Below are 53118 nucleotides of genomic sequence, written 5' to 3' on the forward strand. Positions count from 1 at the left end.
TTTGGATAGGGGACATGGTAATTTGATCTTTCTATAATCAGCAAAGCCTAATAAATAAAATCTCCTTTTGAGAGTGTCGTGGCAAAGATAGGCAAAGTAAGACAAATAACACACAGTTTGTGAGGATACCTTCATATCCTCTTTATTTTAGTTGCTAATATATTGCAAACCATTGCCTGTAATCAGAGGAATTTAAACATTAGTTTAGTAAATTGCACTAAATCTAATGCATTAAGCACATAAAAATAATAAATATGTTGCAAGCTGTCCCTAGCCTCATAACAGATGGAATGAATGTATTACATGATAAATGTGCTTAACATTAAATCTTTCAAAATAATGGTAATGGTGCGTAAAGCATTTGCAATACCACTAACAAGACACCGGACCTCTTATGCTGTAGTATTCATTTAATTGGGACAAACCTTGTAATTGTCCGTGTAGTATTTAGGCTATTGAATGACATGGAGCTTGTGAAAAAGTAAGGTTACCTGAGGCAGGATATCATGTCTCTCCAATCTCTAACAAACTTTCTCCTGCACTCTGTGTGGGCTACGCTACATTCACAGATCTGGGTCCTGTTTCACCACTTCTTGTTTTTATTCCAATTTCTACGAGCTGTGTGTGTGTGTGTGTGTGTGTGTGTGTGTGTGCCATTAACGGGGTCTCTTAGACAATTACTTTGGAATATTTTATTCTCACCGCTGTGTGATGGATGCCCTGTGTCACATTTCTCTCTTCGGGGGGTCTTTCTTTTGCTCACTTCATCTGGTTGTTGTTACTTTATATTGTTATTCTTGTTGTCATTTCCAGAAAGAGGAGCTCCTGCTGCTTTGAAACTACGCACTGTCAATGAGCAGAGCCAATATGGAGAACAGCAAGGTGACCAATCACCAGTGCAGGGACTGAAATGACAGTAGGAGACTTTAACCAGTCAAACACAGGTGTAACTAATAACAGGATCCATTATTAATATTATCAGCTACACCTGTGCTATGACAGGTCAAAAATATCGGCTGTGAAAAGAGGTATATGGCTAAAATCAGACGCATACCCTATGCAGGGCTCAAAGTTTTACAGCATCCAAAGGGACATGACAGAAAAAAAACGAGTGCTAAACACTGACATGGGAAATTCTCATAAAAAAGACTTCTAGTTGATTTATACAAAGATGGTATAGGATTCTCATTATAGTATAGCTTCCTATGCTTTAAACAAGAATGAACAATGCAAACAAACATGAATCACTGGATCTATCAAAAGAATAAAAAAGAAGAAATTTTCGTATTGTATTATTGAAAAAGCTTAAAACTATGTTATATTCCGATGACTTGTATTTTCAAAGGGTTGATCTTACACAAATCACAAAACATCAGCAAATAAATTAAACCACTTTGCACATACTATTCAGGGTCAGTGGGAAAATATGTTGAACTGTCCCTTTAAGCATGGCTCACACCTGCTGTGTGTGTGTGTGTGTGTGTGTGTGTGTGTGTGTGTGTGTGTGTGTGTCCAGCAGCCAGTGAAGGAGGTGCTTCCCCTGCCTCGCCACCCTTCCCCACTTCCTGTGACCTCTTCCTCTCTGACCCCTGCTGTCACTTTGAAAAAACACACCGCAGGCTCCATCCAGCACGTGCAGGTGGCCTCCTCAGGTGATTAACAGAAAGATCACATATTTGCATTTCATCATATACATTAATATATTATTTAGGAATGTGACTACAATCATTATACATTGTGGGTAAATATTGTTGTCATGTTACTTAGTTACGAATTCTAGGCTTGATTGTAACTGTAACTGTTGATTTATTTATTCATCATTCAAACGTGCTGGAAATACATTTTCGATGTTGTCTTCATTTTTCAGATTATTTAATGTAAAGAACACATTGATTATCTGAACCATTGTAACTGAAAGTGAACTAACACTAACCACAATATTTAAAACCTCATAAATATACTCTATTTTATACATAACTGGTTGACCTTTGGCCTTTCTTATGTTTGTTTACAGTGGTGACATCGTTCCATCTGAAGCCTCCAGAAAGGGATCTCACCCTGATGTCCCACATTAAGTCTATTAAGTCTCTGGCCGGCTTCACTGCGGTCCTTACTGGACAAACGGTGAGCCCACTGGCAATGATCTTAAATATAAACCCTGTATAAAGAGCAAACATTTACATACAATGTGGCTGAAATTGCATACAGGATAAATGGGGAATAATTAACAATTTTCTGTATAAAAACAAAGTGTACTGTTTATGGCTAAAATATTTAATATTACGGTTAAGTTTGTTCCACTTAAAAAAACAATGCACTTTATGCATTTTAAATGCCCTGAGCACCCATGCAGGTGTTTTCACTTACTCCTAATTTTTTAATATACAGTATATTGTGTTTAGTTAACTTAGCATGGCTTTAACGCCCTGTCTCAAATCTAGTTCCACATTCCAGAGTTTAGCAGTGACACTCTGTCTTACATTGTTGAATGCTGACAGAAACCTGACAGTGAGGAGTTGTCGGAGGAGGTACCAATCGTCGAGGTGATCCTGGCTGACATCGACTCCCTGGTGCCCACTCACGATGAAGCCGGCCGGCCCATAGCCGAATGGAAACGACAGGTGATGGTGCGGCAGCTGCAGGTCAGGCTGCAGGACGAGGAGGAACAGAGGAGACAGGTACTCATCTGTGCTGTACATGCTATGTGTGAGTTTGTAGTGCTGTGTGTAATTGTATTGTATGCATGAGCACAAATCTGTGTACATAATCAGATTTGGGTGGATTAGAAGAAGTAGAGACTGGCTAAGTTAGGGGTTCTCAAAGTAGGGGGTGGGCCCACCAGGGTGAGGAACGAAGCTTAAGCAGGACACATGACCAAAGGGGGAAAGTGCATTTAAAGTAGTAAACGTGATTGTTGAAGGAATAATATCCAAATAAAAATGCTCTGATGCTGGCAAGGCTTTCAAGTCTTGTGAAAGAATAATTTCTACATACAGCCTAATGAAATGTACAGTAAAATTGCACAGACTCACCACAAAGAAAAAAACAAACAGGTGTCTGTGCTAAGAAGCCACAAAAGAGACACCTTGTACAAACATAATGAGAAACATGCAGAAAAAGAAATGCGGTTCGTAAAGTCCCGTTTTCCATTTTCCTTAGTGTTGATTAAATTAAACTTGTTGAATTGTTTAATTTCTGACTGGTGATCAAATGCTTCCTTTTAAAAATATTTTTAATGTATATAGTTTGTTTCACTCTAAAGTCAAGAGTTAGATGAGAAGAATGATAGCACTCTCGTGTCCATCCGTTCAATATGAAGCTTCCGCTAGCGGCTGGTTAGCTTAGCTTAGCACAAAGGCTATACGTGTACAAAAAACAAGTGTAAAAATTGCGTGTTTAGTTTTTTAGGGAGTTATATTCTGGACTATTTCTTGGCTGGGAGCAATAATTTCCAACCTTGTGATAACGACACAACCTCAGGAAGCCCAGCATATAATACCCATAAGACTGCAACATGTCTTCTTATCAAACTCTTAATCACCAAAATGTGAAATTATTCCTTTAACAAAATCATCTCTCAGGATTGTTTGCAAAAATCTCTTTTCGTCCCTCTAACAGGACATGACTAATGGCTACAGACCAGTGGATGGCTGGAAGTACTCCAGCGCCCACAACGCAGTCTTGGGACCCTTTGGTGAGCTCCTAACAGAGGATGACCTGGTCTACCTGCAGCAGCAGATCGAGGCTGTTTCACTGCAGAAGCGCTGCCAGGCCTATGAGCTGGAGCTGACCAGGCTGACGGAGGAGCTGAGATCGATTTTACCTGATCCAATCGTGAACATCTCCCTTAACAAAGAGGTCCTACAACAGATGGATGCGGAGGGGAAAATGCAACTGACTTTGCCGGTGTGGTGCCATCGTGTCTCTGAGATTGTTAAGAGTATGTCTCTGCTGGTAGCGAATCTGACCCAAACCACAGAAGAAGGGGTGAGAAGAGGGTAATGGATGGCATGATGGAGGAGATGAAGAGTTTGCCGGGGTTAAGGAATAGTTTAGGGATTGATGTAGGTCAGGGATTGGTGCAAGAGGACCAAAAGACAGTGCCAGCACATGGTGAGACCTCTAGTGGATGTAAGATTCCACACGTAGGGATGGCATCAGCTTTTAGCCATCGTCTGGAGACTAACACCTACAGCAGAGCACAGAGGGAGAAGGTGGAGAGGGAGATCCAACAGTCTGGGGTGTCGGTCAAAAATCTCAGATCCAACTTTGAAGGTCAGATTGGTGGAATTTATCCCTTTGCTGGGGTTGTGAAAGGAGGCCATGTAGTGTTCAGAGGTTCAGGAGTAAACAACCAAAACACCAACACAGGCCTCAGCTGTGAGGTGAGCAACTGTGATCCTCCTAAAAAACTTACACCTGTGATGGAGACTACCAGCCTGAGGAAAGAGAGAATAGTGGTGCTGTTCCTGAGCCACTGGAAGAAATCTGCATATGCTATTTCAGTGAGGGCAGAGAGGCAGAGACGGGGACAGGAAGCAGTGTCAGGGAGAGTGACAGCTGCATCGCCCCCACAGAAAATCAACTCCATGTTTCAATTCTGCCAACAACGACAAGCTGTGGACAAGATGCTAAACTCCTGGAGGAATAAACTAGAACACAAAGATGTGCAAAAGTCCTGTTTGTCCTCTAACTTCTCACAAAATCCACCACCTCAAGCAACCCACTCGCCAGAGCAATTCCTGCCAGAAGTGGGTGGTGTTGCATTGAGCCACGATAGCTTGACCCTTGACCTCTTCATGCTGGGATACTTCCACATCTTAGAGCAAGATCTGTCACCCGAGGAGAGGAAGATGAGGCACCTCCTGTGCTTCGAGGTCTTTGATCACGTCGGCAGTTTCTCCTGGGAGTTGGTGAGGGACTTCCACAAGGCTGTTCTACAGGAAATCCAGGCTGGGAGGCGACAGTGGAGCGACGGCTTTGAGGACATCAAAGTTCGCTTCTTTGGGGACTCGAACCATGCCACTGTCCATCGCCATCATCATCGTCATTACTTTTGTCAGATTCTAGACTTGTACCCAAAGTTATAGTTCAAACTGCTACTCCAGATGAGTGTGGCAGCGACACAGACTTCTCCTGTTTCATGAACGAAGACATTTGTAAATATATTGACCGCAGCTTTGCTTTTTGGAAAGAGAAGGAAGCAGAGCTGTTTGATTTCGAACATTAGCATTAATGTTAAATATGACATTTTTGCACCAAACTATGACATTTTGTGTTTTTATTTTGGTTAACTGACCGTAGGTGAATAAAATTCTGTTGAGGCATTATTATACTGTTGCATTATTGATGCAATATTATTGCAAACGTAATTTGTAATTACAGTTAGTTTGTTTACATCCCAGTCACTGAAACACGAACGCCTCCACACCCATTTTTTGCACAAAATGATACGATTTCAATTTTAAAAGATTTCTGTAATCAGACAGCAGGACCACAGTAAACAGTTTATACACTTCGATGGCTGTATTAAGCTGGTAAAATCTCAGAGGATTCTTATAAATTGTCATTGCCACTTAAAGGGGCACTCCACTGATTTTACTTGTCAATTTGCTAATCATGTCAGGTCAAGTACTATGACAGCTGTATGATGTGCTAGCTGAAGTAATCATGGGTTGGACTGCATTACAAACCCAGGGTATGGAGACATAGTTTGGGGCAATCTTTTGTTACAATTGCTCACTTTGTACATCAAGGCATTAAGGAATCGAAATAATAACAGAAAATTGGTAGAAATATAAGAAATGTAAAAAGAGTGTATATATGTGCAGTATTTTACAGTATTAACAAGTGTAATGATGAATACTAGTAATGAATAAATAGTGTAATAATAATGAGTACTGGTAGTGGTGGACTGGATTAGAAATCCTTAAAAACTACAGTATTGTGACAGAGTAAACCAAAGTATTAAAACAGAATATTGCACATTAGGGATTAGAAGAGAGAATATTGCACAGATGTCAAGTGTTGCACTACAAAGTCCAGTTTAGTGACTTATCGATTAACTAATCATTTCATCTCTAATTTTACACACTTTATATAGCGGAGGGCATTTTCATTAATGATGCATCGTATTTTTATATTGTATCTTAAAAATGGGGTAGGGGTAGAAGTAGTACAAGTTTATTTGAGTAAATGTACTGTGTTAGTTTTACCTAAACATTTATTTACCTATTCATGGCATAGAAATAAAAAAGACTTACTTTTGTTTCAGTTCTAATAGAAAGGTGACGGATTCGAAATAGGTGAGGTCGCGCAGGCGCACAAGCTCCCTAAACTAACAGGAGGATGCTGAGCTGCATTCCCATCATTCTGTGAGGAGAGGAGGATCCCCCTGCGCACCCACAACGGAGGAGACACCGAGCGATAAGAACATATAAAATAATCCAAGTTGAGCTTTTATCTGCCACCATGTCAGCTGGAGGAGATTTGGGGAACCCCCTGAGGAAATTTAAACTCGTATTTTTGGGAGAGCAGAGCGGTGAGTCAATTTTTGGGGAGGTTTGGGTCGTCCTCCCCTAATGCCAAACATGCCTATATGTTGAAGGCCATGTATGTAATCCTTGTTGATTTTGAAAGTTGTGGCTGAATCTAGAGGATGTGTTGGCTGCCTTTGGTTCATTTGACGCCTCTCGGCACAATCTGTGACTGTAGACAATTTGATTAAGCCATGAAGAAAAAAAAGAGAAAGACGGAAAAAACAACGCCTGCTTATAAATTGCGGCCTTGGATTAAATATAACCATTATGATCACAAAAAAAAGCTGCTAATTGTAAGTTGAATATCCACGAGGAACGTTTTGTCGCAAATTGTCATACGCACCATAGCAGACGATGTGAATTCGGATGTTTTGATGTGCTGCAGTGACCGACAAATATGCTCAGCTTGTTTTCAGATAACGGGTTTATTTCACTCACATCGTTTATTTTTCCCAATAACAATCTTTTATTCTAGTACATGACAGTGTCTTAATAGGCCTATTTCTTTTCCCACCATTCCTGGGTTTTTTTTAAATAGAGAATATAATAAACAGTCCCCCATGTGTCAGTTCGGGACACACCCTAGGCTGGCGATGTCTATAGCATCTCTAAACCTCGCAGTCTCTAGTTCGGTTCCATAAATAATCAAATATAAACGGGGCTTGACAGCGCCACAACATTATACTATTTATTCAATAATCCGTCTATTCAGGGTGGGAATGGCTGTGTGTGTAATTTCATGTGATGGCACAAATTCGGGATGAGCTGATCGATAATGGTTTAGCGCTGTGAAGCTGCAGCTGTTCAGACATCAGACATCCAGAGTGGGTGCAGAGGAGCATATATCCCATAAAATACAGCAGCACGATACACATAATTAGGCCTAATTTGACAACAGCTTGACCCGTGTTTGTGTCTTGCACTGTGATGCGTATGTGTGTGTGTGTGTGTGTGTGTGTGTGTATTAGCGCGCTGCATTTCTATGAGAGGGTTGTATGTCGACTACAAGCCTCCCTGTGTGTTTGTGTGGCCTGTACTGCAATGTTGCTGTCCATGGTGCTGAATCGAGGCCTGCTGTGGCCACTGCCCATCATCGCTGGCTTCAGGACTTAATGCTGCCTGCATTAGAGGACTCTACATGAGAGCCCAGGACCAGTCCTGGCCTCCTCTGTAGATCTGATGTAAAATGGTGCTAAAGATTGGAGCTGGGTGGGATGTAAATAAAAATTGAGCTCACTAGGCTTGATCCTCTGAGAAGACACCATTCAGCTTATGAAGGCAGCTAAATATTGTTTTAAACCTGTCTATCGGACTTGTGCATTTATGGACACAACTTTTGTTTTCCTAATTGTTCAAAGTCCATTTCTATATATTTTGAATTCCTGATCTTTCTCTATAAAACATAAAATGTACAGTACTTGGTTACTTACTTTATAATGAAATGTATTTTTTTTTTGTCTCAGAAGGGGGAAAATTATGAATTTGGGGTTATCCCTTGATTAATTATCACTGATGTTTGCATTACAGATATTAACTTTAGAAAAGCCTAATTGTGGGTATATTTTTAAGATTCGTTGGACCATTTTTGTTCAAATATGGAAATGTTTTCTTGTGAGAACAGTTGTGGAGGGTATGCTTAATTATCAGGCACATTTTGTTCCAAGGTACATGAGCTGCCTTACTGGTTTTCATTTCATTTTGATATTTACTGTCATTTTGTCACATTGAGGAACCCAGTGGACCCCAATTTTCATGTAATTATGTTATGATTCTGTTGTGTATTCACTATTTCCATGTGTTTGGATGTTTTTTATGATCTGAACTACCACCAAACTTAAATGAACCTATCTGCTCTCTCTTCCAGTGGGGAAAACATCTCTCATCACTAGATTCATGTATGACAGTTTTGACAACACATATCAGGTGAGACTCGGACCAGATCCAGAACCAAAAAGATCAGAAAACATAGAAACTTATTTAGAAAAATTTATTGCATGATACGACGACTGGCTGTGGTCAATATGTGAGGAGCTCTCCTTGTATAAACTCTATTACCACTGGGTCGAAGACATATTTTATAAACAATGTCACTAATTGTCCTCCAGTGTTAGATCTGAGTATATGGAAATGGGACTAATCATACTGTAGGTCTACAGTACAATATATTATGCCTTCTCTGGTATAATAGTGACTGATTAAATAATGAATAATATTACAATGAAAGCTTTTTAGCCAAAAATGCCTGTTTGATATACAAATTACAATCAGGTTCCATGTAAAATAAGTTTGCATAAATATCCTAATTTGTTGTTTTCAATGCAGTTATCAGAAGGAAATGTTAGTACAGCTCTTAAAAAGAGAATAGAGATGATTTTTTCCATTGCCTCCCACAGAAGTTAGGTACACAACAAGTCTGAATGATTGAGCCCTGAGGGATATAAAAATGCAATTAGTTTTTTAGTCTAATTCAATTTCGGTGCCTTTTTATTATCTTAACAGTGTTTTGTATTTTCCTTAATTTAGGCAACAGTCAATCTGCTAGACTTTTAAAGTCTTATTCTGATTACCTTTCCCCTCTTTTGTTCTTTCTCCACCACAGGCGACCATTGGAATAGACTTCCTATCAAAGACAATGTACCTGGAAGACCGAACAGTAGGAAGCCTTGATTGTCATTTAAAATTCACATGTAGATACACATGTAAAGATGAATGAATGTGTTTGTACTCATTTTAGCCAGTCAACATCCTGTGTAAGAAATGCCCCGATTTCCACTCTGTTTTCACTAATCCTTGATTTGATTTGCTTAATTACTGCTCTCTTAACAGACTAACACGATTATCCTAAGGTTATTTCTGCTAGTAAAAGCTTTGGCAAGTTGGCTTCTCTAGCCTTAAGAAGTTTAAACCTTTCCAATGGATTAGCTAGTATTAATACTATTTCTTTTTCAGGATATTATGCTCTGTCAGCCTGCACACAAGCTGATACTGGCTTATCCCTTTGGATGTGTACTTACAAGGCCTTACATCTGTGTAGGCTGCATGTAGTATGATGGTTAATTTTGAAACATCATCCGTATGTATATGTGTGTGTGCGTGCGTGTGTGAAATGCAGGTAAGGCTGCAGCTGTGGGATACAGCTGGACAGGAGCGTTTCAGGAGCCTCATCCCCAGCTACATACGAGACTCTACAGTAGCTGTGGTCGTCTATGACATTACAAGTGAGCAGCAATCTGCTAATTGTACTGTTAGTTTTCCTGTACGTTTTGTTCTTCACCAGAAGCACTGGTGCACTGGTGTGGGATTTTAACACAAAAAAGGAGTATAAAACAGGAGTCTGGTCTCCACAGATGTGAATTCATTCCAGCAGACCTGCAAATGGATCGATGATGTCAGGACAGAGAGAGGAAGTGATGTCATCATCATGCTAGTTGGCAACAAAACAGATCTGGAAGAGAAGAGGTGAGTATGTTAGGGATAGTTCATAATCGACTGCAACTCTTAGCTTCAGTTAATGTAGTCTAAGTCATAAAGTCTGTTAACTGAGCAGAAAGCACGTTGCCAAAAGCAACTTGTCAGTGCTGAATAAATTAGCGTTCAACGTCATGAGTCTGGCCTGATTTTTCCTGCAGGCAAATCATGATCGAGGAAGGAGAGCAGAGAGCCAAAGAGCTGAACGTCATGTTCATCGAGACCAGTGCCAAGACCGGCTGCAATGTCAAACAGGTGATCCCTGCAGTTTCACCATATTTCACAGCATTTTGGGTGTCAGCTTCTCTGCCATTTCCTGCGTGCATCCCTCTATGGTGATCGTGTCACCAATGTGAAAAAATAAAATATCTTTGGGAAAATATGTGGAGGAGTGTGGTGGATAGTCTGCAGAAGGGGGATAGTGTGCATATCCAGCCATAATGGGTGCAGGATGAAAGGATAAACTGAACACTGCAAACCTGGAAAAAACATTGCTGGAATTTAAATAAGTGCATTTACTCAAGTACAAATTTGAGGTACTTGTAGTGTTTCCATTTAATGTCATTTTGTGCTTCTACTCAATCCAGAGGGTGATTTTGTACTTTTTTATTCCGCTACATTTATCAGACAGCAAATAGTTACTAGTGATTTTACAAATTTTACAAAGAAAACAGATGTTAGCCTACGTTACAAAATATGATGCGTTGTAATAGATAAAATGGTATATAAATTGTTTAAATAAGCTCAACCTAGACTAACTAAAACAGGAAATGCTTTTTACACTTTATATCAGTAATACTAATATATATACATATTATAGAATAGTAGGACAATTATGGGACAATTTTTCGGCATTGAATACTTTTACTTTTTATATTTTATATATTTCAAATCATTCTGCAGATAAAAAATTTACAAAAGTAACAAATTCACTGCAGGATGTTTTACTTGTAATGGAGTAGTTTTTACAGTGTGGTACTGCTATGTTTACTTACAGTTAATACTTCCCTCCATTGTTGCTCAAAATTGAATAACAAAACATGTCAAGGTTCAAAGTCAGGCAAAAAAAGGACAGCTCCACCTACAATTAGAAGATCTTTACTCTGTTTATAAAAGAAGGGCTGTAGTCTTTACAGGACAAATGTAATTCACATTTTTCAACATTTTCATTTTCAACCCGCCTGCTTTTTCTGTCCTCTCTCTCATGCTCTCGTCTTCCCTCCCCCTCTTTTTCTCCTCTCTGTACATCTTTTTTCACATTTCCTGATCCCTAACTCTCTCTCCTCTCCTCTCATCTCTATCCTCCTTCTTTTTCTCTCCCCCTAGCTGTTTCGTCGAGTTGCAGCAGCCCTACCTGGAATGGAAAGCTTGGACGATGCAAATCCTGAAGGCAGTATCCTTTACAGACACTGTGATTCACTGTGCCGAGATCCAAACAGCCAAGAAATAGGCATCTTATTTTTAATCTCTAAGTGGTAGTTGGCGCTAGTACAAACAGACCGCCCAGCCTACTGTCTATCGAGGCATCAGCCATTAAACCTTTTTTGCTTAATGGAGAGGAAATGCACAGAGCCAGGAAGGTAGTCGGGACGCACAGGTACTGCACCACATAGTGGCTGTCTGGGAAGTGACATCCACTGAGGATGTGTGATGGAGGATGGATGTTTGAAGAAGGTGAGGGAAAAGAGATGTACTCAATAAATGTGAATTAATTCATGAAAAACATTTACAATTTAAAACAGCTTTAGATTATACTAACTCTAACCATTTAGTATGTGAAGGATTTCTCCTTCTTTAAGGGTAATGTCACACAGGGTTTCCTCAGGTGACGTTAGGATCATTTCCTGAGCTAAAGTAAAGCAAAGGTGACAGCCTGTCACTCTCCAAAACAATAAGTCAAACTCCTCCGTCCACTCTCTCTCCTCTCTGTGTGTTTGGTTGATTGACTGACGCAGCTGCCTTGATAAGGCCGAACTCTGTGGTCCATCTGCTACGTATCCCATGGTCAAGATTACAGAGAGAGAGACAGCCTGGCTTGGTTAATTTAGGCAAGCATAGTGGCTTGTTTTGAACCAATATCCAAAAGAATCTTCACACATGTATAAGTGAGTGAACAATAACCTTAATGAAGGATAATTAGTCCCCACCAGGATTTATCCTTCAGATTTGGGTTGTTCTCACTCATGCCATTTTTCTCCCTGCCTGGGCTTTAGTAAATCTTGCTGCTACTAAAGACATATTAGTTTCCTGAAACCTTCTTCATCAATAGGAGTAGCTCACAAGAATGGGTAAGAGGGTAGGGGGTAACAACAGTGTGTTTGAGAGGGACTAGAAACCGTACTGAGTAGTTTTAAATTACCGTCTATTTAAGAGTTAATGGTTACAGTTTTGTAACTACAGGTAGCAATTCAAAAGAAATGTGACAGTATTAACATTGTAAAAAGTTTATTTAATGTGACTAAAAAAATTTTTCACCTTTATTACTATTATTGTGAGATTTATTGTTGCTTGGGAACAAAACAGTAGGATAAGCTGTAAGATGTAAGATCTAGCTGACGGTCAAAACTTCTGTTAAAGAATGAACCAGACTTTTTTGTCCTGTCATATCGTTTGATTATTAAAGGGGAACTCCACCGATTTTACACATCAACGTCTGTTTACAGGTCCTTATGAGACAGTTTCGTCTGAAGACTACAAGTTTGAAAATGAAAAAAGGATTGCTTATTAGGAGCATAAACATATCAGAAACAAATGCATCTGTATTTTATAGGACAACATACAGTGTAAAGAATTTTGTGTCGGCTGTTCTCTGTTTTATGTACAGTGACAGTCAGTATATTATAATTGTAGTAATAGTGAGTATTTCATTTGTACCCTGTATGTACAAAATATTTACACTGTAACATTACTCATTTGACTGTGACTGATATTTGATATACTTTTCCTTAACTGGACAATTCCCAGTGATCGACATCAAGCTGGACAAACCAGCAGAGCCTACTGTCCCCGAGGGCGGGTGCTCATGTTAATGCAGAGCTGAAATCTGACAGCTCCCTTCACACCATAGGCTTGTTGTGTTGCTTACTACTGGTTAGCTTCCAGTTGACTTTTCTAATTGGATATAGGAATGTGGGCCTTGTATCTGATTGGACAAATCAAATGTTATCTTTCAGTCTTGTTCAGTTGTAAAATATTGTATACTTTGTCAATATGTAAGTGACTGGAGGAGAAAAGGGAAAGAAACACAAACAAATGTTGAAATGAAAACGAACAAAAAACAGTTTTGGAAAAAGGACAAAAATGGAATTCTTTTCGCTGTTATGTTTTGTATTTTTTATATATAAAAAGGGAAAGCACCAAAAATGATGCCTACACATAGAAGGAGAAGTAATGGGGAAGTAGGCCATTTTTCTAGATGGCCGAACACGTCTGAATGTCTGCAGCACGCATGCACGCTGATCTGATCTTTGACCTTTGACCTTTGGCCTGCCCTCCAGGGTCTCCGCACTCTGGACGGAGGTTGACTATCTTAGAATGTTTTATAGCATCTCTCTAGCATCTCATGACAAAATGTATCTCATTTGATATTCCCACAAGAGTCAACTTCCAGTAGGTTCACCTAACAGTAGCTGTGAAAATGTGGCACTCTATCTCTCTATGGGTTTAACTTTTATAGAACAAACTGTACTGTGGTTTAAAAAAAAAAAAAGAAGAAATAAAAACACAACTTAATATCACAACTCCCCTTCCCTCTAACCACTACTCTCCTTTTCCTCCTTTCCTCTAACCCTCTCTCCTTCCAGTCTCCCCATCCCTCCATCCCGGTAATACACATGTAACGATCCACTGTAATGCACTGCACTGCACTGTATATAATAATGTAATATGTATGTTGTGAACGTCCTTCTGTAGAAGTGGTCCTTGTTCACCAGTATGAATAATGTAATAATGTTTAATGATTAATAAATTACAAATTAAAGGGCTTCACTCTCCTAACCATCAACATCTACCTGGTAGCAAAATGGTCTACTCTATTTAATCTTACTGACTGAATCTTTATATACAGTCTAAGAATGTTAATTCTTACACACAGTTTTACATCCCTTAGCATTTACAATCAAAAAAGAGGGCAGGTTTTGGTATAATGTTACATAAGGGTTTGGAGTGAAATGGTTACGCTTATCCATTTTAGTACAGTAATGTTGTGTACAGTAATTTAGTGTAATCCATGACATAGGCTATACTTTCATAAGGAGTATGTTTATAACTGTCTTCACACCTCATTTTTAAAACATATAAGTTAGCTAATGTTAGTAAAATGAGGCATAACCCACAGAGCATCCTGCTGCTTAGTATGGCTAATGTTAGCTTGTGCCACACATTAGCCGAGCTGCTTTCTTGAAATAAAAAGAGAAAGCATGCTGGTGGAGCTTTTTCTTTTTACATTACTTTTCTTTGTGCTGCTTGGTGACCCACATTTAAATTACGTTTACATCACAAAGAGCTTAACATTTTTAGTTGCTAGGCTAGCCTCAACTGAAATCTAATAAGTCAACTCAGAGTATAGTTTGACATTTGCATGTCTTTTGTTTAATGAAAGACAAATACTAAAAAGAATATTTAACATTTTGGGAAGTACATTGTCTTGCTTTTCTTGCAAAGAGTTAGATGAGGAGGTCCTTAACACTGTCTGTTTAATGAAGCTTTAGCCTCAGATGATAAGCTTCATTAAACAGAGGGAAACAGCAAGCCTGGCTCTCTTCAAAGGTAACCTCTCTCTAAACCTCTGCTGCCAAACAAAAATGTGCCACCAACCTGGGTTGGCCAAAACTGGGTAAGGCTACTGCAGACTGTCTACAGATAATAGCTTTTCTCTATAGTAGCAAGCAATTCATAAGAAATCCTTAAACATAAAAGGGTTGCATTATGTTGCAAGAGGTTCTTTGACTTGGGGGAGAGAACCCTGTGGTTCTTTGTTAAACCTTTTTATGCCATACTGGACTGACAAAGAGTAGCCCAATCATAGCCTAAAACATGCCCAATCATCATAAAAGTCCCTCCAGTCTTCTGTGTTATCAGGGCAAACTCAAAACTACAGTTACAATAATGAAGAAATGGTAATAAAAAAAACTTACAACAACATAAAAGTATTTCAAATAATGTTACATAAGATTTAATGTGTAACTCATATGACATATTTCATCTTTTACAGGTCTTTAATCACAAATCTATGACAAAATAATAATTGGAAAAGTTTCAACTTAAAATGATAATCAACCAAAATGACATTTGGTTGATGGTCACCAGTTTTTTGTCACTCCGTGTCGAGCTGAGCCTACTGAACTCAGTGTCCTGTCAACTCAATGATACTACTTGGATCTGTGGAGGTGAGGATTTATTGGAATATATAGTTTTCGTTGGTGGAAATGGCCCAAAGTGTACAAAAAGTAGCCCAAATGATGACACCTGTCCCAAACAGTTTCCAAATGGGCAGAAAAGGCTTTTAAAGAGATATTTTAAGAAAAGAGTGGATTCTAACAGCATCTGAGGAAAATGGGCTGAGAACTTAGAAATAAACAAACCTTTCAATCAATCTTTCAATCAGTGAATTGTTTACAGAGTTAATTTTCTCCTGCCTGTTGTCATTATTGTCGCACTAATCCTGAGCTCCCTGTGGTGTCTGAAAACCTGATAGTTAAGGGGAAGTTGAGGTGGAAAGAACCTTTTAAAAAGGAAACTGTCACTGTGACGAGTCAGGTCGCTTACTCTTAGCTCTCCTGATGTAAGAGGACAGGTATTCCCCTAGATGGACAGCATGTCATTCGATCCCCCTGAGGGTCAACAGGCAGACGGAGACAGTTAGTGCTGTTAGTGGACAGATGAACGAGGGTGGCCTCACTAGAAGGGTGAAAACCTTCAATGCTGAGTTTCTGAAGATCTCAGCCAATCAGAATTAATTTTATCAGTGTTGCTCATATGCATGATTGTAGATAATGACATATACTATATACGTACATAGATTCAAAGCCGACACATTGGGTTGTATTTTTTTAAAAAGACAAAAAAAGATTTCCCACATATCAGTCGGCATGAAACACAAGTACAATATTTCCTTCCCTAAGAAGGACACACCTCTTCCATCCAAAATACATTGTTATGTATGATCTCAAGTCCGAGTCACTTTAGATCTCATTTACACACAAAGCAGATCATGTCCAGAGTGACAGCTTTTAGGGACACAGACCTTCGCTCCCTGCTAAGGGAGTTGCGGACTGATATTGCTATGGCTGTAGACGACCCTTTCCCTCTCGTCTATGGTTTGGCAGACAAAAACATCATCACTGACCAATTACTAAAGGTAAGAAAGAAACTATTGTATCTATCTATCTATCTTGATTGGAAATGTCAGCAGTTTTCACTTGTTTTTCCATTTTAATTACAAGCGTCTTGCATTTTGTTCAGCCATCAAACACTGAAAACATACTGACACAAGGTCATAACAAATTGATAAATGTATTTAATTATTCCCTTGTTGTCCTCAACGTAATTCCAATTAATTTGACATAGATCTGTCCCATCTGGAGGCATTGTTGCTCATTTCCATTTAATCCTGAACTTTTTAGATTATAAAATGTATTTGCAGGAATATACCGTTCTATTGAGACTGCAGAGTTAATGTAACTCTTGCTGTTTTTATAGGACACTCTGGAGAAGGAAGGCCGAGAAGGGATCCACAAGGCCACATATTCGCTCCTGTCCTGGGTCCTGGAGCAGAGCAGATCCACCATCCAGGCTTTCTGGAGCAACTTGTCCAAAGACTACAACCTGGACAGCTACCCCAAGCTGCGGTCACTGCTCACTAACCTGCACTCGAGTATGTAACGCTCAAGGTTCACCAAAATATTTGTCCAATGTTTGTAGTAGGTTTGTCTGTTTATTCTGGGAAGGGTAGTGTCCATTGTATATATCCTTATATATAGGTAATCTCTTATTTAATTGACTTTTCAACAAAGTTGATTGTAAAAAAAATCTACTACTAAAGTCAGGTAAAGCACATATAATATCTGGAAACCAGCAGAAGAACCTACATGGTACAGAAATCTACAAATTGATAATCTTTAGCATGACACATTAGTGTGTTGTGAGATCAAGAGCAGACTGAGATTTAATTTCAAAATAGAACTGTTGTTATTTTAAATATGTTACAGAAGTAGTAGAAGTAGAAGCTAGTATTACCTGTCCCAGTCCTTGTCTATCAGTTCTTCATCTACAACTTCAACGATTTAGAGCTATTTGTTATTTGCTGACATTTTGTTGACAGAGCGGGATGCTGCAGGCTCTAGAAGTGAGAAGAGATCCTCTGGAGGCAACAAAACACCTCAAATCAAGAAGAGGAGCCACGAAGACAGAGGGACCAATTCACACAATAAGCATCCACAGTATCATGCCAAGACAAGCAATGGACCAGGTTATGTTTTCCATAATAAATCTCTTTGGACTCTGTCTTCTAACAATATTAAAGTGGCCACTGCGGCTCATTCAGAGATATTTTTGCACTGTCTAAATAAATAATAATAATATAATAATAAAAAAATAATAATAATAATAAAACAACTTATTTGAGGATTAGAATGTGTTGTTCTATGTTTTTTTCCAGGGGGTAAAGTGAGACTGTACAGAGTGAAGACTGAAGCTCCAGCCCCCCAGCTACCACCTGGAAATAGTAATCAATCATATGTTAAAATATATACAGACTACACTCTAATACTGCAGACACGTTTAACAATTGTTCTGTCACAGGTGTTCAGGTGCAGTCCTCCTCGGTCCAGAGACCAGTCGCCCTGTCTTCCTCCTCCTCTGCCGCCTCAACTGAGCCGCCAGTCAGCCATGAAGCCAGAGAGAAGATCCGTATCAAGCAGGTGGTTGGCTCAGATAGTAAGCCACTGGGTGGGTATCTGTGTAATATAGGAATTAGAGCTTGTCCTTTATGAAAAGTATTTTAAAAGTCTTTGTTATTCAACAGGAACTGCCAGAAAGTGTATAAAAGTTGTTGGGGACTTTCACTCTTGTGGTCAGTCAGAGATAAATGGAGAGTCCAAATCCAAAGCTGCTGAGAACACATTTCACCACAAGGTGGAGACAACCACAGGCATGGTAGAGGTTCCACTCATTCACAGTTACACCTCATTCCTTTTGAATTTGTGTAAATTTGTACATGTTCATATTTATATGTTCTGTATCTCTGAGTGTGCAGGTTCACTATAATGATGATGAGTGTGCAGTGTGTAGGGACGGAGGGGAGCTGATTTGTTGTGATGGCTGTCCTCGAGCTTTTCATCTGACCTGCCTCGACCCTCCACTCACATCTATACCAAGGTGAAAAATGAAAGCTTTAAATCCCTGTCTGTCTGTCTGTCTTTCTACCTATCTGTGTGTAATTTTTTCAATATGTTAGCATGCTTGTCTGTTATGGGGCACTTTATTATTTAAACTGTTGCTTGAAAAGAATTACATTTTTAAACTGTAGTGGACCTTGGCAGTGTGAGCGGTGCTCTGGCAACACAGTAAAAAGAGAGAAACCCCAACTACCTTTACAAGTAAGTGTCTGAAGATATATCATTACAAAAGGAAATGTACATATATTATACAAATTGTATGTTTTGTTTTGTTTTTTATGTGAAAATCTCTGCATGTCATGATCAAATCATTTCAGATTATAATAGCTACTTTGATGATTGATCTATGATTTACCGGAGTTACAATGGTGACTGGTTAATAATCTGCTTCCTGAAGAAAACCTCACCTTTCCAGTTATTTTCATGTCTATAACTGTAAATGCTGGCAGACGTCGCTCCCCTCCTCTTTAAATCCTCATGATCTGACAATTTGAACAGTCAAGTCTGAAAAGCTGAGTTCTTGTCATGATATAGTCCTAATCTTTTTATATCACACAGCCGCTCATTGCCCAGCCTCAGCAAACAAACACGAGCAGCAGTAATTCCATCTCCTCCGTCTCCTTCTTCTCCTCGCTGTCAGCCTCGTCCCTCACCAGTGCCACGGCTTCTATGAACGGGCCCAGTGGCAGACATCAGGTAGAGACTTGATGCTTGGTGCAGCCTTTATTTTATTCCATTTGCACCTGTTTTTTTATCTCCAATTTTGTGGCACTGGTTGAATGAAAGCTTCGCTTTTTTTGCTCATTTTTCATTTTGTGTCACTGCTTCTTGCTGCTAAAATATATAAAATGTGTTTCCAGTGCTCAGGTGGAGAGATGGTCAACTTGAGGGAGGTGTGTGGCGTTTGTCATTTAGCAGGAGCAGACCTGACTCACTGCCTCCAGTGTTTTAAGTATTTCCACGCACACTGCCACTTCTCCAAGTAAGACGTCCACTGCCCACTTCTCCTTCCACTGTATTATCTGGTGTTAGACTCATAATGAGACATCATCAGGAGATGACATGTATATACTTCCCATTTAACTTCACAAATCCTAACATCAGCTTCAGTGTGCACATATTTTGAAGAACTTCCTGTTGACATTAGTATTGATCACCAATGTGCATTAAGGGTATGTGCTTACGGTGGTCATATCTAGCTAATGGTGACTAATGGGTTGTAATTGGACAGCAGCAGCAGGGTATAATGTATACTGTGGAGATCAATGATTTTACAGAATGCTACCAGAGATTCAGATGACAAATGAAACCTTGGTAAATACATGTGATGATCTCTGTGTGTTCAATTTATGAGAAATCTCTGTGTGCTTTTTGCGTGTTGTCACATGATACAAAAAGAAAATCATTGGATAATATGTTTTACATAGATGTTCCATCTAAACAGTTTAGTTTACCATCTGAAGTGGTCTGAACCTCTTCCTCTGTAATCCTTTTGAGTGTTGGGAGGAACGTATCGATTGACAGTAACATTACACACCACAGAAAACTCACAGTATCCCTTGTGTTTGCTATAGAGGGAGATCCATATGCTTGTCCTGCTCCAGGCCCTGGGGCAGCTCTGCAGAGAAGGAGACTGATCCTTACAGGTGTGTCTGCACATCTGTGTACAAAAAGGACATGTTTAAATAGAGATACATCATATATACATCTTGATTTTCTGAATATGATGGAGTGTAATCCTTGTAATCTCTCCTGGGTGTGTGTGTGTGGGGTGTGTGTGTGTGTGTGTAACCAGATCGCCCCAGTGGTTCAAAATATACTCAGTCATGATCAGAGCTCCTCTGTCCCTGAGCCCATTCTCCATAAAGATGAACTGGACTCCATCCTGGGAGATGTGAGTGGGGCTCAGTTACATATGTCGATACCACACATGTAGACAAATATGAGTAAAAAAGACCATGTCAGACACAAATCGCAGCACTTCTTACGACACATACAAGGTATGAGTTGTCACCGTAAATGCAGCCTTGAGGTCCAAACAAGTGATGTGTCATGATGCTGTTTGTGTTGTAGTTCTAGTTTTTTACGAGATGTCCGGCTATGCTGAACAGTAGTAGTGTTTATGTTTCATTTTATTTGTTTGCACATTCATTTATTAATTGTTATATACATATTTGTACATATAATCAGGTAGAAATGTTTAAAGTAAACAAAAGCTTGTCCTGGAGAGGTAGGAAGCTAAATGCTCAGGGATAGAAATGCTACTACAAAAAAGAGAAAAAAGAAAAAGAAAAAGAAAGAAGAGAAAAAGTTAAATTAATTTCTTAGGTGTGAAAGTTTTCTAATAATACTAAGGGACCTTGGTATTATGTAATGACCTATAATGTCAATATGTGTTTCTTCACACCTGCTTTCTGGATGTGAAAAAGATTTCGCTCTCAAAGAACAATAAACTCTTAACGAGGTGGACATTTACAATTATGAGGAGTAGACTGATTAGGGTAACTCTACGGCCTCATATTCACCGCATCTGTTGAGTCCTAGAGGAAATGTGTTGAAAATGTTCCCCAAAACTAAAATCATAACCTGATGTAGTAAAACATGATAACTGCAGTAATAATCTGATTTTTGCTGTGAGAGATCATCGTTGTTACTGACATCATACGCATTTGCCAAATGATGTCACAAGGACTCAGCCTTTTGTGCAACAATTGATCCTTTTCCTCTGCTGTCTGTATCTGAGCAGGGCTCCATCGATGGCATCTTGCAGTGGGCTTTCCACAACATCTCTCGGCCTCTTCCAGACTCTCAAGGATGCTACCAGTAACAGACAGACGATCAGCCCTGCACTCATGCATGAGCGTTCAGTTATACATAACCATGATGAAATGACCATAGACAATTAACAGAGATTACTGAATTATTTTTTTGTTTCATGCTGCACCTGCACACATGCTGTAAATGTCTAGGAGTGGTTGATTTTAGATTGAACATGGGATTATTTGGTTTAATATTTCTATATAATAAAAGTAAAAACATTGCATCTTTTTAAACTACAGAATTTAAAAAATGTGTTCAAACATTAGAACTGAACTCATCACAGAGGCTTTTACTCTAAAACACACCATTTTGGTTCACGTTGCATTGGATTGGAATTAAAACTGTGAATTTGTTCAGTTTTTTATAACATTATGCAAAGATGAGTAATGCAAAATGTCTCTACTACTTAGCTTAGCCACATTTCACACCAGCACACAGCAAATTTAAATCAGACACTTAAATCAACTATGTTTTTGAAATGTTTGAGTGTCTATTGTAATGTGTAAATTAGCAGGTCCCTTCTGACTCTCTGTCCCCTGCCCTCTGTGCAATATATATGTACCCTGTTACCTCCATGTTCACATTAAGTCCAATGCATTTAGCAATCCTACGCTGGAATAATTCTTCATTTGTGTTAGTTTGCAGAACTTTTACTGAACACAATTTCATTTAGGAACATGCACCATGTGAGCACTGTATAAACAAAAATAATAAAACTCTTAAAACTAGATTTCGACATCTGTCCTTCTGCAAGACAACGCAGCAAAATTGCAGGATATGTTTTACTTGATACTGAACTTAAGTGGTATAAATTTGCCATTACCAAAACCTATTGATGGGGCCCGAAAGACCTTGGGTTGCCTGCTTTACCTGGTTGGCAATCCAATGTTGCTGTTATGCTTATACCTATTTTTTGTAAGAACAAAGGACATTGTGAAGGTGGAGCATTTTTTGTTTTTTTACAAGACTTCCAAACATCCTCCCGCTCTCACACCATGGCTGAATAGGACTCATTGTGTAGGACGTGTGATCAAAACTGATGAAACGCTGGCAGTGGGCCTTGGCCAAACTTTTCCTAACATTTTTTTAAGGTCATCATTATCCCACCACTGTCACCCTGGAAACCCAGTGATACATAAATGTATTGTCTTAGCAGTGTTTTCATGAGGAAAGTAATTAAAATTAAAATAAAAATAATAAAAATTAAATAAACTTTATGTATACAGCACAAGCAAAGTTTACATGGTTTACATGGTTGAATCTTTACATGGTTGAACCAGGATTAAAATATTTCAGGACTACAATGAGGTAAATACAATCATACTCATTAACAACAACAATAATAATAATAAAAAACAGATAAGACGTGTGGGAAATAAAACAGTGAGCTAGCATTAATACAAAGCTAAAAATATATGACTTGAGAAGTGATTTAAAAGATGTCACTGATTCTGCAGCCTCAGGTTTTCAGGCAGGACATTCAGAGCTGAGGGGTCCAGAGTGCAAAAACCTGATCACCTTTAGTCTTGAAGTATGACCAGCAGCACCCTGCATGAGGATCTGAGGCTGTGCTCCGGCTCATAGCTGGCAGCAATTCAACAAGTATTTGATACACTGCTGATTTTGCAGGTTTTCCTACTTACAAAGCATGTAGAGGTCTGTAATTATTATCATAGGTACACTTCAACTGTGAGAGACGGAATCTAAAACAAAAATCCAAAAAATAAAATTGTATGATTTTGAAATAATTAATTTGCATTTTAATGCATGACCTAAGTATTTGATATATCAGAACTTGACCAGGTTTGGACACACTGCAGCAGGGATTTTGGCCCACTCCTCCATACAGACCTTCTCCAGATCCTTCAGGTTTCGGGGCTGTTGCTGAGCAATACGGACTTTCAGCAAAGATTTTCTATTGGGTTCAGGTCTAGAAACTGGCTAGACCACTCCAGGACCTTGAGATGCTTCTTACGGAGCCACTCTTTAGTTGCCCTGGCTGTGTGTTTCGGGTCGTTGTCATGCTGGAAGACCCAGCCACGACCCATCTTCAATGCTCTGACTGAGGGAAGGGGGTTGTTGGCCAAGATCTCACTATACATGGTCCCATCCATCCTCCCTTCAATACAGTGCAGTCGTCCTGTCCCCTTTGCAGAAATGGTTTCTATTGTAGGTTTGAAAAGCCCAGTCACACCTCTCCCCTACTCCAATGCCATCTTCAAACAGTCACCTTCCCCCTCTGACCTCTCACCTGCACTCAAGATCTGTGAAGAGGACATGAGCCACCTCTTCCAAAAGCAGAAGATCAGGAAGGCTCCTGGACCTGACGGTGTCTCACCATCGTGCCTGAAAATCTGTGCGAACCAGCTGGCCCCCATCTTCACTCAGATCTTCAACAAATCACTGGAGCTGTGAGCTGGAGCTGCTTCAAACGCTCCACAATCATCCCGGTCCCAAAAAAATCCTCCATCTCTGGACTAAATGACTACAGACCTGTCGCCCTGACATCTGTAGTCATGGTCCAAAAAGGACAGGAGTAGACTACAACGGACAGTCAGGACTGCAGAAAAAATAATCGGTGCCAACCTGCCCTCCATTAAGGACTTATACATTTCCAGAGTCAGGAAACGGGCAGAAACATCACTGCAGATCCACCTCACCCCGGACACAACCTGTTCCAGCTCCTCCCCTCTGGTAGGCGCTACAGAGCACTGTACGCCAAAACCAACAGACACAGAAGCGGTTTCTTCCCACAAACCATCACTCTGATGAACAGCTGATTTCTGACTCACAGTGTCAGGAACAATTCCTGTGCAATAACCCAGTAACTCTGTCTCTAATCAGCACCTGTTTACTGGTTTCCACTTATTATTTATTTATTCACCATTCTCTATTTCAGTGCTGTTCATACTATGTCATATTGTATATACTGTATACCAATACACCTACCTCAGGTCATAAGGTCATAGGTCTTATTTATTTTTTGCTCCATCACACTGTGTACATGTGTACATGTATGCATGTATGTGTATGTGTACCTGTATATCATATCCACCTTCAACATGTACATAATGAGAATAGTATACTTTTGCATCCTTTGCACTCTGATCACTGCACTATTTGTCAATATGTCTATTTTGTTTTGTTCATAGTGTCTATATTAGTGTTGTGCATTCAGTAGTTTGTGTCTGATTTTATTTTATTATTATTTTAATATTGTGTTTTATATTATGTATTATTGTATAAGTAAGCACATCGTGAGCAATGTACAATCCTGAGTCAAGCAGGGGGACCTTGCGTGCGCTGCAGGATTTGAATCCATGATGGTGTAGTGTGTTACTAATTTTTTTGTTGAGACTGTGGTCCCAGCTCTCTTCAGGTCATTGACCAGGTCCTGCCGTGTAGTTCTGGGCTGATCCCTCACCTTCCTCATGATCATTGATGCCCCACGAGGTGAGATCTTGCATGGAGCCCCAGACAGAGGGAGATTGACTGTCATCTTGAACTTCTTCCATTTTCTAATAATTGCGCCAACAGTTGTTGCCTTCTCACCAAGCTGCTTGCCTTTTGTCCTGTAGCCCATGTCTACAATTTTATCCCTGATGTCCTTACACAGCTCTCTGGTCTTGGCCATTGTGGAGAGGTTGGAGTCTGTTTGATTGAGTGTGTGGACAGGTGTCTTTTATACAGGTAATGAGTGGAGAACAGGAGGGCTTCTTAAAGAAGAACTAACAGGTCTGTGAGAGCCGGAGTTCTTACTGGTTGGTAGATGATCAAATACTTATGTCATGAAATAAAATGCAAATTAATTATTTAAAAATCATACAATGTGATTTTCTGGATTTTTTTTTTAGATTCCGTCGCTTACAGTTGAAGTGTACCTGATAAAAATGATAAAAATTACAGACCTCTACATGTTTTGTAAGTAGGAAAATCAGCAAAATCAGCAGTGTATCAAATACTTGTTCTCCCCACTGTAACTGAGCTCTAAACCATGAAGCTGGGTTTTGTACCAGCTGAAGGAGTTTTGGCTTCACCCTGAATACAATCAATTACAATAATCTAACCGAGATGGTATAAAAGAATGAATGACCTTCTTGAAAATATATTGAGACGCTCCTCAGTTGATAAAAACATGATTGAACAACTTTTGAAACTTTCACTGTCAAAAATCACACCCAGGTTTCTGGCTGCAGATTTGACATTTGTAGACAGTGAGACAAGATTTTTCTTTATTTTTAAATAGGGATAAACTTTGGAGGAACATAAAAGAATGATTTCAGATTTGTTTTCAATTAGAGAGTTTTGGAACATCCAGCACTTCATTGTCTGACTGACAGGATAACTGATGAAAATTGTTGGAGGAGATAGTTTGAGATGAGGACACAGGCTGTTAAATCTCAGAGGAAATCAGTGTCTCATCATGGCAAATAAACACACACATACACAATTATCTACATTGGGGGGAAAAGAAAACAATGCATACTCCCACATGTGTGCAGAAAGACCTCCTCGCTGTGTGGACATGCAGAAGAATTCACATTCATACATTACACCAGATGGTTTCAGTACGATGAGGTATGCACGCTGAGAAATGCCTCTGTTGAACAGGAATTCATCGAAGACTATCACTTAGATGTGGAATGTTGTTTTTGTCATGGGATTCAAGAGTTTTTGCATGACTGCCAGAGGGATGGAGCCCGGCCAGGCAGCACACAGATTTTTCTCCCCTCGGTATTTGGTTGCCATGGGTCCCAGCGCCTACAGGCCCAAAACAGAGGATGAGAAACATGCGCGTTTCCAGCGTGCGTGTATCTGTGCATGTGTCTCTCTGTTTGTTTATGAATCCACTTTCTAAATGGCTCATGAAACACTCCGCATACTCGAGGACTCTGTGTCCTTGCAGGGGGAAAAAACATCACTGACAGAGAGAAAACTAGTTTTCTTTGCCACATGAGGGAAAAACTCAAAGAATATGTCATGCAATGAGAATAATAAATCTGACAAAAATTGGTGTCTTCAATTTGTGTCCAAATTACAGTCCTAATGATTTTTCTCATTCTCCAGTTCATTCTGGCTGAGGGGGGTATTTTGCATCAAAATAAATCTGATTACATAATTTCCTTTATTGTGCAGGTTTCAATCACGAATCCTGCTTTATTTTCACACAGCTTCCTCCTGGTTCTAGTTGCCACATGAGAGACCACATGGAAAAACTGATAAAACATCCCAACAGCTCTCTCTCTCTTTCTTTTCAAAAGGAAAAAAACACCGCTAGGTGGCATCCATCTGTGCCTGATGCATTAAAACAGTGTCAGTTAAACTTTACAGCATTTCACTGATTCTGAAGCAGCCATCACAGTGTGATAAGAGGAAAGTTTCTTTTTAAAGAAGCGGGAATTAGCTAGATTGCATCAGAACAATGCCACTATTTCCAACCCAAATAAATGATATGGCACAAAACCTATACGGAGCACGAGGAAAATGTACAGTACAGATGAACTTTTGATAATCTGTCTACTTTTGATGGCCTCCTCTGGGGACTTTTGACTACTTTTAAATGTACATTTACTCAAGTACTTCACTTAAGAACAATTCTGAGGTACTCATACCTTACTGTATTTGAGAATTTCCATTGTATGCTTCAGAGGAAAATACTGTACTTTTAACTCCACTACATTTATTTGACAGCTGCAGCTACTAGTTAATTCCACAGATTATCAACATTTTATCTACAAAACATATGATCACCTTTTAAAATATGATGCATTGTTATAGATTAAAATACAGATTTAAATGAACATCACTTCAACCAGATGCAACATTGAAATGCGGCCTGCATGAGTAATAACAATAACATAACACTCTGAAATGGGTCATTCTTGACAGAAGCACGTTTACTTTTGATACTTAGAGAACATATTGCTCCTGATACTTTTGTACTTCTAATAAATAAAATTTTCACTTTCACTTGCAATGGAGTATTTCTACATTCTGGTATTGCACATTTTACTGAAGCTAAAGATACTTTGATACTTCTTCCAACACTGACACAGACCATGCCTGGCACATGGCTCTTTTTCTGTGAACTGCTGCTTCTCACTGATGTCTAGAAATCTCTGATTTAAAAAAATGCAAAATTGTCACTATATCTATTTACATACAAAATCACGAGTTATCTAGTTATCTAGCATTTAGAGGAATCTTACATATAATCACACAGACATTTAGTATGTGCTTCAAAATATGTTATGTCCTAAATAGTACTTTGTTGTGGGCCTGATTTTGCTTATCACTTCTGGTGCTGCATATCTTTTGTCTAATCTTACATATCTTGTTTTCGGACGTTCTGCATTACTTTATGATGTCTAATGAGGCAGAAATGTCACAAAAGCAATCAAGAGTATGAGTGGTATGTCTGTAAGGCCTTGGTCATCATGTCTACACTTTAGACTAATGCTGTTATAAAGATAGTTGGACATTTTAGGAGATATGCCTCGCTTTCTTGCTAAAAGTTAGAAAAGAGGATTGATACCACACTCACATGTATGAAACATGTATGAAGCTACCCCCAGCAGCTGGTTAACTTAGCTTAACACAAAAACTGGAAACAGCTGGCCTGGCTCTGTGCAAAGGTAACACAACCTATCAGCCACTGGCCAAGAAGTAGTCTGGCACATAACCTTCCGAAAGTGTCAAACTATTCCTTTAAATACTTGAATACACCAAAGTTAAATTTGGTAATTGTGAGAGAAAACTGAAAAAACAAACACATTCAACAAGCTAAACATCTCAACATCATCTAAACATCTGAATGCGTACATTCCTCTCTGTTTCATCAAGATAATGAATAACTATTTTTGAATTTATTTTGGGAGTGTTTCTCAGATGACAATTCATGTGTGGGAAGTGAGTGGGCAAGACTTAAAATAATGATATCAGTAAGACTCATAAACACCCAGCTTTCTGTGTCATCACATGGTTAAATTCCTCACACACACACACACACACACACACATACACACACACAGACACTTCCTGACTCTGTTGATCACAGTCCTGGAATTCTTGGGGAAAATATGATAGGTGAAATTCCCACGCTTTGGGCATCCTCTCTCCACATTTTTTGGCACTTCATAAGTGTGGGCAGCTTTCCAGTTTGTGTTCCTGCTGGGCCACCAGTGGTCTGAGGGTTTCTAGAGAGGTGAAGCACGACTTCTATTGTTAAGGGCAGGAAACTGTGAGGAGTCCTCCACTGTCTTGGCACAAGGTTTCATAGCAGAAAGTGTTACTTCTCTGACCCACTAATAACGGCACATTTCACTGAAAGAGACTTTGAAAGTTGTTTTGAGTATAACTGCAGTTTTATTTGTGTTAGGGATTATACTCTTTTAGATATTTGAACATTACAATTCTTGCACACAAGAAAATCTTACTGCCTAACCTTTACTAATAAGTAACATTTATGAAACATGACCAAATATGCAAAATACGTTCATAAGTAAAAAACCCTATAGTAAACTAATTTTTTTTTTCAACACTGAAGAAATGACACTTTGCTACAATGTAAAGTAGTGATTGTACAGCTTGTACAACAGTGTAAATTGGCTGTCCCCTCAAAATAACACATCACAGCCATTAATGTCTAAACCGCTGGCAACGAAAGTGAGTACACCCCTAAGTGAAAATGTCCAAATTGAGCCCAAAGTGTCAATATTTTGTGTGGCCACCATTATTTTCCAGCACTGCCTTAACCCTCTTGGGCATGGGGTTCTCCCAGAGCTTCACAGGTTGCCACTGGAGTCCTCTTCCACTCCTCCATGATAACATCACGGAGCTGGTGGATGTTAGAGACTTGCACTCCTCCACCTTCCATTTGAGGATGACCCACAGATGCTCAATAGGGTTTAGGTTTGGAGACATGCTTGGCCAGTCCATCACCTTTACCCTCAGCTTCTTTAGCAAGGCAGTGGTCGTCTTGGAGGTGTGTTTGGCATCGTTATCATGTTGGAATACTGCCCTGTGACCCAGTATCCGAAGGGAGGGATCATGCTCTGCTTCAGTATGTCACAGTACATGTTGGCATTCATGGTGAACTGTAGCTCCCCAGTGCCGGCAGCATTCGTGCAGCCCCAGACCATGACACTCCCACCACCAAGCTTGACTGTAGGCAAGACACACTTGTCTTTGTACTCCTCACCTGGTTGCCGCCACACACGCTTGACACCATTGTACCAGATAAGTTTATCTTGATCTCATCAGACCACAGGACATGGTTCCAGTAATCTATGTCCTTAGTCTGCTTGTCTTCAGCAAAGTGTTTGCGGTCTTTCTTGGCATCATCTTTAGAAGAGGCTTCCTTCTGGTACGACAGCCATGCAGACCAATTTGATGCAGTGTGCGGCGTATGGTCTGAGCACTGACAGGCTGACCCCCCACCCCTTCAACCTCTGCAGCAATGCTGGCAACACTCATACATCTATTTCCAAAAGACAACCTCTGGATTTGACGCTGAGCACGTGCACTCAACTTCTTTGGTCGCCCATGGCGAGGCCTGTTCTGAATGGAACCTGTCCTGTTAAACCACTGTATGGTCTGGGTGTGCTGCAGCTCAGTTTCAGGGTCTTGGCAATCTTATAGCCTAGGCCATCTTTATGTTGAGCAACAATTCTTTTTTTCAAATCCTCAGAGAGTTCTTTGCCATGAGGTGCCATGCTGAACTTCCAGTGGCCAGTAAGAGGGAGTGTGAGAGCAATAACACCAAATTTAACACACCTACTCTCCATTCACACCTGAGAACTTGTAACACTAACGAGTCACATGACACCGGGGAGGGTAAATGGCTAATTGGGCCCAATTTGAACATTTTCAATTAAGGTTGTACTCACTTTTGTTGCCAGCGGTTTAGACATAAATGGCTGTGTGATGTGTTATTTTGAGGAGACAGCAAATTTACACTGTTATACAAGCTGTACACTCACTACTTTACATTGCAAAGTGTCATTTCTTCAGTGTTGTCACATGAAAAGTTATAATCAAATATTTACAAAAATGTGTGGGGTGTACTTTTGTGAGATACCGTATGTGTCTTTGATTACAATACATTTAAGGTTCCCCTGCTGTAAATTTAAGAGACACCTAAACATACTTCACATTGAAACCTCAGTTTCTCTGTCGTTTTGGTTTAGTGAGATGGTCCACTTCCAACATTCCTGTGTTACATAAGAGTGGACTGGAATCAAAAAGAGTTCTTATTTGTGTTTCTGCTGGGGGTGAACACACTGCCAACAAACACACCACCAACACAGCTGTGTCACATGCTTTTCCCGTTCTGCCAAGAAACATTTACTCTCTTTTCTCTCCCAACATGAGGTTTCCACTTTTAATAAAATGTCATGGGCAGTCTTCCTTCCTAGTTTGAGTGATGCTCAATCTGTAACCTGACATGGGGTTAAAGTAAAAAACAATGATCACTGTGCTTGGCTTTACAATGAATAAATGTGTTTTCTTTTTCCCACACAGCCAAGAACCATCACACTAAGTAACCACAGCACAACAAGCTTAATCTAACAAGACACCAGTTCCGCAGCAGCTAGCTATTTGTCTAGACATCTCCCTAATTTGAAGTGGTTTGCAGCAATTTATTAAAACTCATGAAGTCACTGTCTGTGGTTGCCTCTTGTCTGCCTTTCCCTTGCTGTTTAGAGTAAGATGGTCAGCTCTGGAGACAAACATTTAAAACTCTGGTTAGGGTGAAGAAAACTCCTCTAACTCTCTCTGTTTCTCTGTGTGTCCCCTGACTAGGCCAGATAATGATACGCTGGTAGGGCAGATTGCAGGGTTGCCATCGGTCTGGAACTGTAAACACAGCGGAGAAGGCTCGTTAGGACATTCCAGAAAGGTCCTCAACTGGGAATTCTTGGAAGAGCTTCCCGGCTGTTTGCATTCTTCCTTTGGGACAGCAGCGCTAACAGCGTCTCCTGTGATCATTGCCCTGTCCCGAGTGAGAATTATGTGAGGAGAAATAAAGGCTAGCAGATGTTGAGCATTCCTCTGCACATTGTGAACTGGACAGCGGTGACGCAGGTACAGCCAATAATTTCAGTACAGTAAATGTTTGTCCTTTTTTATACTAAGGGTCTAATTTGATCATATCATTTTATAGAGTTTAAAGTTTATTTAAACAAAGCATTTAAAGCGAGACTATAACCTTCACTGGGCAGCAGCCAACAAGTAACAATTATGGTATTATGCTAAAAGCTAAAGCGCAGTTTAGCATTTAGCTAACATGCTAAGCTATGATTACAGTAGCACAAGTGGAGAAAAGTCGTAAAGTCGTCAAAGTGACTCAGTGATGTGCATTTTAGAGCAATATGTACTTAAGATTTGCTTAGTATTAGCTAACATTAGCCACCATACATCATACACAGTCCCATGAGCAAGATGGTGGCAAGGTTGCATGCAGCGGCCCAGCACTCTTTTACAGATTTTCATTGTTTTGAGCACAATGACAATAAAGATCTGTTCTATGGCGAATAATCCACTCAGCTCTTCAGAGTGTTTTAACATCTTTCAGATCATTATTCCGGTTTTATGGACAGTAATTTAACTGTATGTCACTGTTCTCATTCACCTCCAACAGTTTTCATTTAAAAAGGTCTAAAAACCTACTGTACACTACCTGCCCAGCACCAGACGGCAGGGAGCCAAAGAGCCAGATATTTAGCCTACATTAGCAGTTAGTTGGTGGAAACACAGCAAAAAGAGAGTGAATATTTGACTAACATACGTTGCAGCTAGTTGCACTTGTATATGCTATGTTTTGCACAAAAAAAACAAGAAAAGAGAATAAAACTGTGGAAGAACCGATAAACTCATGGCTGAGAAGAGGGAATCAGCATGGTTTATACAATTTATAGCACAAGCAAATATACAACACATTGGTGCAGCCAATTAGGGGCCACCAATAATCTATTATGTCTGCTTTAAATCATCAAACACTTAAAACACATTAACAAAAACATTACCCAGTGAATCTGACTATGAAAATATTTAACATCATTAAAGGTCAGAATTTGAGTGGCCATGTAAATCTCTATTAAGCTGAAATAAGGTAATTTTAGCTCAAAGATGATATGATGCGTTTGGAAACGCTGCAATGTCAGGATCACTTCTTCACATTCAATGGTTTTGTTCTGAATAAGTTAAAGTAAGTGAACTATAATATAACTCAAGCTGTGATCAGTGTGCTGGACACATGAGGCATTTGCTAAAAGTAGATCAGATAACGCTGAAGCTGATCATAAAAACGTCTTCTCAAGTGTCATTCAGAATAAAAAGTAATCAGTTTTTAATGCTCTCTAGGTTTAGTTACAAAAAATTTGAACACTAAGGAATGTGTTGGTTTCCTTAAGAATCTCAGTGAAAGTTGTCTTAACATTTTCTCCACATCAAACAAATTTTAGATCAGTAGTGCTGAGATGTAATTGTGTAAAGATTAACGATATGTTTTTTTTCAAATGATAATCCCAGATCAGTGACATTATAAACAAGAAGATAATAGACAGAGATGTAATGACATTCTGTCATCATCAAAAACATGTAACTGATTCTGCCTGTTCTCCAAGAACATTAACTAGACAGCTGATCCACTGACGGCGTTATCTATCTAGGTCAACACACAATGTGACTTTTCATTAAGTTTAATGTGATTCAAATGATTTTTTCCCACTTTGTATTATTGGCTCTTTGTATTAATCTCAGAATAGATATTTGTCCCCTGGCTTCCCTTCCCCCCAAGGCTTAAAAATAGACAGTCGGTGTAAAATAAGACAATGAGCTTCTTTTAGTCGACACAGTCGAGTCTTTGTGTGTCAGCAGACATGTTCAGGGCTTTGAGTTGCAACTATTAACATATCTCACAGCTGAATCATCATCAGTTACTGGCAGAAACACCAAAGCTGGAAGTCATACGTAAGATAATGGATTTTTCCAGTTGATACTTTTGTTTGTTTGATTTAGGCTTAAAGGAAGCCAAGCAGAAAAACAAACTGCCATTGAGGGAGTTACAGTATGTGTTAAAGGTGTCATCTACGGACTAAAACTTCTTCCTAAAGTCAAACAGTCAAGTTGAGTGAATGTGACAGACATCTACAATACCACGTCCCATTATTTATTTATTTATTAGTGAAAAGTAATAATAAGTATAAGTAAGGCAAAAAGACAGATGAAAAGGAAAGGAGAGAGACAAAACAATAATAGTAATTACTGCTCTGACATGAATTCATGTGTAAATCACACATAAAAGAAGAGCCTGACCAATACCAGACCTTCTGGGATGATACCAATATTGATATTTGAGACACAAATAATATCCAACAAAGACACATCAGTCAAAAATGTATTTTTGATGTAAAGTTCCTTTACAAGGAAGCCAACATCATTCTATAGTATGGACATATGGTGTATTGTTCAGTGAAGTTGGTTGGTGAATGTAAAGTCCATAGCATGTGATTACATCAGTTTAATCCTCATCAAGCCTTTACTAATTTTTCTCCTCTTATCCCAATTTATCCTTTAAATTGTCACCACCTGCATATTATAAAGGTAGTGTAATAAAGTAAAACGGTAAATATGGTGTAATTTCCAGTCCATATCCAGTGACCATACAAAGTTCGATGGCTTAGTGTGTAATGTTGCACAATATAACCACAAGTTATTGCACAATGTCATTTAATAAACATTATGTTATTGCACAATATTAGTATGTCAGTTGCAGGAGTGCATATAGCTGAGTGGTGACTCAGAGAACAGATCAATGTTTGTTGATCCTGATTCACCTGTAGATCGAATACCCTCATTTAAAAAATTGTTTCACTTTTGACATGTCATACAATGAGAATATTCCCTGCTGTTGGAAATACATCTATCTGGCATGATAGACTGCAGTAATACAGTAAACTGTAAATTCATAATCACATTTCCTGCTTATTTTGAGTTGAGGGCTCAAATCAAGCTCCAGCAAATTTTCCATCATATCCCGATCCCCCACCACACGCATGTACGTCGACCCTCACCTGATCACCCTCTCTTCTCACCAGTAACTGAACACTCACACACACGCCCCCACCACGCCCCCCAACCCACCAGCCCAGCACACATTCCCCTCATTGCTTTTGGACCACGGAAAGCCCCCAGTACATTTTCAGAGCTGCTGTGCCCGTATACAGACACAGAGACCCCTCTCTCCCTCTCTTTCCACCGTGCCGCCGGCCAAAGCCAGCCATCAGATCACATGCTATGTGCAGCCTCAGCAGCAGAGGAGCAAAGCTATTTGCTGGGGGCACACATGCTGGGGCCCCAATGAATGACTGGCATTCTGGTGACCTCCCAGGATGGCAGCCGACCGCTGGGATTGAAGGCTGTTTTAGGACAGGGTGTTGTGGCTTGTTGCTGTGTCATTCGTCTGCAGCATGTTGTCTCTGGGGCAGACGGCTGCAAAATGTTTTCACACCTCTAAAGGGCAGCTTGGGCTGGTATTTATGAAGGGCCTCAGAGCTATGCCTCAGAGTAACGGTGCTCAGAGTGGTGCAGTTTCGACCTGAAGATCGGGATGATTAAAGTGGATCTGTTTTATGATTCAAGACCACTGGCTGATAAATATGGGCTTTTAGCTAAGGCTAAGTCTTGGTTTATGAAGCAATATATAAACCTGTAGAACAGAAACATTAGTCACTCTACAAAATGAACAAACGTCTGGCTGCTAGCCTGTGGCACATTGCTTTTGTTGTGCTCCTTTATGACTTGTTTTCCATTGTGACACTTAATCTGTCAAGATTCCCTTCGCATACCAGAAATACAGTTAACTTGGACAAAGCTGTGTATGTAGTTCTGCGTTAACTCAAAGAGAACTGAAAGAACAGAGGCAACAGAAATATGAAGATGGTAAGAAAATGGAAAGGGGAACATCATTACAGTGACACTCAGCTATTTGCCCTCAGAGCTGTATGAGTAATACGTCTGAGAGCAGAGGCCAAATATTCAGTGAGTGTTTTGAGACAAAAAAGAAACACTAAAGTTGCCAGGGCGATGTCAACATGTAAATTTCATGTGTTAAAGGTGCACAAGGTGTTTTATTACCCCAAAACACTCCTATAAAGTCTATTTTGATGAATACCTCAACTAGTAGATAACTGAATCAGGGAGATTTCTGGCTATCAAAACTCACATACCTAGCTGAATAGTCTTCGCACCAAAAGGTCACAATGACATTAGATTAAAGGAGTGGGTGGCCAGTGTCACAGGACAGTAAACATAAACAGTATTTTCATGCATTTATTGTGTAGTATCTGACATCTTTTCCAGGTTTTTTATGTTGAACATTTGCTCCAATTAGCTTGCTAGCTCCTCTCTTGTGTAGGCTACAGGAGACTTGTGACTGCTATTTGGCAAAATTACACCCTACAGTGTGTTGCTCTGGTTAATGTTACACTTGCTTCTTACAGCAGTGTAGTATAAAGGTTTCCAGTCAATGGAGCAAATCTTATTTTAGTCTTCGTTTCACCTTTAAATGCTGGTAACACTGACTTCAACGCAGCAAAGCATGATACACAGGAAGACTTCTCAGATATCATGACTGAGGAGAAAAATGTGGATTTTCCAGTTCTGCAGATAGACAGGGTTGGGTGCGTGTGGTCTCTTTGAAAACACACCTGAGCATCACAGTTGTGGTCAACTGAAGCAATTTTTACATTTAAAATTTAAATCATGATATTCATTCAATTATAACATCTACTACTATTGTCAGATGTTCTAAGTTGTACAATGTAGGCTAATATTACTGAGACAAGTTAAAGGAAATCAATGGACATTTTAGAAAATAGGTTTTGTTGCTGTCTTGACGAGAATCACATGAGAGGATACCACTCTCATGTGTGTACGATAAATATGCAGCTACAGCACTTAGCTTAGCTTAGCATAAAGACTGGAAACAGCTAGCCTGGCTCTCTTCAAAGGTAACAAAATCCATGTGGCAGCAGCTCTAAAGCTGAAGTTTTAAAATGTTTGAAGTTGTGGTTTTACGGGGGGTTATGTGCTGTTTCATCCTGTTTCCAGCCTTTCTTCTTAGCTAAGCCAAGGGTCATCTGACTTTATATTAACTGTAGGCCTACAGACATGAGAGTGATCTTCTCTAACTATGTCAGTTTATGCGACATCTTGTGCACAGAATAGGATTGATTACTTTCATCTCATTTCAGTCAGCTGTGGAAGTCAATACAACAAAACCTGCCCTAACTATGACTGCACTACACATCTGTTTTGTCATCTTTGCACACTTAACAGATTCATCTCTAATGACTCACACCTGAAGTCTAATTACTATGAATGTCTGTCTGGAAATTCCCTTGAGTGCAGCTCGACTTGCTGTAACATGCAAAGATTTCCTCACTCTTCACTTAAAATAAATAAGTAACCAATAGGATTTTACTATGTTAACTTTTGATCGTAATGGTTGTCAAAAAGGAATTAGGTTAGATCACGCCTGCCTTGACGTATTTTCATCTGAAAATCGACCCTGGCATCACAATCCAAGCCGTTGCGAAATACGAATACATGGGAAGCTCGTCGTCACTGGTTTCCTGAGAACATGAGACCACTTGAGTGCAGTGCACTTTGTCATTGTCTATTGTGTACTGTGTGAATGAGGAAAACGTTCCTGGATGTGAGAGCCCAAAAGAGGAATCCATCCCAGTCCTTACAACACTATCAGTTACATTCCTCACCAATCCTACCATATCAGATGACCTTGTCTGCTATTCTGTATCATTCTTTCCCACACAGTCCGACAATGTAATGTGCACCCTTTTCTATCCAGTTCCGTTAACTCTGTCTCAAGCCAGATACAGACGTCGCACTCTAAGATCATCCCAGAGTCTAAAGTAATCTACAGACTTTATAATGCATAAGGGAACAAAAAGAAACTTAAAGAGATAAAAAAAAAGAGAGTCAAACATCTAATTGTTTGGTCTCCGGTTTAACAACACCAATCTCTCTTCATATAATCACTTATTTAAACTATGACAAGTAAAAGAGCCTTCAGCTCATGTAATGTGTCCTGGAAAAAGTATGTGAACCCTTTGAAATTACTTGGATTTCTACATAAATTGGTCTTTAAATGTGATCTAATCTTCATCTAATGCACAACAGAGTCTGCTTGAATTAATACCACACAAACAATTATGTGTTTTTATGTTTTTATTGTTGAAAAAGTATGTGAACCCCTAGACTAATGACTTCTCCAAAAGCTAATTGGAGTCAGGAGTCAGCCAACCTGAGTCCAATCAATGAGACGAGGATGGAGGTGTTGGTTAGAGCTGCCCTGCCCTATAAAAAACACACACCAATTTTAATTTTGCTATTCTCATGAAGCATTGCCTGATGTGAACCATGCCTCGAAGAAAAGAGCTCTCAGAAGATCTAAGATTAAAAATTGTTGAGTGATATGAAGCTGGAAAGGATTACAAAAATATTTCTAAAAGCCTTGATATTCATCAGTCCACAGTAAGACAAACTGTCTGTAAATGGAAAAAGTTCAGCACTGTTGCTTCTCTCCCGAGGAGTGGCCCTCCTGCAAAGATGACTGCACGTGCACAGCGCAGAATGCTCAGTGAGGTTAAGAGTATTCCTAGAGTGTCAGCTGAAGACTCACCAAAATCTCTGGAACATGCTAACATCTCTGTTGATGACTCTACAATACATAAAACACTAAACAAGAATGGAGTTCATGGGAGAACATCACGCAGGAAGCCACTGCTGTCCAAAAAAACACTGCTGCACGTCGGTTTGCAAAAGAGTGCCTGGAAGTTCCATAGCATTACCGGCTAATTATTCTGTTGATAGTTCTAATTCTGTTGAAGTTATATTGAAGGAACACACAACCCTATGTGTGGAGAAAAAAAGGCACAGCACACCAACATCAAAACCTCATCCCAACTGTGAAGTATGGTGGAGGGGGAATCATGGTTTGGGGCTGCTTTGCTGTCTCAGGGCCTGGAAGGGTGGCTGTCATAGATGGAAAAATTAAATCCAAAGTTTATAAATAAAGTTTGCAGGAGAATTAAAGTCCTGACTTCAACCCGACTGAGATGATGTGGCATGACATCACAAGAGCAATTCACACCACACATCCCAAGAACATTGCTGAACTGAAACAGTTTTGTAAAGAGGAATGGTCCAAAATTCCTAAAATACAGGAAACTTTTGGTTGAGATGCTGATTTGATTGCTGCTGAAGGAGGGTCAACCAGTTGTTAAATCCAAGGGTTCACATACTTTTTTCACCCTGCACTGAATGTTTACACGGTATGTTCAATAAAAACATGAAAACATATAATTGTTTGTCTGGTATTAGTTTATGCAGACCGTGTTTCTCTGTTGTTTTGACTTGAATGATGAAGATCAGATCACATTTTATCCAGGTAATTCCAAAGGATTAAAGTGTTTTTTCCCATGACTGTTTAAGCCAAAATAACTCCAGCCAATTTAAAACCATCCCAGAGTAAAATACATAACCATAGATTTCATTAAAACGTGATGTAGGTGAGTCTGTTCGGTGGATGGATTGTTTTCAGCATCTTGATGCGGTTTAACAACTGCTGCTCTTGAATGACAGAAAAGTAACAGCTCTCTTCATCGTTTACTTTACATATGTAGTCGTGAGAAGTAGCAAACAGTCTTTCATTAGGAGGAACATTTCATTAAAGATAACTTCATGGGGCAGTTGAACGTATTATTTTTATTCTATTTGTGCTATGTGTGTCAAGTTAAGTGAGAGTGTTAAGTCCCAGCACATCCACAGAGATATGAAAGATGTTTGCTGTAGACTTTTTTTTTACAGAGTACCATTACGTTGTCTACATACTGAGCACTGCAGCCAGTCATCTTGTTACACTATTCAAACATGTAACCTGACAATGTTTGTTCAGGTGCCAGATCGTTTGGCCTTACATTAAAGACTTTGCAAGTTCACTGCATTTATTGGTAACTGTGTTTATGGCTGGAACTAAATCCAGATAACTGGCTGATGCTGCCTCCACCTGATACTTTAATGGTGCTGTAGTATTTTACATTGTATGTTGGCGTTTGACATTCAGTGATTTTGTTGTGCTGTTGCTTGCTTCTGTTTTTTTCTTTCTTTTCATACAGGATACAAAATCAATTCAGTGCCACTTTTTAAAAAAGTGGATACATTAATCAATTGGTAAAATATGATTTCATTCATTAATAAAGCCATTTTACAATATGTGAAGAAAGACGACATGGTTTCTGAGTTGTACATAAATACAGGATGTGTTCATCCCTGTTTTCGTGGGGACAGGTTTCAAAAGTGAGGAAAGAGAAAATGCAGTTCATGCAAGTCCAAACATGAGTGATGAATTCATTTTTTCCGACACAGAGTTATACCTAGCAGCCTTTTGGAAAATGGTCAAATTGGATTTTTAGCCTTAAAATACTAAGCTGAATGAAAGGGAAATCTGAAAACTTGCTTGAGTTTTGTACACAAAAGTAAAAAGTGTCCTCCTTGTCTGTATGTGTTGAAAGTTCACATAATAACAGAAAATACATATTGTACAATAATTGCAACCTGGGGGATTTGATAGACATACAGTTACATAAAGTCACTGTTTCATTCTGCTAGTTAAATGATCTACAGTTTTATATACAAAATGTTTCAAGGTGTCCTTGGCTTTATATTAGTTGTTTTGAAGAAATGCTTCCCCTGAAAAATACTACAAGAGCTTGTACTTAGTATTGTTGACATTACTCTCAAGAATCACTGATAGTAATTAAAAATATAATAAAGGAAATGGTTCAGCTGTGTCAAACTTTGCCACTTTGGTTTGCTGGTGTGATACTGGAATATAACTATATATATATATTCCTTGAGTCCCTGGTGTTTTCTTTTAAAGAATTAATGTTTACTACACTTTATTTGATTTACTTTTTTCGAAATCATCTACATAGTACATTACAGAGCTTTAATGTCACCAACAGCATTGTCACCAAAATTACATGAAAATCAGCTTCCTCAGGTTCTTTTCTTAGAGAAAATGAATTACTAGATAATAAGTAGCTGAATCATCTCCCCTTCAAGGGGTTGAAGTAAATGTAACAAATGTATGCTTATTCAGCCACATGATCCGTTCACGTTAGGTGCAAAATAATTAAGTTTGTCTCTTTTAAGTTACAAACTACAACTGCTGTAGATATTCAATGTGCGTGTAATGTGTGATTATATTGTTTTATTATTATGTACTTTATTTAAACTTTGCACTGGAGACACAACAATGAATTTGAAATCAGTAAAGTTACATAAAGAGTGTAGTAAGTGAGTAGTAGAGTGATTAAATATCTTATTTACAATAACAGAAGTAGTAGTTTGTACCTTTAAGGGCTCCCCCTCTGTTTACACACATAGATTTTGTCTTCCTGCCCCCCTCCCTTTGACCAAGGCATTTTTATACTGACTTTAACACACGGCTCAGATGAGTAAATTTAGAGTCAGACTGTTTCCAATTGTGTAACTGGTACTTTGACTACTCTCACTGTTGCCTCATTTGTGCTCATGTTTCCACCAAAACCTCAAGAGCAATATGGTTTTACTGTGTATAGCAACAACACAATTGTGTTTTATTTTGCAGGGTGCCTCTGCACAAACAAGGAAAGAGTTGTGAAATTTAAGTTTTGTCTTTGGGGTCTACAGACAGTCACTTTGTGGCATTTTAGATGTTCATCTCCTGTAATTACTTTTTGAAAGCGTCCATAATTTCCTAGGGGTCAACCCTGTATTCGTTTGGAAGTTCACAGGAAGTGTGGTACAATGGAGGACAAAATGGCCAGAGGCGTTGTCCACCAGAACACAGAAACACACACACACACACACACACACACACACACACACTCACACACACACTCACACACACACACACACACACACAGAGGGAGTAGAGGAAGTTGTGAGGTGGTGTTAAAGGACATGACCAGACTTTTAAAAAGGTGGCGACTGTGCTGTTTCACTGTGGACCTGAAGGGGAAATGAAATGCAAACAAGTTACACTTTGCTGACCAGTCGCCTCCATGTGAGTGCCGCCCACAGAGACGGTGTGTCTGTTTTTTTTTTTAAAGAGCCTATTTAAGAGAGTATGCAGCATCTGAAACATGATGGGAATGTGTGTGTGAGAGTAAGAGAGAGAGAGAGAGAGAGATGAATGTAGACACATACCATCTGCAGTTCGATACCAGCTCAGTGGGCCCATAGATTTTTAGGTCTAATGAGATAATGACCCTGAGGCCAATGGCCACATACTGTACAGCAATCAATTTCAGTGGCCTGTTGTGCTTTCATTGCACCCATTTCTTTACAGATTCAATTATTTTTCATGAGTTTATTCTGCTGTACTCGTTTGGAGGGAAAATGTGGATTATGCAGAAGCAGGATAGCATCTCTAACCCTCCCTGTTTTATTCTTTCTCTCCATCCACTGCCCAAAGACGTGATTAGTATGTTATGACTGAAATCTCTGCTATTTAAAGGGCCCGCAGTAAAAGTCAGAGTCCCCATTTTAAGTCCTCAGTGTGACAGTTAGGTCCAAGTTGGTAATAAATAGCTAAATAGTCTTGTCATTTGCCTTGGACATAAATAAAGCCTGTCAAAAAGGTTTGCTTTCTGCCTCACGGGAGGACGTTTATCTCTTCATGGAAACAAAAATGGATGTTTTACTCCTGTAGTGTTGTCGTCTTATCATCTGGAGACTCTGCAGAAAGAAACTGAACTGTATGGCCAGGGTGGAGGGTTAACTATCCTCAGGAATGTCAATCTGTCCTTGCATCTTGTGATTCTGTGCATCTCAGCAGGAGGACAACCCCTGCATGCTTGAGAGTTGAACCTGTAAATCAGCAGGAGTGCCCATGTGTGGCATTATCCAGGCTCTGTTCTGCACCGTGTAGTGTGCTGTTGGGTACAAAGGGCCACTGTGTTTTTAGTAATGGGGCATACACAGACCTCAGATTCCAGGGGACAGCTGCCAAACACCAAACACACACACACACACACACACACACACACACATAATTAAGGCATGCACAAAGTTAACACACTTGCAGAGATCAGTTTTTACCTATCCATAGAGTCCTGCAATGAATGCTGAAAGCTTAAATTCCTCTAGGCCATCAAAACTGCACATTATTAAAGAGACATTAGAAAAACACTTCATGAATTCAGGGGTGGAATGGAAGTAAGTACATATTACTTTTAAGTAATGTACTAAAGTACAATTTTGAGGTACTTTACTGGACTATTTCCATTTTTTGCTTCTTTATACTTCTACTTTACTACTTGTCAGAGAGAAATATTTTACTTTGTCTCATTTTCCCAATAATTTGTACCAAATTACATACTTCTTTTCCGTTGTGGAAACAAACGAGATCTACTTTTACTACTACTTTATCTACTCTACTTAAATACAATTTTGAGATACCACTACCTTTATTTAACAGTTAGTTACTTTTCAGATTAAGATTTACATGCACAAAACATAGTAATGTAATATCTAGTAGATATTCCTATGCATCAGTTGGCATATTGAGTAGGCAACTTTTACTTTTGATACTTGAAGTAGCTGTACTTTTACTTAAGTCAGATTTTGAATGCAGTAGCTAATTTTACTTCGAATGGAGTATTTTTTGAGTGTGGTATTCCAATTTTGACTTGTGCTACTTAAATGATCTGAAAAGCCTACTTCTTCCACCATTGAGTGACTTAATCAGAGAAACAAAAATAGCGCAAGCACCAGTGAAGGAGTTCTGGTGCCAGAAAACAAGGCATATATCTGAAATCGTCTATCCTATACTTTTTAACTGCTCCTTGGTAGGCTAATGGTAAAGCATTGTAGCCTTCCTTCTCCCCCTCCCGTGTGGTTTTACGCTTTTGATCCCAGAGGGACCTCGCGTTTTACATTCCTGGCATTCCGACTTCAGTCCCTCCTCGGTTACTTATTATCGCCGCCTGCTCTCTCCACAATCATTTCACAGCAAGAGAGGACCGCGGCAGCCCGTCTGGGGGGAGGACGATGAGACACGTTTGACTCGAAAAGAAACAAAACTCATGGAAATAGTGGAATTACTCTGAATTTGACGACGAGATCGAGAACAAGGTTTCGTTACGATGAGAGCCTGAGCTGGTAAGAAGAAAAAAAGAGCACAAAAATAAATAAAGACTTTTAACTTCTGGTTCAAAGTGTTGGTAGTGTCGTGTGTTATGAGGAAGTTAAACGCTTGTTTCTTTTTACAGAGTTTTAATTAACTCTGGGTTTTTAAAATAACTGTGCTATAAGACCGAAGATTAAGTTATTTTACAATGCGGGTTTGTGCGCTTTTGCTCCCCCGTGAGATTGGAATTTTTGGCGCATGCTTTTTTTTCTGCTTGCTGTGGAAAATGTCTCCACATCTCTGTGTTGTCGCTGTTGCAAAAGTAGACTCAAGGCTTCACTATTTTCATACAGTAGCCCACTCGAACTGAAATAGTGATCAGAGAGGTTAATAGAATTTTAAAGTAAATGTGTTGACATTAAAGTCAGTGTTGGCCTGCATGCTTTAAACACAGCCTTTCTTCTGCATGTGACTTTATTGATAGTATGGTAATGTGGTTAACTATCAATTGTCTCCTGTTATACCTGTTAAATCCTGCCACCTCAGGCTGATTGTACTTTATTCTCTCATTCTGCTCTGTTCACAGCTGATTTATTTAAATATTTTCAAAGAAAGAAACAGCTCAACTTTAGAGAAGATAACAACGTGCACAAAGTGTTATGTCGTCCACCGAAGAGTCGTCTGGCACGGTCTTGCACCGGCTCATCCAGGAGCAGCTCCGCTACGGAAACCCTACTGACACCCGCACCTTATTAGCCATCCAGCAGCAGGCCCTGCGCGGAGGCAGTGGAAGCAACAGTGGACCCAGCAGTGGAGGCGACATGGGCAGGAGCCCACGATCCTCTTTGGAGAGTCTTACCCAGGAGGACCCTACTTTTCCTCAGCTCTCTACGAGGCAGGAGCCTCAAGGCCAGGAGCACCAGGGGGACTACCACCACTCAGAAAGTGGCTACCAGCTCTACCAGCTGCACGGAGAGGAGCTACCAACTTACGAGCAGGCCAAGGTGCACTCACAGTATCTGGCCTCTCACTGGGCCCCTACAGGCCCCATCAGGCAGCTTCATGAGGGGACGCTTCTGCATGAAGGGGCCTTCCATGAAGAGGCAGATCTGATGGAGCTGAAGTGCAGCCACGTGCGGTCACTGAGCGAGCATTGTATGCAGATATCTCTGGAGAGGAATGATGCAGCTGCTAAAGCAGAGGCCATCAAGAGTACGTCTCACAGCTACCCTGAGCTTCCTTACTACACACCACAAATCCTCCAGAGCACGGGACAGAGCCTGGACAAGCGCAGCCCACCTCCAGAGTACTCAGCCCCCATCCAGGGCCAAGGATTTATCCCTCACCAGGTCCAGGAGTCGATGCAGGCACAGCAGCACAGGTACAATGAGAGCTTCGGAGGACTTGATTGTGTGTGATTGTGCATGCATGGTTTTTTTTTTTTTTTTTTTTTTTACTTCTTTAACATTACATCATATTTTATAGTGTAGTTTTTGAACCAGAGCCAGCCTTGTAATCATCTTCCAGGACTCGTCATTGTGTTTCACATGCGTAAACACATTCTTATCAACGTGAGTCACACTATAACTGCGAATTGATTCACAGTTCTGTCTGTTGAAATGCTTAGAGAAAAACAAGTCTAGCCCTGTAAAGGTGTGCATAATAACTGGCATACTGGAACTGGAACACATGCTTGTGTTGCCTTGGATGCTTTTACAAATGTATGCTTCTCATATAGGCCTTTTCATTTTTTACAGCCAATGGAGTCAGCTTGTTTGCTGCTTGCTGATAGATGGGAATAGAGTGATATTTCAGATGCCTTGCTCAGAAATGAAGTTCTCACAGCTTCAGCTCTAGCTGGCTGCCCCCACAAACATTTTGATTCAGCTGAAGCAGCCTCACATTCAGATACATAGAAAGAGTTAGTTTTTACTCAACAATGTCTCTCTCATAGGTATGTCCAGTCTGGTCAGCCTGCTGAAGTCCCCTGCTACAGCACAATCAATAGCCTGCCACCTGCTGGCTTGGAGGAGCCCAACCAGGTGGAGCTGCTGCTGATGGAGAATGAGAGGCTGAGGCAAGAGCTGGAAGCACACAGGGAGAAGACTGGCCGTATTCAGAAGGTAAGAGAAGGAAATCTGTGTGAGAAAATAGTATTTTTATGCAGCTGACATCTCTCACAGGTCTTGTAGAGGGGAGGAGAGACTGGCAGATTTTGTATGTCAAGACTGAATTTTCTGAAAATCAAATAACATAAAGGGCAGTTGTTAAATCAAGGATCAAAAGTCACTGAGGGCAAAAAGTGAATTCAAAGGGAAAGCCAGACGGCATCCTCCCTCTCAGCCACCTGTCTATGAAACACAACCCGAGTCAACAGTTGTCTCCTCAACATGCAACTGCAGGCACACTCCCTCATCTGGACTGGACAGATGAGATCAGCAGCTGCTACCTGCCATACCACAGAGGCACAAACAGAGGTCACAGCCTGCTATTGTGTTTACACACTCCTTTCATTGTGGAGCTGACCTGGTGGAGACCAGAGAGTGTGTGTGTGTGCTTTTAGTTCCACAGAGGCCATAGATTTTCAGCCTAATCTGGGGCTTGTTAGACAGCAGTCGATGGGGTTGTGACCCACGTGCACAGCTGATGAGGGTGGATGGGGGTCCGTGGCAGGTGGTGGGCTGCTGTGTAAAAAGTGAAAAGGTCGTGTTTATTTTCTTTATCACTTTTCCCGCCTTCACTCTTTTAACCCCAATTTATTTTCCTGCCCTTTTTTTTTTTTTGCTCCTAAACAGGCACCTAAAAATAAGATATTGCAAGACCATTGCGGAAACAGCTTTAGAGAGATTTGACACCTCGGCCAGTCTTTGTAAAATCCCCTCTGCTCTCTGCTGGAATTATGTCACATGGCCCTTGCCTTGTCTCAGCCTTAAAGAATGATAATTGCCGGGATTGGAAAGTTTTTTCCGTCAGGCCACAGCCCTGAGTAAACATGCCTGTGTGACTGCTATAATGGTGGGTTTCTCTTTGCCGTTTCCACAACCCAGGCACAGGCATGCACACCTTCCCACCGCTGGCAGACTTCCCAGACCTCTGTTTGTGTGTGTGTGTGTTTGTGTGCATGTTAACTTGTGCTTTGCGGTTTGTTGTGCGTAAATGCGCGCTCTTGTGCTCTCACACACCTGGAACAAGAGCTATCAGCCCTCAGGAATGTAGATATAAATCAGTCTCACAGGGAGTGGTGCAGGCTTGAATTCCTTCACACACACACACACACACACACACACACACACTGAGTGTACTGTATACACACATTCACATATGTACCCCTAGGTACAGTATATTGTACGTGTATGTACTGTAACAACATGAATCCACTTTCCAGCTCCTCCATGGCATGTAAAGTAGGTTAACCAAAATGTTCTGTGCTCCTTTGTCCTCCCCTCCAATCCTCCCCCATCTCCTCTTCTTTTTCTTCCCTTTTCAGTTGGAGCAGGAGATCCACCGTATTTCGGAGGCCTATGAGACACTGATGCATGGCAGCAGTAAGAGGGAAAACCTGGAGCAGACACTAAGGAGGAGGCTGGTGGCAGAGATCAGGAGGCTGCAGGATTTCAACAGAGACCTTAGAGGTATGGACGACTGCCACGAGACACATAGTACCACGTCAAAGTGTACTACCATAATGTCAGATCCAGAATTTACACAGTTCATAATGTGGTCTAATTTTAAAATGTTGCTGCCTTACAGAAAACTTGGAAAATGCCAGAACGCATGTTGCAAAAGAAGTAAAAGCAGCCGACCATAACCAGCACATCATGGCCAAGCTCCTTGAACAAAGTAAGTTGACTAGACTCCTCTCCCCGGCTCTCTGTTACATCCTCCTTTGTAATCAACATGCTTGATTGGGTTGGATTGTAGCATAGCATGGGGCCCTTTTTGTATCCTGCACGCAGGAATGTTCACTTGCATAACTTCAGCTTATTTGGTAAGAAGGCTTAATTATAGGCAATTCAATCCACACACCTCCTTAGCAAAAGGGAAACAAATGAAGCTCTAAATCACAGAGTGGATGTGGGAGAAGAAGTGGAAGTGGTAGAAAATGAGGTCCCCCCACCTGTTGTTAGTGTGATTTATGTTGTCTGTTTAAGGAACTGGACTCAAGCAGAGTGGTGGTGTTTGTATGGCCTTGATGAAGAATGCTCTGTGCTATGTGGGTCAAAGGGATAGGGCGGCCTTCTCCCCCTTCCTCCTCCTTCCTCCTCTCAGCATTCCAGGAGTGCTTCGCTAAATGAAGAACACTGTCCACCATGTAGCAACGCCGGTACTTATTACTGGGGTTGGACTGTGGAGGGAGAAATTGGGGATTGATGCTCGTGTGTTCTTTCATGAACCTCAGGCAGATTTGTAATGATTTCATATTTCATTTCAGGTGTGTGTGTGTGTGTGTGTGTGTATGCGTATTAAGAATACGTTGATGTTCATCAAACATGTGATTAACCTGTCCACACTTTTTACTTTTCCTTTGCTTCAGATGAGGAGCAGAACTTTGAGCGGGAGCGCGTGGAGCGGGAGCTGCAACGATTGCGATCCACGGCCGAGGAGCAGAGCGGCAGGGCGAAGCGGCTCGAGGAGGCCCTAGAGGCAGCCCGCGGACGAGGACGCCAGCTGGAGGAGGAGTTGAGAAGGAAGAGGGCTTACGTGGAAAAGGTGGAGAGGCTTCAGAGCGCTCTGGCTCAGCTGCAGTCCACCTGTGAGAAGAGGGAGAGTCTGGAGATGAAGCTGAGGACTCGACTAGAGCAGGAGCTGAGGAGCCTGAGGGCGCAACAGGTCAATATCCTGTCCGAGGAAAACTATCAAAAAACCTCATTTATGAAAGTTCTGTATTTCTTACCATTTTTTACTCTCTCCCTCCACCTCAGAGGCAGTCCCAGCCGCCAGGAGTGACCATGAGCTCGCTCCAAGAGCGCCTGCGGGAGCGCGAGGAGCGAATCCTGGCCCTTGAGGCCGACATGGTTCGCTGGGAGCAGAAGTACCTGGAAGAGAGCACCATGAGGCAGTTTGCAATGGAGGTGGCTGCCACTGCCGCTGCCCAGAGGTAAAGATTGCTGGAGCTTGACATTTGCTTGACATCCGCTGGGACGTCCTAACACACATTTTCTCAGCTCATTTGAATTTGAGTTCCGAACAATGTCCTTCCCTTTGCAGAGACACCACCATCATTAACCACTCGCCCTGCCACTCCTCTAACAACAGCTTCAACGAGGACCTGCCAGTTGCCGACTACAGGAATCAAGAGATGGAAAACAGGTTCATACCTATAATTTAACTTTTTTTTTCAAAGAATTGCCTTTACAAATCAGATTGTTGTTGTTTTGTTTGTCTGTAGCTTATCCGCCTTCTGATGTGTTTTTTGGGGTTTCGGTTTTGTACCAGGATCCGTGCTCTGTATGCTCAGATCTTGGAAAAAGATGCTGTGATCAAGATCCTCAACCAGCGGCTGCACCAGGACCAAGGGCGTAAGGACGAGCAAAGTCCCCGTACAAACCTCCTGAATACAGCGGCGGCAACTCTCCAGCCTGCCTCCTCCACTCCTTCCATCAGCACCACCAAGAGCACCACAAACAGTAGAGGCGAGGAGCATAATGTTGCCTTTTTCAATAATTAATTTTAGTGGCGCTCCAGTTAAGCAGCCTATTGTACTTCTTATGTTACATGCTCAAACTGTATATTCTGTTCAGACACAGTCTGATCTTGTACAAGCTGCTAAAAAGTTTGCAAAGCACAAGATGTTTATTGCAGTAGATGAGAGTAGAAAGCACTGCTGACAGATCCTGACATTTTTTTTGTGATGTTATCTTTTAGGTAAGAGCCTTTCAGATGATCAGACTCCGCCAAACTGTCAGTTCTCTGAACCTGGAACGCTAGAACGGCAGGGGGAGGGAACCAAAGCCAAAGAGGCTGCCAGCACGACTAAGCTCAACAGTGGTGAGTGATTGATCAAAAATGCACCAGTGCGATTGTTTACAAGGGCTGATAATCCAATAATGGTCTCAGTATAAAACTTGAATGATAAATGATTTGCACACATGCGGAGACACAGCATGAAAAAACAACACACACACCACATATGTGCACTCTTCTGTGTACGTGAAAGGAGTTTTTTGGACGTCAACTTTATGCATGTTCACATTGATTAACTATGCTGCCTCTTAGCCAGCCAATCAGATACCATCTGTCCAGGTCATGGTTCATATTCTGGGCCTAATGGAATGTGCATGGTTGGGAAATAATGTGGATCTGTTGACTGAGCACATTTATCAGAGTGGTCTGTTTGACTGTGGAAAATCTAACCTTTTTAGTCATTGATAGTTGAGCTCAGTCTGGGACATTTTGCCACTGTTTTTGCCTTAAGGCATTTATACAACTATTCATTCTCTCTTGTCCCCCCCCCCCCAGACAAGGCAAAGAAGTTTCTATTAAACCCCTTCAGAGGCCTGGATGAGCTGGAGTCAGAGGCAGTGGAAATCTTCATTTAAAGAACTGAGAGGTAGATTTTGAATGAGGAAAAATGTCTATTCTGGGAATCTGTGAAGAGTGCAAGTCTTTGAATAGAGAATGGATTAAATATTGGATGCAAGAATGTCGAGGAAAGACGCCAACGCACGAAACAAAGAAGAAAAAAGGACTGTTTTCAACATTTTAGAGACAGAGCTGTGCTCCGACTCACTCATTCTCACTGAGCTGGACAGCTGCAGGCAGTCTGCCCAGCTGGGGGAGAGAAGATAAATTTTCCAAGGTACTTGGACAGTATTGTGGATTGTAATAGGGCAACATGTTGTCAGAGTGTATGCCAAAATATTTATATAAATATATATATTGCTGCTTTTCCCCCTTTATTACCCCCCTTTATCTTTTGTCCAGTGAATTGAGAAGCTACATATTTATCTTATCTGGTTTCCACATTCCCCAAATATTAATTTAAGCCTCATGCTCTTCTAGATAAATATTCAATAAAAGGTTATCTATATGACCCGCAGTCCCCTCCTCTCTCCCCCCAAAAATGTGCCGTCAATCTGAGTAACTTCATTCCCGTCACATGGCTCTTATCTGTTTGGAAGACTTCCCCTTTGATCAATAATTTAAGCTTACAACACAAGAAACACTGCTGATATAAATGCCCTTGCTGTCCACGTTTCTCAAGGCTGAGTAGCTGGTTCTGCAGAAGCTTAGAGGGGTGTGAACAGTGGGATGCATGACATGTAAAAGATAATATATTGTTTTTACGCCAAACTGACAAAAACCTGGCGTTGTTTGTAATTTTGGGAAGGTGTTGCATCGAGGGTGTTGATTTCATCATCTGTTGCATTTTTCTGATAACTTCTTCCTTTTCAATAGTATGTTTGCATGTGTGATTACCGTATGTGAGTGTGTTTCCTGATGGTGGTGATTCTGCTGGTTTGGTCACCACTGTGGGATAAAAGTTGAAAACAACACCGTGTTGAGGTTTTTTTGTTTACTGTGAGCTTTGAACTAACAAAACTGGTTAATTATTATTATTATTATTATTATTATTATTTTATACAGATGTTTGTATTGTTATTTTAGATATAATAGTGCTTTGAGCAGGATGCCAAAGAGTTTATGTATTTTTGTGGTAAATTATGTGCCGACAATCACGGTCATGTCAAGCTGTACACAACCACCCAAGTGTTGACTTCAAACAGACATTTCTGTGAACTTCAAACAATATGAAGGTTTTTACAGTTGAATTTGTGCAACATTTCAGAAAGCAATAAAATATTCTAATATACATCGACTGGCTCCTTGACTTGTGAATTGTTTCATTTACGTAGGGTTTTACTCTTGGCTATTTTCTATGTGCTGATTATGTCAAATATACCCATAATGTCAGTTATTCTGGTGAACATTGCGATTCGTCTCCTGTTTCCCTCCCTCTTCTCGCTCTCATTGTCACCCTATCTCCTCATTCCTGTCCTCTTGCTGCACCACAGAGAAGAGTGCTCTTCATTAATGAATACCAGAGCTGCATTCTTTTGGGTTCAGCTTTCTCGGGTGGCCTGCTCGCTTGTTCTCTTCTTCCCATGAAGAGCATACTTGACATAGATCACATTCTCGTGGGGACACGTAACCCTGTAAGTGACAAAGATAGGCTTCTCCCAGATTAGCCACTAATGCCATTTGAAATTCCTGTGTGCCGCCATCCACCTTTGCTAACGTGCTGCATTCCTAAATGCTTTCATTGCCGCCAAGTTAACATCCAACCCAGAGGTGTTTATGAACTATTTCAAGAAGTGCCACTGGATATGAAGATGAGAGAATGGAGAGCTCTGTTATTTGGTATCTGTTTCAAGATTGATCTTTCACACACACACACACACACACACACAACAGAGCCACAGATAACGACTTGTACCAGTCTGGGGCAGTTTAGCAGGGCTTACAATGGCCTTCACAATGCAGTAGGACAATGACAATGACAAAGACCGTGAACGTTATGCTGTCATCAGTGTCCACTCACATGATTCAGTCATCCTACAGCACTGCGTCCAACATGTTTGTGAAATAAAAAATACGGCCGTGATAAATGTGGAGCTGAGTGGAGCACTGAAGTTAGTGAGGCCGCCTTTAACCTGGAGTAGCTGGAGTAAATATTTGGTTTGGTTTGTTGAAATTAAAACACATCACACAAAACGTCTTATACTCACTTTACCATTTTCACCAAACGTTTCCAGCTATCTTGGTTGTTTTTGTTTATTGACAGCATGTAATATATTTAAAGAAAACAACAGTACCACAAAGGTGTTATAAGTTGTTGTTTTTTGTTTTTTGTTTTTGTTTTTGTTTTTTTACAACAAACTGAGTTAACCAGGGGCCTGTACCTGTGCCCTTTCTATGAAGCAGGGCACTCCAGGTGTGGTGGACCGACGCAGTGTCTCGTTCCCCTTCTCGGGGAACAAGGGTTACATACGTAACCTGAGACGTTCCCCTTTGAGGGAACTCGAACTGCGTCAGTGACGACACTATGGGAACGAGATACCCACTTAGGCCGCCTGCCCCCAGCATGCAGAACCTGATGGCACGAGTAGGAGGAGAGCGCACGGGTGCCAGGTGCAGAAGGAAGGTCCAGACTGTAAAACCGGAAGAAAGTGTGAGGGGTGGCCCAGCCAGCCGCATTACACAAATCCTGGAGTGACGCCCCTGCGAGGAGGGCCCTAGAAACCGCCATGCCTCGAGTAGAGTGCGCCCTTACGGCCATAGGTGAAGGCAAACCGCGCACCTAATAGGCCAGGGAAATAGTCTGAACAATCCAGTTGCTGATGGTGTGTTTAGAAGCGGGGAGCCCAGCCTTGGGGGACCCGAAACACACCAGCAACTGGTCTGCTTTCCTCCACCGGGAAGACCTCAGAGTGTAAATACTCAGTGCTCTGACAGGGCAGAGCAGATGAAGTCTCCCATCCTCCGCCATCACATGAGGTGGGGGATGAAATGCCTGCAGCACCGTGGACCCTGCCAGTCTGGCCGGAACCTTAGGGACATAACCTGGACAAGGGTGCAGGATGGCCCTGACCCTCCCCGGGGCAAACTCCAGGCATCGGGGAGAAATCAAAAGTGCTTGGAGATCCCCCACCCTCCTCAGAGAGGTGATAGCAAGGAGAAAGATCATCTT

At 40.5% G+C, this 53118-nt stretch overlaps 3 protein-coding genes and 1 pseudogene across 3 annotated transcripts; all 4 read left to right on the forward strand.

The window, feature by feature from the left end:
• Window positions 1-2061: 2061 nt before the first annotated feature.
• On the forward strand, window positions 2062-5319 carry LOC119902975 (annotated as a pseudogene).
• Window positions 5320-6348: 1029 nt separating this feature from the next.
• On the forward strand, window positions 6349-14427 carry rab6bb (RAB6B, member RAS oncogene family b). The gene is made up of 8 exons (XM_038718051.1): window positions 6349-6541; window positions 8404-8462; window positions 9139-9192; window positions 9652-9757; window positions 9887-9998; window positions 10169-10262; window positions 11334-11400; window positions 12972-14427. The coding sequence occupies exons 1-8, from the start codon at window positions 6472-6474 to the stop codon at window positions 13034-13036; spliced, it is 627 nt and encodes a 208-aa protein (XP_038573979.1). The 5' UTR covers window positions 6349-6471; the 3' UTR covers window positions 13037-14427.
• Window positions 14428-16218: 1791 nt separating this feature from the next.
• Window positions 16219-21934, forward strand: aire (autoimmune regulator). Its single transcript, XM_038719374.1, has 13 exons — window positions 16219-16365; window positions 16707-16881; window positions 17329-17475; window positions 17665-17730; window positions 17808-17942; window positions 18031-18161; window positions 18244-18383; window positions 18535-18604; window positions 18977-19099; window positions 19264-19385; window positions 19978-20053; window positions 20199-20297; window positions 21150-21934. Exons 1-13 carry the CDS (start codon window positions 16219-16221, stop codon window positions 21228-21230), a joined length of 1512 nt encoding a protein of 503 aa, XP_038575302.1. The 3' UTR covers window positions 21231-21934.
• Window positions 21935-43257: 21323 nt separating this feature from the next.
• On the forward strand, window positions 43258-51244 carry amotl2b (angiomotin like 2b). The gene is made up of 11 exons (XM_038718053.1): window positions 43258-43459; window positions 44014-44808; window positions 45382-45550; window positions 46915-47059; window positions 47178-47267; window positions 47962-48257; window positions 48350-48525; window positions 48636-48737; window positions 48864-49060; window positions 49293-49415; window positions 49887-51244. The coding sequence occupies exons 2-11, from the start codon at window positions 44087-44089 to the stop codon at window positions 49964-49966; spliced, it is 2100 nt and encodes a 699-aa protein (XP_038573981.1). The 5' UTR covers window positions 43258-43459; window positions 44014-44086; the 3' UTR covers window positions 49967-51244.
• Window positions 51245-53118: the final 1874 nt, after the last annotated feature.

Source organism: Micropterus salmoides, unplaced genomic scaffold (assembly GCF_014851395.1).
Source record: "Micropterus salmoides isolate LMB-PRFRI ecotype aquatic unplaced genomic scaffold, ASM1485139v1 Ms_hic_scaffold_14, whole genome shotgun sequence".
In the NCBI taxonomy this organism is placed as follows: domain Eukaryota; kingdom Metazoa; phylum Chordata; class Actinopteri; order Centrarchiformes; family Centrarchidae; genus Micropterus; species Micropterus salmoides.

Bases quoted from the DNA above. Each gene is read 5' to 3' on its own strand.
- amotl2b (XM_038718053.1), top strand. From the start codon at position 44,087: ATGTCGTCCACCGAAGAGTCGTCTGGCACGGTCTTGCACCGGCTCATC. The intron at 47,060-47,177 runs GTATGGACGACT...GCTGCCTTACAG, and splicing joins TTTCAACAGAGACCTTAGAG to AAAACTTGGAAAATGCCAGA. The intron at 47,268-47,961 runs GTAAGTTGACTA...CCTTTGCTTCAG, and splicing joins GGCCAAGCTCCTTGAACAAA to ATGAGGAGCAGAACTTTGAG.
- rab6bb (XM_038718051.1), top strand. From the start codon at position 6,472: ATGTCAGCTGGAGGAGATTTGGGGAACCCCCTGAGGAAATTTAAACTC. The intron at 6,542-8,403 runs GTGAGTCAATTT...TCTCTCTTCCAG, and splicing joins ATTTTTGGGAGAGCAGAGCG to TGGGGAAAACATCTCTCATC. The intron at 11,401-12,971 runs GTATCCTTTACA...GACAATTCCCAG, and splicing joins CGATGCAAATCCTGAAGGCA to TGATCGACATCAAGCTGGAC.
- aire (XM_038719374.1), top strand. From the start codon at position 16,219: ATGTCCAGAGTGACAGCTTTTAGGGACACAGACCTTCGCTCCCTGCTA. The intron at 17,476-17,664 runs GTTATGTTTTCC...GTTTTTTTCCAG, and splicing joins CAAGACAAGCAATGGACCAG to GGGGTAAAGTGAGACTGTAC. The intron at 17,943-18,030 runs GTAAGCCACTGG...GTTATTCAACAG, and splicing joins GCAGGTGGTTGGCTCAGATA to GAACTGCCAGAAAGTGTATA.